Source organism: Triticum aestivum, chromosome 3D (assembly GCF_018294505.1).
Source record: "Triticum aestivum cultivar Chinese Spring chromosome 3D, IWGSC CS RefSeq v2.1, whole genome shotgun sequence".
Taxonomy (NCBI): Eukaryota; Viridiplantae; Streptophyta; class Magnoliopsida; order Poales; family Poaceae; genus Triticum; species Triticum aestivum.
The window spans coordinates 448,409,510-448,479,687 of NC_057802.1; the positions used below are offsets into that span (position 1 = coordinate 448,409,510).

General features: G+C 44.5%; 5 protein-coding genes across 6 annotated transcripts; 1 reads left to right on the forward strand and 4 right to left on the reverse strand.

Annotated features, from left to right (window-relative positions):
- Positions 1–5,985: 5,985 nt before the first annotated feature.
- Positions 5,986–17,681, reverse strand: LOC123076360 (protein FAR1-RELATED SEQUENCE 5). Its single transcript, XM_044498654.1, has 3 exons — positions 17,403–17,681; positions 14,736–15,620; positions 5,986–6,773 (listed from the first exon to the last, which is right to left on the reverse strand). Exons 2-3 carry the CDS (start codon positions 14,905–14,907, stop codon positions 5,986–5,988), a joined length of 960 nt encoding a protein of 319 aa, XP_044354589.1. The 5' UTR covers positions 14,908–15,620; positions 17,403–17,681.
- A 4,627-nt stretch (positions 17,682–22,308) lies between these two features.
- LOC123074912 (uncharacterized) lies at positions 22,309–26,821 on the reverse strand. Its single transcript, XM_044497638.1, has 4 exons — positions 26,455–26,821; positions 25,943–26,112; positions 24,033–25,091; positions 22,309–22,595 (listed from the first exon to the last, which is right to left on the reverse strand). The coding sequence occupies exons 1-3, from the start codon at positions 26,574–26,576 to the stop codon at positions 25,018–25,020; spliced, it is 366 nt and encodes a 121-aa protein (XP_044353573.1). The 5' UTR covers positions 26,577–26,821; the 3' UTR covers positions 22,309–22,595; positions 24,033–25,017.
- Positions 26,822–27,407: 586 nt separating this feature from the next.
- LOC123079563 (WUSCHEL-related homeobox 8) lies at positions 27,408–31,161 on the forward strand. Its single transcript, XM_044502351.1, has 3 exons — positions 27,408–28,210; positions 30,136–30,666; positions 30,843–31,161. Exons 1-3 carry the CDS (start codon positions 28,009–28,011, stop codon positions 30,896–30,898), a joined length of 789 nt encoding a protein of 262 aa, XP_044358286.1. The 5' UTR covers positions 27,408–28,008; the 3' UTR covers positions 30,899–31,161.
- Positions 31,162–31,272: 111 nt separating this feature from the next.
- On the reverse strand, positions 31,273–41,109 carry LOC123076361 (probable LRR receptor-like serine/threonine-protein kinase At1g06840). The gene is made up of 19 exons (XM_044498655.1): positions 41,010–41,109; positions 40,434–40,581; positions 39,758–39,829; positions 39,221–39,292; positions 38,471–38,614; positions 38,307–38,378; positions 38,130–38,201; positions 37,694–37,768; positions 36,833–36,901; positions 36,328–36,396; positions 36,190–36,261; positions 35,635–35,703; positions 34,926–35,416; positions 34,059–34,211; positions 33,399–33,685; positions 33,158–33,209; positions 32,365–32,615; positions 32,075–32,209; positions 31,273–31,806 (listed from the first exon to the last, which is right to left on the reverse strand). Exons 1-19 carry the CDS (start codon positions 41,107–41,109, stop codon positions 31,441–31,443), a joined length of 2,769 nt encoding a protein of 922 aa, XP_044354590.1. The 3' UTR covers positions 31,273–31,440.
- Positions 41,110–46,148: 5,039 nt separating this feature from the next.
- Positions 46,149–58,120, reverse strand: LOC123079564 (probable LRR receptor-like serine/threonine-protein kinase At1g06840). 2 transcript variants are annotated; one of them, XM_044502352.1, is made up of 21 exons: positions 57,757–58,120; positions 56,793–56,897; positions 56,208–56,355; positions 55,566–55,637; positions 55,183–55,254; positions 53,975–54,118; positions 53,811–53,882; positions 53,627–53,698; positions 53,227–53,301; positions 51,578–51,646; positions 51,276–51,344; positions 51,138–51,209; positions 50,898–50,984; positions 50,749–50,817; positions 49,398–49,894; positions 48,607–48,759; positions 48,011–48,297; positions 47,696–47,747; positions 47,233–47,483; positions 46,946–47,080; positions 46,149–46,784 (listed from the first exon to the last, which is right to left on the reverse strand). In XM_044502352.1, exons 2-21 carry the CDS (start codon positions 56,893–56,895, stop codon positions 46,434–46,436), a joined length of 2,850 nt encoding a protein of 949 aa, XP_044358287.1. In that variant the 5' UTR covers positions 56,896–56,897; positions 57,757–58,120; the 3' UTR covers positions 46,149–46,433. The 2 variants fall into 2 exon arrangements, with proteins under 2 accessions (XP_044358287.1, XP_044358288.1); XM_044502353.1 differs by lacking the exons at positions 56,793–56,897; positions 57,757–58,120 and having other exon boundaries at positions 55,595–55,637.
- Between the last annotated feature and the right edge of the window lie 12,058 nt (positions 58,121–70,178).

Consider the following 70,178-nt stretch of genomic DNA (forward strand, 5'->3'; position numbering starts at 1 on the left):
TGGAGCCAATAGTGGTAACAGCAACAGTAGAGGAGTTGCAAGAAATGCGTGCAAAGAAAAAACAGCAAGGGAAGGGAGCCATACTAAGGAAGTCAACTATGAAGAAGATCGGGCAAGTTCCCGTGCAACAGGAGGCAATTGCCCCAAAGTAGCAGCCAACATGTTAACCAATCATAGAAGGAGGAGTTGTGTCAGCAAGGGCAGTGTTGCAGCAGTCTATCGGGGTCGATTCAAGATGCCAGGCAACCATTGTTCAAAATCATGCAACCCAAGACAAAAATGAGGCAAGTCATGTAGTCCCAAGGCAAGTCACAGCAAACAGAGTCAAACAGTTGAGGAGCAAGCCCCTGAGCAAGTTCCTGAGCAAGAAAAGGCAACTACCAACAAAAAACAGGCAAGTTGTGAACCAAGCAAGGCAACAAATAGTTGTGTCAGCAGGTGCAGTGTTGCAGCAGTCTTTCGCGGTTGATTCAAGATGTCGGTCAACACTTGATAAAAAATAGACAAATCAGATAAAAAATGAGGCAAGTCATGCCCTTCAGAAGGCAAGTCACATCAAACAGAGCCAAGCAACTGAGGAGCTAGCAGGTCATGGAACCATGAAGAGGCAATCAGCTTCAATGGATATTGGGCAAGTTCAGGAGGCAAATGTTGTAGGACCGCAAAGGAAGATGATAGGTCTAAAAATGTTAAGTGTCTTTTGGATAAAAAACAAGAATCAAGGAAGTTCAAGTGGATCTGGAGAAACTCAAACAGTTCCTAAGGCATCTGTCTCAGTACAACCGCCAGTAAAAGCGAAACAAGCTGGCCAACCATCTGGAAGCACAACAAACCAGGAGGTTTTGAGGCAACCACTAGGTGATTTGAATGGGTGACAACAATCATGTTTTCGTGGGACTCAGCCTGTGAAGGTATCATCACAGTATGTGGGAGAGGTAAAGATTGAAGATGAAATTAATCACCCGTCGCTCGCACAATTTAATAGCAATGTGGTTCAAAATGACGTTAGCATAAGAAGGAGGAGGGAAGCAAGTACAGAGAAAAAACTGCTAATAGCTAAGGGTAAATTGCCTGTATATGCTACAGAAGTTGCTCAAGTCACTAGCACTCATGCTGAGCATTTCAAGCTATTTGATGAAATGAAGGAGAATCGTATGCCTCTTCAATTCTACGGGAACTCTAGCACTGCATTGGAAGTTAATGTGTTAGATATAAATGAGCTCTTTGCAAGGTGCACTGATCTAGCAAAGCAGAATGTTCAAAGCAGGCATTGTGATAGGGAGCTACCAGTGCAGGATGCATCAAAGTTTGAAGGCTCACGAAGAGAAAACTTTTATAAAGAATACTGTCCAGCCCCTTCATTTGATCTTGGCATAGATAATCCTAGAAGTATAGTAGGAGAAGGGGAGAATTGCAATGATTTTTTTGTTTCTGAACACCGCAATGTACAAGAAACTTCAGGAGCATGGCAGAATATCATAGAAATTGATGATGATGACTTTGAATGGGATATTGGAGCCATTGATGAAGTTTGCGCACAAGCTGAACAAAAGGCAAGGGAGCTAGTTGCAGGCTGTGCAGAAGCAGGAGTTGATCATTGTATGTACAACACACCAGAAAAAATGCACAAGCAAGAATAAGAGGGATCAAACAGCAAGCACTACAGTAGCAGCAGCTCAGGAGAGCCAGTCTGACATAAACACGAGAGAAGGATCATCAAGCCTGGACCATGCAAGCGATCTCCATGCATGGACCTTGACGAGAAGAAAGTATTTCACTGCAAAGCTGAAGGCAATAGGCTATATTCGTCGGTTATTTTACATGGCAGATTAAAATAAGAAGAATCACCAGACGAAGATACAAGGTACGACGAAACTTGTTTATGTTTCAACCAGTTTTATATTTCCTAGTGTGTAGTTTTTTAGGCAAGTCACCCAAGTGTACAATGGCAATTTTAAGTTGTAGTACAGGCAACTAAATCAAAAAATAGAACATATGCTAGCAGTAGAAGGAGGTAGGGGTTGGGGAGGGGGGTGTGTTTTGGATTAGGTGGGGAGGTCTTGATCACAAAGAAGATAATGCATTGGCAATCTCATTTTTTAATTCTTTTTTTCTGTTCTTGTTTTATTTTTGTAGCCCCATTGTTATCAACTACCACAGTTACCATGTTACCATCAGGGAGCTCGCAAATTCATGAGAAAAGAAGGTTTCCTACTGTCTCACGTTGTTCAAATTGGCATTTTGTCGATTATAATGAACCTGCCACCACACTCGAAGAAGGTGCTTATGCCCCTTAAGTTCTTGGTAAGAAAAGGAAAAATGTATCATCACTTGCCAATGTAGACTTTCTTTTCATTGCACACATGCCATTCGTTACTTGGATCATTCATTTTTTTCTACACTTCTGTTGTAATCTTTTTTCAGATAAGGATGCAACAGATGGACTGCTTTGATAGTAAAGAGATTGCATCAAAATTCAATAAATCCAACCGCTTGGACTGTAAAGACATGGTCAGTTTCTCTCACTACATCTCCGTTGGTGTGCGCACATTAATTGCATTTCTTACACAATTATTTTTCTAGTAGTTGCCTTATAGGAATGCCATAGTTTGTTTGACAGGTTGCAACTTTTTTCAGAAACAATTGTGTCCATCAAAAATCATCAGCATAATCTTCTTCGTGCACAATGATAGAAGTTACAGATATGCATATGGAAGCTGATTTTTTTAGTGAAGATGTTTTCATAATTGTTTTATTACCCCCCAAAGTTGCTTGCATAACATCATTAAGTTGCATGCATGATAGCAGTTGCACACATACCCGGATCATCTGAGCGATGTGTTTGTTTTGAACTGCATGGTTGGACCGAACTGCCTCCCAAGTTGCTTGCATAACATACGTAAGTTGCCTGCATAACAACCTTAAGTTGCTTGCATAACACATCCCCTCATCATAATTGCTTTTTTAGCCCCCCCCCCCAAGTTGCTTGCATAACATCCTTAAGTTGCCTCCATGCATGATAGCAGTTGCACACACACAAACCAGAACCGTAACTCTAGTAACCAGAACCAACACATTTTTCTTCAACTATCTAACACATTTTTGTCTGATCATCATTTATGCAGATCATGTTTCCTATTTTCGAGAACATTGACCCTTCAAAGCCAGTCAGAGGGAACCATTATTGGGTTTTCAATGTGAATATAAGAGACCGAAGGTTCAAGGTACTTGATTCATGGAGAACACTTGAATCCCCATCGCTTGATAGGTGTGCAAGGGCCATAGTTGCAAGCTTCCGCAGTCTATGGGAACTGCACTACCCCAAGTCACATGTTGTCTTGGACAACTTCGGTCTTGTGAACATTGATGTTCCAAGACAAAATAATGAGTAAGTACCCATAAGCCCCTAGATATTTTTTCCCACATGTATGAACATGCCAATAAGTCAATAAAAATGTTTAACTTATGGCTCGTGTTTCTATGAAACAATTTTTTTGTATAGTGTTGACTGCGGGGTTTATGCTCTCACAATTGCCAGTGGATGGGAGGCAAGGAACGTTCCAAGTATTACACCTGATGATATCCCAAACATCAGGAAGCAGCTGACTATTCAATGGGTTGACAGCATTCACAACAAGGCGCCATGGAAAGACGTCCTCAAATTAACATAGGTTAGTTTTACCTCAATGTTTGTTGCTATTTAAATCTTTATTTAATTTGCATGAACTGCTCAATTTCTCTGTGGTTTGTTAATAGCCTTAATAAGTAATTAAAGTTACCTTGTTTTAACTTGCAACAAAACTAGAGAGTGGTTGCTTTTTTCAAACTGATTTCTGCAAAAAAATGAAAATTGAAAAATTGGAATTTATCCTTTATTATTATGTTAAGGCACTTCGGGTATCTTAGGGTAGTTTATTGAGACATAACATGGCTTAGTTGCATAAGCGACACAACATGAGTTAGTTGCGTAGTTTTATCATGCAACTTGCAATAATAGCTTTCAGGAGTTGCCTGCCCACAGATCAAATGATACAAAAATAACTCGCAGAGGAGTTGCTTGTAGTTAAAGGAGACAAGCCCCTAATTGCCAAAATAAAAAGCAGAGGTTGAACTTAAAAAACAACCTTACATCATAACCATAAAATCTTATATAGATAACAGGTAGGCTAAGGTAACTCATAGACATAAAAGAGTAGCGACATCCTATTCATAAACAAAAAATTCATTCCCACACACGCCTTCTACCAGCATTCTTTCTTTGCACAATCTTATACCCAAATATTTTCAAAATTGCCCAATGTCCATCAAACCAATCTCGTTTTGCATAGTGCAGAATTGTGTTCTGTAGAACTACAATAACTGCACTTGTTCTTCCTCTTGGGTGCAGCTCTAGAGCTGATTGAATCCTCCGTTGCTTCGCTCTTCCTTTTGTTGTCGATTTCGGAGGGTCTCTAGGAATGGTAGGATCTGCCGTGGGAGTAGCATAAACAAGATCAGGATCAAGTACAGGAGCACCTTCTGGAATGGCAGGTCCTTTGCCCTGTGACGCAACCCCTAGCTGTACGCGTTCATCACTAGTAGTTTGTGGAGAAGAAACTAACAGCGGGTCTGCATTTTTTGGGGGAAGTGTTGAGCGTATGACATATTGTCCAGAACCACTAGGCGAGTTCAATCTTTGCGGGCCATCCATGCTATTGTCCCACCACTAGAAGCACTTGTGTTTGGCGGCAGATACACAATTGCTGGGGGAGCAAGTGGCCTGGGTTGTTGTGCATACCCTCTTGGACCCCTGGGACGTTGTTCAGTCCGTGCGGGATGTGTGGCAGGACACATGGTTTCTGGAGCAAGGTATCTGTTTTGCGGAGTAGGTTCTCTAGGTTGCAGCATGGGGCCCCGGGGTTGAGGAACACCCACCCTTGTTTCTTGTGCACGCATCCTGGGTGCAGGCATTCTGGGTGAAGGTGGAGGGCGCCAACTTGCTGGCACAGGGCCGTAGTGTACTGGAGTGGGGCCCTTATGAAGTGGCGCAGTTGCTGAAGATGCTCGCTCATGCAGAGCAGTGTTCATAGGGCTAGGAACTTTCGTCGCGCCACTTTTTTGATGCGGTGCAGAAGTAGGCTGTTGAGTTCTCGGACCAGGTGGTGCTTGCACGGGCCCATTAGGTGGTGGCACAGGTCGATTAGCCTTGCGACTACTTGCCGTAGCAGGGTTACCACTTCCTGACGGTACTGAAGAACTAGGCAGCGGTGGAGGCCCACCAGGGTTGCTACTAGATGATGCCGCTGTGTTTTTTTTCCTTGACAACTTCAGATTTTTAATTTCTTGCCGTGTTGCACGCATATGTTTCTTTACAATGTCTGTAGCAGCATCAGATGCGCTAGCTCCGCGGGCAAGATTTGCAAAATCCATTTGCATGCTTGCAAGCCGAAGCTCTTTCTTTGACTGTTCTGGCAACTCATCGGGCTCATGATCAGGAGCAGGTGGTGCATCAGGTATTGCCAGGGGAGTCCATCTGCGAATGATGTAGTTCTCAGGGATTTTATTGACACCCAGTTGCGTGAAAACTTTCAAAATATGGCAACAAAGCATGCCATCCCTGTCCATTCTGCAACATTCACATCTATAGTCTTCAGCACTTGGCTCGCATGTCACGTAGTAGCTTCTAGATCCATACTTCACAACCCACTACTGGTTGGGGTAAACTTCATACAAGTTAGAACCATGAGGCCGTACATTGTACCTCGCAATCAACGCAAACTCTGTTCGAAACTTAACATACAAGTCCCTGGTGTAGGCCTCATAAGCTAGCTTCTCAAAGGGGTAAGACAACCACAGTTCAGTCTGCAAATGCTCTGTTCTATAGTCTTTGGCACCTTCTCGGACTAGTATGTGTGTTTGAATTTTCTGGTATTGTTTCACGAAGTTCAAGATGGATTTATGTGGGTTCACATATCGCTTAAGGACAGCGTTGAACCCCTCACTGCGCTAGGTTGATTGCAAGAAAGGGAAGAACTGGTGCTTGAAGTAACAAGGAACCCATGTTGCCCGGTAGTTATATAGATTCTCATAGTGGGTGTCAACCATACCCTCATACTTCAACAACAGAGCATTCCATCTTGTCTCAAACTCCTCTGGTGTCAAGCTGAAGTCAACACATTCATTGAAATCACGCGACAAACCAGGGTTTCGTGCCAACATTGATCCAAGCTTCTCTTGTGCCTTCTTCATTATATGCCAACGGCAACAACGATGCACACTCGTAGGAAACATCTTTTTGATGGATTGTGCCATCGCAATGTCTTGGTCAGTTATGATGTTGGTTGGTGTTATACCGTTCATTGCCTCAAGGAACGTCTCAAACAACCAATCAAAGCTCGATGCCATTTCTTGCCTAACAAAGCCGCAGCCCAACATAAACGACTGCCCGTGTCTATTAATTCCAATAAACGGGGCAAAAGGCATGTTGTACATGTTAGTCATATATGTAGTGTCGGACGAGATGCAATCGTGATAAGCCTCGACATAAGCTTTCCTAGCTGCACCGTCAACCCAGAAAATGTTCTCCACCCTGTCCTCCTCATCGTACTTTATCTTATAAAAGAAGTCTGGATCATCTTTTTGTTGATCTTTGAAGTAGGCAACTGTCTCAATCATATCTCCTTCTTTGGTGGCATCTTTGTTTAACATTGTCTTTAGGTTTGTAATGTGCTTAGTACCATAGGGGACGATCAGCTCTGTGCCATAGAAGTCTGACATAATATGCATCATACGCCCTGCAGATAAAGGCAAAAAAATCATTTTCATAAAGACACAATTTTTTATGCATGACACTGAGAAGTAGTTTATACACAGCAACTCAAACGCACAAAACCATGTGAAAATGCGCGGGCAAGCTCAGCACATGGTTAGAGCAAGTACTAACTTACGGGCAAGCAACTAGTACAACTAGACTAATATATGCGCACCCACAAACCATTTTGATTGTTCAGGCAAAGTCCTACTTGTATTTTTCACACAACCCAATATATGAAAAGTGTCCAGCAAGTGCATGCAAGTTGAGGACATGTTTTGAGCAACTGCTAACACCTGGGAAAGCAAGTATGTCGGTGTACTAAAGTAGGGGCACTCCTTTGTACCCCTTTACTTGTGCACCGGCAGTCGAAGCCGCGCGCCGCGGCCACACTAAGCAGGGCAGAGGAGGGGAGCCGGAGAAAAGACGGAGGCCAAGGCAACGCCAAGACCAGGAACACAAAGGACAGAAAGGGCGAAGCAGGCTCCCCCGACAAGACCCTTGCCGGGGCAGCCTCAGCAGCCCCGGCAAGAGCCTTGCCGGGGCGGCACGCCGAACGCCAGCAGAGCGAGCCACCCTTGAGCCCACGGGTCCCAACCCAGCCAACTACATTGGGACCAGGGCTCGGGAGGCGCCTCCGTGGTGGCATGCAGATCCTCGTCAAGATCATAAACTCACAAGACCAGATGAGAACCAGAAGATGGCGACCCTCGGCGGGATCCTAGCCGAGGAGATCCACAAGACCCCCGGCAAGCGCCTTGCCGGGGACGACTGCAACGCCACGGCAAGACCCTTGCCAGGCCCCCGGCAAGGCCCTTGCTGAGGGCGCCAGCTGGGCCACTTCCGGACCCGCATCAGCCAAGGCTCCACCGCCATTCGCATGCAGCTGCCAGCCCAACCAGCTGGGGAGGCACCTGCGTGGCAACACGCGGCTTCCAGACCAACTCAGCAAGCACCTGCGTGGTGGCATGCAGATCTTCATGAAGACCCTGCCATCGCGCCACTTCAGCAGCCTGCCTGCCTACATGGCACTGCATGCATCGCTGGCCTGGGCGTGTGTCGAAGCAAGGAGGAGCGGCGACGGACGGGACGGGCCTCGTTCCCGTCCCCGATAAAGCTAATGGACACCTAAGTAGCGCATTTAATGCGCTTTGTCCCGTAATGCCAGGCGATAAGCTCGCGCACTGTACGCCTATCCACCTCCTGTGTGCCACTGTGGCAACCCCTTTTCACTATAAAAGGAGGCTGGAGGCGACCAGGAGAGGGATTCGTCTTTTTGGAACTACGCAGCCACCATAGCTAGTTCGAAATCTCAAGAACACTCAATACATCCACCAAAGCAGGACTAGGGTTTTACGCATCCTCGCGGCCCGAACCTGGGTAAACGATCCTTGTGCTGGCTCTTGGACCTGCTCTCCTCACAACCCCGCGCCCGCCGACCGTAGAAGGGATTCCAGTGATCCCATAGGTGTCGTTCTCACCGACATCTTTGGCGCGCCAGGTAGGGGGCGCAGTTGTGAGAATCTAGTCTAGCAGTTAGCCTAGCAGTTCTTCATGGCCGCGGCTTCCGAAGAAGAAGACGGCCAAGAGAGCGACGCCGCCTACAAGCGCGAAGGACGCCGGTGCGGCGACAGGAAAGCTAAGTCATGACGAACTTTAGATATTTCCTTTTTATATAAGGTTTTTCCCCTCGGAGATCTCGTTCTTTGTATGGAAAACCTGCACGCAAAGGGGCCCTCCCGCAATTGGCAACGCCCTTCTTCTGTTTCGAGTCCACTCAATAGCTCAAGCGGCCGCGTCGAGAGTGGCAGGGTAGCCTTCCGCAATTGGCAACGCTCTCGATTCTGACTCGAGTCAAGCTCGACAGTTCGAGCGGCCGCGTTAAGGGCGGTAAGGTGGTTCGCCCGGCAGCAAGCACACCCGGCATGCCATTGGGGATCCGTACTCAAGGCGCCGCCCTGGGTTTACGCGTCGGCGAGCCTACTCGGTTAACGTAGGGTGGACATACAAAGGAAAATCGAACAGGAAAATAATATGCATTGTGTCAAAAGCACTGCATAGTTATATTACATAAATTGTTGCCGCGGTTCTAACTAAAGATAGAAATTTTCTTGGTCGTGAACCTGCAGCGGCAATGAGAAACCGGGTACCTAGTCCCGATGCTGGCCCTCACCCTCTGGATTCCGTCGATGCGTCTGATGATGGGCTTGATACGCTCCTTGAGCGCCGCGATGTCCGCATCCTCCGGCAAGCTCTCCAGCACAGCTTTGAAGTCGAGGTCAGGATTCCAGTGCGCCACCTTGGCAAGGACCTTGGTCATGGCACCCCGGCAAAGCCTCCGGGACTCATCGGCCAGGGAGGCCGCCTGGTTGGAGTGAAGCTACTCCAGGGCTCCAAGAACACCCTCGAAGAAGAAGGCCAGCCTGGCGTTGGGGGTTGTGCTACGATCCTGGACGTACCTCACATTTGGCATACCCATGGTGGCCAGCTGTGTGGTGATCCTGCCGGCGACGACCTCGAGGCGGCTGATCCAGCGGTTCTCGCCCTCCACAAAGTCTTTGTGGTTGGCGGTCTCGTCCTTCCGCAGCTGCTTCTCGGCCTCTAGATTCTTGGCCAGGGTCTCTTCCCGGGCCTTGGCCTCCGAGAGCATCTTCTCAAGACCCTCCAGCTTCAGCGTCAGATCCTTTATGGAGTCGTTGGCCTTGGAGAGCTGCTCAGCCTTGCCAAGGATTGCGCCCTGCGCCTCCACCAGGGCACCGTTGAGCGTGTTCTTCTCCTCGGCCAGCTTCTGGGCCTGGTCCTTCAGCCCGTCCCGCTCCACCTACAGCTCCTTCACCCTGTCAGCGTGAACCAGAGCCTGGGCATCGAGCGCCTCTCTGTGCCTCTGCTCCAGCTCTTGGGTCCGCTGCACGACGAGCTTTTCCACCTCCTCATCCTTGCCGCGGAGCGTTGCGGCAAGCTTCTCCTCACGCGCGGCAAGGTCCTCCTCCTGGGAGTCTAGCACGGCCTGGTGCTAGGTTTGAGCGGCCTCGGCCACGGCGGCCAAGTTCTTCGCCGTCTCCTGGGCCTTCTTGATGTCGGCCTACTTCATGGTGAGCTCCACATCATGCTTGGCCAGCTCGCCCTGGGCGGCCTTCAGCTCCTCACAAGCCTGGCGGAACCAAGTCTGCGTCTCGGCGACACGCACCTTGAGGTCCGCCTCCGCCTTGTCCACAGTTGCCATCCTGGACTTGGCCTTGTCCAGGCGGGCGCGGTGGAGCGCCTGGAGCTTCCGGAAGTTGGCGCCCATGGCCTGGAGAAGCCGCTCCTCCTGAGAACCATCGCCGCCGGTGCTCAGCTCGTCAACAACCTCGAGCCCGGCGGCGGCAAGCACCTCCTCGTCAAACACCTCTCCTTCGATGGGCGCCCTGGAGCTCGACGCCCCTGGAAGGTGGACGAAAAGGTCGTCGCCCACCCTTAGATACCTGCCGGAGCCAGAGGCAGCAGAGGAGGAAGGTTGGTCGTCAACCACCTCCTCCTCGGCAGCGGCCTTGCCGGCCTCCCCGGCAGGCCCCTTGCCGGCCTCATCGGCAGTAGCCTTGTCGGGCTCCCCGGCAGGTCCCTTGGTGGCGTCCTCCGCGGCGCCCTTGGCGGTCTCCTCGGCAGCAATCTTCTCGGCCTCCGCCGCGGCGTCCTTGGCGACATCCTCGATGACGGTGTCGATGTCCTCTAGGTCCACCGAGGGGAAATCTAGATATCGAGAAGGGGATGAGGTGAGGCCAAGATCAAGATTCAAAAAGAACAAGAAGAAAAAGCAAACATGAGCGGAAGGCGAGTGGCTTACCCGTGCCGGGCTGGGAAGCAGAGGTCCCCTCCCCACCATCATTTGGCGCCGAGGCAAAGCCACCAGCGCCCGAGTTCGCCTCCTTTTCCTCCGTGTGCATGGGCTCGGTGCTTGGCGCCCTTGCCGGGGACGCCCCTCGGGGCGGCGTGGTCGATGCGGGCGGCGTGTTGGGGGTAGCCCTGTGTGGATCCTCCTGCTGCTGTTCTCCTCCTGCAACCACGGCAAGGTTAGCGCCAACTGATCGTACCCCCAACACACGTTGGCGGAGGGCAAGTGATGGACTCACGCTGGGGGCTGGGCCGGCGGTTGCTGTCCGGACTGCTCAACACCACCAGTGGTGTGCCGGAGGCGCCTGCCGGGGGCTGGCCGCTTGTCGAGGTCCTGGCCCTCTTCGCCCTCTGGGCCAGCGTCTCCACGTCCCTGCAAAATGAAAATAATTCGAGATAAGCGGCATTGTTTGGGGAAACGGAGATGATAAAAGGGGGAAGCAAAACTTACTCCTCCTCCTCCTCCTCTGCTGCCTTCCTCTTCCTCCGTGGGCTGAGGGACCCGAAGTCGAAGGTGACCTCTGCGCCGTCATCTGCCGGAGGAGGGGAAGCTGATGGAGTCCGAGGGTGTTTGGACGAAGAAGAGGCGGTCGCTCTCTTCTTCGCCACCGCGGCCTTCACCGACTTCTTCGCCGCCGCGGCCCTTGTCTGGCGCCCGGACCCCTCCTGGGCTTGCCGTAGTTGTACGACCCTGCCGGGCCAGACCGGCTCGCCAGAGGTGGCCCGCCGCAGGACTCGCCCTCCCCCCTGTGGCCGGAGGGTCGATAGCCTCGGCCTCCTCCGACGACGACTCGTCGACCACATCTTCGATGAGAAGAGCCCCGGTGCCGGCGCTGCTGGCCTCCCCAGCGGCCTCCGCCCACTGGGCGAGCTCCTTCTCCTCTGCTTCCGCTGCGGCCTTGTCCTCAACGCTGCCGGCGCTACCGGCCTCCTTGGCGAGCTCCGCCTCCATCGCCCTGGCGGCGATGTAGTCCAGCTCCGCCTGGGTGGTGTCCTGGATGAGCCGCGGCTCAGCGGTGACGTACCCCTCATGCAAGGTGTCGAAGAACTCCCACACTTGAATTTCCTCCGGCTCGACCCAGCTCGGGCCAAGACCATGCGCGTTGAAGTCCGGCATCATGGCGATGATGTCGGTCCGGCGAGAGTTGTTGCTCAGCGGGACCACTCCCGCCGGCAACTTAAACAAGGGCCCCTTGGCGACCTTGCCAGCCTTCGTGGCGGCCCTCGCGGCCTTGCCGGACCGCTCGACCTCGCCATCGCGGTTCATGTCGAGCTAAAAGAGCCGTTGGTAGAGATGGGCGTGCCTCATCACCGTGAGGTTGTGGTCGAGGCCGGGGTGGAGCCTCATGATGTCGGCGGCGTTCGTGAAAAGCCAGGTTGGCCTCCCCTTGTTGTGCAGCGGAGCGATTCGGCGGCGGATGAAATCTGCCCCGATCATCTCAAGGGTGAGCCTGGCCTCGGTGAGGCGAAGAATCCTGGTGGTGGCGACCGTGAGCTTCGCGTCGTCGGCATCAACATCGCTCCAGTCGCTCTGCCGAACCGGCGGCGCCTGGCGAACCCGGCAGAAATCTTGTGGATCATCCTCCTCAATCCAGCACCACTGGCCCCATCATTCTTCCCACCTCTCCTTCTGAGCGCCCTCCGGGTATGCCCCCTTGGACCGTGGGATCCAGGCAACGCAACCGGAAATGGCGCCCCCCGGTTGGATCCGAGGGAAGAAGTAGTGGCAGAAGAGCGCCGTGTTGGGATACACCCCGGCGAAACCCTCGCAGAGGTGCGCAAAGAGAGCCATGCATGCCACGGCATTTGGAGTAAAATCCAGAAGGTGGAAGCTGTAGGTGTGCATGACGTCGTTGAAGAAATCAGAGAAGGGGGGCAAAGGCCGCAAGAGAAGTAATCGACGAAGAATGGATACCGATTTGGGGCGGCCTCGGCGCAATTGGCGGGGATGACGCGCGTGGCCGGATGCCCCATCGTCTCGCCTCCCGTCTTGCACCCCACAGGGGCTTGAAGTAGTCCCGCAGTTCGACCGCGTCGACCATCGAGGGGAAGTAGGCGAGCTACGTCCGTCGCGCCGCCTGCTCACTCTCCGGCGACTCTGTCGCCCCGGCATCTTTGGCCACTCCCTTGCCCTTGGTGGATTTGGGAGCCATGGCGGCTGCGAGAAGCAAGGGCGAAGGACAGCGAAGGCGCAGCGGCGGCGAGCAAAGGCGAAAAGCTCGAGAAAGAGGACGAAGGGGGAGGCGGCGACTCTGAGATTGGAGAAGACGTAGGAAGGGGGTAAAGTGAGCAGCGCGCCCGCGATTATCCCTTTTTACGGGGAAGGCGCAGGCCGCCTCCTTTCCCATTAACCACGACGTGACGCATGCGTGCATAGACCGCCCCACGCATGACCCCCACAGCACGCACGACCCCCTACATCGCGCGTTCAACGCGGGTCGTGGGGAAGCGCAGCGGACGAAGAGTTACTACGGTAAAAATCCGCCCCACCTGCCCGCGCACCGTTTTGGGCCAGGCCCAACAACGTGTCACGCTTATGTGTGGCCCAGGCCCGGGGCCTCCTGTCAGTGTACTAAAGTAGGGGCACTTCTTTGTACCCCTTTACTTGTGCACGGGCAGTCGGAGTCGCGTGCCGCAGCCACACTAAGTAGGGCAGAGGAGGGGAGCCGGAGAAAAGCCGAAGGCCAAGGCAACGCCAAGACCAGGAACACAAAGGACAGAAAGGGCGAAGCAAGCTCCCTCGGCAAGAGCCTTGCCGGGGTGGCATGCCCAACGCCAGTAGAGCGAGCCACCCTTGAGCCCACGGGTCCCAACCCAGCCAACTACATTGGGACCAGGGCTCGGGAGGCGCCTCCGTGGTGGCATGCAGATCTTCGTCAAGATCATAAACTCATAAGACCAGATGAGAACCAGAAGACGGCGACCCTCGGCGGGATCCTAGCCGAGGAGATCCACAAGACCCCCGGCAAGCGCCTTGCCGGGGACGACTGCAATGCCACGGCAAGACCCTTGCCGGGGCCCCGGCAAGGCCCTTGCCAAGGGCGCCAGCTGGGCCACTTCCGGACCTGCATCAGCCAAGGCTCCACCGCCATTCGCATGCAGCTGCCAGCCCAACCAGCTGGGCAGGCACCTGCGTGGCAACACGCGGCTTCCAGACCAACTCAGCAAGCACCTGCGTGGTGGCATGCAGATCTTTATGAAGACCCTGCCACCGCGCCACCTCAGCAGTCTGCCTACCTACATGGCACTGCATGCATCGCTGGCCTGGGCGCGTGTCGAAGCAAGGTGGAGTGGCGACGGACGGGACGGGCCTCGTTCCCGTCCCCGATAAAGCTAATGGACACCTAAGTAGCGCATTTAATGCACTTTGTCCCGTAATGCCGGGCGATAAGCTCGCGCACTGTACACCTTTCCACCTCCTGTGTGCCACTGTGGCAGCCCCTTTTCACTATAAAAGGAGGCCCGAGGCGACCAGGAGAGGGATTCCAGCCACCTTAGCTAGTTCGAAAGCTCAAGAACACTCAATACATCCACCAAAGCAGGACTAGGGTTTTACGCATCCTCGCGGCCCGAACCTGGGTAAACGATCCTTGTGCTGGCTCCTGGACCTGCTCTCCTCACAACCCCGCGCCCGCCGACCGTAGAAGGGATTCCAGTGATCCCATAGGTGTCGTTCTCACCGACAAACTAGCACAACAATACTAATTACTGCACACTAACGAATCAATGAGCGTCAAGGGGAATGAGTGCTTACAAGCACAGGCAAGATATGCCCTTCACTTTGAGCAAGTACTAACAGGAGACCACCAACTTTGCTCAGCAAAACTAATCTAGTTTAGAACCATGTTTTCGAGCAACTGCCAAACTTATGGTCAAGCAAATTGCTCAACAAAACTAATCAACCCCCAGGAGTAACAAAGGAAACCTCAAGAACAACAAAGGAAAGGAATTGAATCACTTAACACGTTTTAGGGCATGAGCCAAATACCACACTTAAAAAGATCAGCAGGTAAGCATTAAATTGGTGTTGAGCAACCTAGACAAAAAACACAGGCAAGCTAGTGATCATTTTCACCTGTAGTTAAATTGCAGTTGTGAAGATGTGTTAGGAATTCCCTTTCTTCTGGAGGTATCCCTTGGTGCGATCGCAAGTACTTCTTCAAAGATGGCTTGTCTACCAACTTATGGTTATGCTCACCAACATAGTACACCACCTCCCAACGCCCATCTACTAGTTTCACCACCATCTTGGCCTTGCAACCGGTTTGAATTATTTTCTTTCGTTTCTTGCTTTTCTTTTTTAACTTACTTTCATCATCAAGAAAGACAATATCATCATCTTCGTCAACATGTTATGCCTGATCAACAATTTTGTCTAGGACAGGGGGCTTTTCTGCACCTCCATCATCCTCTGTAGGTTTCCGAAACTTCTTGCAAACAAATTTCTGCTTTACCAACATACTAGTGTTGCCAGTTCTCCTTGTTGTATTCATTTTGATGGAAAATCCAAGCTGCAGAGCATACGCATTGTAGTGTTCCTTTGCACCTTCCAAAGTGTCAAACCTCATCCCCACGTAAGGTTCCTTGGGCTGTGACCATGCCTCATCATCGTTCTCACCAACCAAGCCCGCCAAACTGTTTCCAACAGTCCCACCTGTTCCACCTGCGGTGTTAGTGTCAAAATGTGTGTGTTCATCCGTCTCTGTTGCTGCCGCTGGATGTGTAGTTGCTTCGACCGTTGCACCCATATCTGTAGGCATAGTTTGCACCACATTTGTCGAAGCATTGTGTGTGGCAACAGGGTTGGGAGATTCAGCCACAAACTCAGCATTGTCAGCTCCACCAAGTGGGTTGCTCTGTTGTGTGCAATATAAAGGATCAAGTATATTCATGTCATGAACAAAGGCAAACTCTGGCATATCTTCCTCTGGTACTTCATTGAGGTCAATCATATTCAAACCTGCAATTTTACACCATGAAAACACATCAAATTTGGGAAGAGGCAAGCAGTTAATACATTTTTGTAAAATGGGGACAACCAATGTATATAATAAAAACATTATTTGGAGCCATCTACTTTTTTTATATGAAAGTTTTGTGCTACAACAATTTTATCTAATCTTTTTTTAATCATTGGCAGACAAACAAATCACCAGGTTGAAGCAAACAGTGGAAGCACAAGCCATGGGGCAGCTTCTTATTCAAAGAGTGTATTCATCATGGAAATATCAGCAATTATCATGGAGAATGCAACGGGATGCACTTTAGTTGAAAGTAATCTTGGAATAGGAGCAGCAGCACTACTTTATTTGTGTGACATGGTCTGTCATGTTCACTAGTATCACTTTTAGTACTGTATCTTGTGACAAGATTTACCTCCTACTAGGACCTGTTTAAATATTGTGTGTGTTTTGCTCTTTTTTTACTTCATAATGCTGGAGCATCGCACAGATTTGTTTTTTCTTGCCTATCTTTTTTTATCCCAGGATGCACATTCCATTTTCTAATGGAGAATAATGGTTGCAGCTCCAACCATCCTTCCGATGAACAACCGGCAATGAAGCATTTTTGCTCCACACAGGACCTTCTATAGGTAAGTTGCCTTATGTATGTAGCATCATCATTTTTCCATGATGAAATAACTTGTAAGGTCCTAATGTTTTTATAAGGATTGCTTGTCTGTTATGATGCATTTGCCCCATAATAGTATGGAAGTTACCATGATTTGTGTGCAAGTAGATGAAGTAACTCTTCATCCTGTTCATGTAGCACCACCATTTTTTTGATATGAACTGTTTTGCATTTTGCCAAAAACTTTTCATGTAAGTTGCTATGCTTTTGTTCAAGCACATGAAGTTTTCTTTTAAAAACATAGCAACTAGCAAATCTGAAGGTTTTCAACAGCCAATTTTTGTTTTTTTGCTCATACACATTTTTTTATGTTCATACAAGCAGGTACACCACAGACATCATATCTCCAAGAGCATTCAATAAGCAAGTTACATGGATTCTACCACATTTTAGCCAAGGAGCTGAGAAAACTGATCTACAATTAAAACATCAAAGCATCATACATTTATAAGCAAATTAGGAGTTTTTGCATCTTAGGTTACTCGCAAGTTTTTGTTCATACCAGTATGTTTTCTCTTGAAATCAACACTCATCTGCTTAAAACAATCTATATATTTTTTGCTTATGCCTAGCTTTTTATGATCTGCACTTTGTCTGTTCCATAGACATGCTCACAAAATTGCACACTTTATTAATTCAACAGCTCCAAGTTTTTACACACGACTTGCCTGCCTATTGTATTGCAGTTGCCTAAACAATGCATATAAGTTGCCATTTATTTAACACAAACCTGTGTAGGATCAGTATAATGACAGGCTAAAAGCATGTAGTGATTAGGAGCATCTCAAATGTAGTGGTTAAATTGCCTTATGTATGTCAGCACCATCATTTTCTCATGATGAATAACTTGGACTTCTAAGGTTCTAAGACTTGCTTGCCTGTCACTTGTGCATTTGGCCAAAATAGCATGAAAGTTGCTTTGTTTACATGCAAGTAGATGAAGCATGTAGTGATTAAGAGAACCTGAAGAACAGCAGATTAGATGGCTTTTTTACAGAGGTGTTTATATGTTCTTGTACACAGGGGACTTATATGTCGTGGGAGACGATTTGGGCTTCAGAATACTAATGAGAAACAGCAAAATCAAGTGAAAGAAGGTGAGAGATCTGACCTCTAAAATTACACCCCCTGCCCCTTTCTCTTGTTTTTTCCCTTCTTAGATCAGAGAAGATTTAAGAGGAGAAGCAACTAATCAAGACGCCATTGTAGGTCATCTGAAGGTTTTCTTGACGCCATTACAAGGGATCTGAAGGTCTCATGGATCTTGTTGGAGCGTGGGCAAGTAATTTGTGCCTTACTTGAGGAAGAAGATGGATGGGTGGGTAGGTAATGGAGGTGGAAGCAGCCGCCGAGTGCAAGGGATGGGGGAGGAAAAGCACGTGAGGAGGGGACCAATAGATATCGCGTGGAGAGGAGGTTGGTTGGGTCGGGACGAAGGAACAAGGGGGCTGGGGGCGAGGGAATCGGCGGCTGTGGGCCTTACCTTTTCTGTATTAGGGGGACAGGAACTTACCTTATTTGGTTGGCCTGCCAGGAAACGCTAGGGACGCGTCCAAAATTCATTTACCTAAATGTAAATAAATTGCCATCCCGCAAAAATTTTTGCCCACGGTCCATTCCCATTACGGCATGGCACACGCATCGGCACGCCCTCGCGCGAGTTCGCCGTGTGCTTTCGACGTCCGTCGAGTTGCTGTTCCCCGTGAACCAGCCAGCGGAGCGGAGCGGGAGCGCGCTCTGCTCACCCACCGTCAAGCACCGGAAAAAACACAAAGCCGTAACACGCCACATGGTTCAAGGCATGCCAAGCGTCGAGGAAGACGCACTGCATCGACCGATACGGTAGACCCCTGCGGCGTGGCTCCGGATGGCCTCGGCGTCTTCCTCCGACCACGGAACCCGGACCTCCGTCGCTGCCAGCCAGGGGGCACGAACCTGCCTGCCGACGGGTCCGTCTCCTGCCACGTATGTTCCGGACCATGCGGGGAGCGCGCTTCTCTTTTCCTTTCCCTCTGCCTGTGCGGGCGGCCGAACTTTGGAAAAGCCTTTGTTTTGTTTAGGAAAATGCGCGCACAAAGGACAAAGTTCAGGTACGCTCGGAGAGGAAGAGTCGATGAGAGAGAGAGAGGGCTCTCTGGAGTTAGTGAAGCGGTTAGGTGTCGCGCTCCGGGCGCGCGGCGCAGACGGTGACAAAATCTGGTGTTAATGCGTTCAGATGACAGAGGTTAGAGAATTGAGGGTGCCATGTGTTTGTCCATGTGCATGCATGCACGCCAAGACCAGACCGGCCGGCTCCCGGCGCGCGGTCTAGTTGTCCACAACATAAACAAATCTTCTTCTTTTCTGAGATTATTAGTGCTAGGCTAGAGAAGCTGTGTCATTTTTCTTCATCTCGAACCTTGCCTCAAGCTTGCACACAAAGTTTTTTTTTTTTTTGCGGGGTGGTTTTTTAGCTTGCACACAAAGTTACAAGATGACCGCGCGCGGGCTGCATACACTGTCGCCCAGGGAGTGCGACGCGGCCGAATTTCGGGCCAAGGGGGGGAGCGAGCTGGAGCCGAGTGCGGTGCATGCGCGTAGGTAGGAGCTGGAGTAGTGGCACGATTTTGGTCCAAAAGCAGCATCACATCGTGTATCACATCACGTCGGCCGGCCTCCCGTCCATCCATCCATCACGGGTCTTTCTCCCCGTCTTTCCGTCAGCTCGTGCTCGGCCGGCCGGGGTCAAAACAGCCGGCACGCATCGGCATCGCATGCTTTCCCTCGCCTTTTCCGCGCCCCCCCGGTAGTGGTAGTGGAGCTTGGTTTCGTAGCCATCGATTACCTATATATATATCCATCGGCACGGCAGCGCGCGCTTTTTAACACAAGAAGAATCTCTCTCTCACTCAAGCGCTGTGGGTGATATGTGGTGCTCGGGCTCGGCACATTGCGATCGAGGAGGGGTGGTCAATGCGCCACTCCGTCTGACCGTCTCCATGACTCCCTGCATGATGCGTGGCGTGTTGATGCTGCTGCTGGTGCGTGGGTGGGTACAGCTTCTTTTGCACTGATGATGGATGGGATGGTGGCGCACCGCCGCGGTGCACGTATAACAATAGGCGCGGGGGTTGGGTTGAAACACTGGTCGTGTCCGCTGTACCGGCCGTATGCCGTTATATATGTACGTATCCTCTGGTTAAATCGGGTACAAGCTGTCCGCAATAGCTAAAATCTAACCACCGAGCACCGATATTCTCACGACGAAGCCAACTCCAACGCACGACATATTTAGTCCGGGCATGTATGTTTGGGTTGAAACAGACAGAAATAGCAGCCCAGTGCGACGACCTAGACGGACGTGTGTCCCTTTTTTTTATCGTGACCAAATTTGGGCAGGGTTGCATCTGTGCGGACAAGAAGTGGACGCGCACGAATCGCTCTTGCCTGCCCGTCAATCACATATACACAATTTCCCTCCTCCCCTCCACGCCCAGACACCCCCTGTTGTCGCCGCCATCGCCGTTGCCGCCCATTTTTGGACACTCCGTTGGTGCCCAGGTCTGCCGCCCGCATCCACACACTCCCCCCACTCGTCGGCCGCTATGGAGTTCTTGCCGGCGTTTGTGGCATCTTCTCGCCGCCGATGGTGCTAGAGTAACCACGACCACCGGTGCCGCTCATTGCCTACAATACCGTTCCGCCTCACGCTCCTACGCCGCTCTCGTCTCCGCTTCGACATGCCTGCTGCCTGTACCGGGCCACTGGTGCTCTTCACCGGACGCATCTCGCCGACGACCGCAAGGTGTTCGACGCTTTGCCCGCAATGTACAATGGATAGTGGGGATGAATATTTTTTTCACATCTTCATTTGTTCACGATTCGTCGTCAGACAATGAGAAGCTTGTGGTTGCGACATTGGTCGTCAATGACCACATTGTTAGGTAGTGGCCGAGGTTCAGGGGACCAATCTCGGGCCATGCTCCAACGTTGAATCACAACAGAGAGAGCGGCCATTGCCTACTCTTCACCAATTACTTCTAGTGCACGTCCCCGCTCTTCAAACCCCGTCTTTCTCGTCGCCGATTTCAGTTGGCGAGACATGTGTTCAATCGTATTCGGAAGGGAGTGGTAGGATATGATAATAATTTTGAGTGCAAGGAGGATGCCCTTGGAAAGATTGGCTTTCCCTCTAAAAAATGCACACCTTCTATCCCTATGCTTGCATACAGAATTCCTGGTGATCTTGTGGATGAGTACGTCCACATGTCTCACATCAACGTATAGGTTCTGCAAGGCCGTGATGGTAATGTTTGGCCCTGAGTACCTGCGAGAGCGAAATGCCGCAGATACAGCCTGGTTGTTGGTGATCAATGCAGATATAGGCTTTCCAAGAATGCTTGATAGTATAGATTATATGCACCGGAAGTGGAAGAACTTTCCATTTGCTTGCCAGGGGTAGTATACGGGGCATGTGAAAGCTTGCACTGCCATACTTGAAGCAGTGACTTCACAAAATCTTGGGATCTGGCTCTCTTTTTTTTGGCATGATTGGCCCTCACAATGACATCAACGTGCTCCAGTGTTCTCCAGTGTTCGCAAGGCTTACAGAAGGCCACTCCCCTAAGGTCAACTTTGAGATCAATGGCCACAACTACAACAAGAGATACTACCTAACTGATGGTATCTATCCTCATCGGACAAACTCTTGTGAATGCAATATCCAATCCGATAGGAAAGAAGAGGTAGAGATTTGCTCAAACACAAGAGAGTGCTAGGAAGGATGTGAGCGTGCTTTTGGTGTGCTTAAGTCTCGTTGGGCTATCGTTCGACACCCTGGTAGAACATGGAGTACCAAAAAGTTTGTGGGAGGTGATGATTGCTTGTGTGATCATGCACGACATGATCGTGGAGGATGAGTGTGATGACAACATCTATGACTAAGGGTTCGAATTTTAGGGTAAAAATGTTGTGCCCGAGCATCAAGAACTGGCAACATTTGACTAGTTCATCCATTTTCATCATGAAATACGTGATTGGCAAACTCACATTCAACTTCAAAATGATTGTGTTTAAGTACATGTTGACTCACCTTGACAACCAGAAGATATATCGGTTCAACTTCTTTCGATGTATTTGTGACAATTTCAATTTGGTTGTAAATTTTATGACTCTTATTTGGTTGTGAACAATTTATTGTTTGTGGTACTATGTGATTTTTATTTGGTTGTAATATGCGCCGTTTCTTTTAGTTTAAAGATATATGCATGAAAGAATGAGTCGGTCGGACGGACGATTCGTCAGTTGGGCGCACGGCCAGCCAGACAACACCCCCTTGGCCGATCCAAACGAATAGAATCCGGACAAAACGGACCTCAATTTGAGGCCGTGCTTTGGAAAGTTGGCCTCAGACTGGTAACTAAAAATGGTAAAATCATTTTTTAAACAAAACGGGTGCACCGCGTACGTGGCCATGCACGCTACGGCGGTGCACGCACGCGGCTATATATTCTCCGCCGGCGTTGACGAACACAGCGACGGAATATGTTGCGTTTTAACTCGACGCGGAAATGCGCAGCCCATTCGGCCTAACGCCTAACGGGCGCTACACTATAAGAAAAATGGGTACCAGTAAATATACGAACACGTATGTATAAATAATGGAGGCGAGCGAGACAAGCAACAGTGGCCGGCGAGTGGAGTGGAGTCGTCTTGGTCGTCAGCTTTTTTCGTTCGTCCCCCACCCCACACATCCACATGCCCACGCCAGCCATCATCATTCCTCCTTCCCCTCCCTTCACGCACTCCTCTCCACGCTTCCCTTCTACTCCTCCCTCCCTCCCTCCCCTATCCATCGCATCGCAGATCAGCACCTGCACACACTCTCCGCCTCATCATCCACTAGATCGGGACCGCGCCCGGCGCGAGGGTGTCGGTTCCATCATTTTGGTCAAGCAGATAATGGTAAGTTATTAGGAATCCCGGTGTAGCATATGCATTACTACAGGATAACATAGGCATATTTAGTAGATCAGATAACTAACACTGGAACTACAACATAATTTGTTCATAATTTACAATAACTATGGAGTAATAAATCCATCCAAAGGTGTCTCATCGTGGTGATCACACATAATTTACAATAAAGATAAGGTATTGATCCAAAACGCCTCTGCAGAGGCATCACGCCTATATACGATAATATTACTCGAGAAACAAAAAGAACTTCATCTTCGTATGCGGTTGAAATATCAGTCGCATCCACCACAGTTCAAGCTCACATGAACACTATTGTTGTCCTCGTGATAAAGCAGAAGGATTTAGCCTGAGTAAGTGCAGCATGGCATAAAGTTCAGCACAAAAGCAGTCTGATCAATAGTAACAGAGCATATATTCCAGTGCTAAAGAGTTTCAAAAGCAGACATAGTGACAATGAGGTTAATATTGAGTAGGCAAACCACATACAGGGCTAACCCAAGATTGCCTAAGTAGGCTATTTTCCATACAAAGCCACAAAAGTTTGAGATAGCATCTAGTAGTTTTAATGCAACATAATATTAAGAGGTAGGCATTACTAAAGAAGGCAGGCCCTCGAATAGAAGTTCACTCAAACAACATACTCAGAAGTAGGCACGTGAGAGGCCTGTGAGATTAACAATAGAGATAGTATGATATTTTCAGGACAATCACCAATTCACAATAACAATCTGCAGAAGTAAAGGATCATGGAAAATGGAATCAGGCTTACACCGCAACATTTAATCGAGGTAGATTATACAACAGGGTGTGATGTGAAGCTCACATCTGTAAGAGCATCTCTAGCAGACCCCGCATCCCGCCGGCCTGCAAAACGCGTTTGCAATTCCAAAAAAAGGCTTTGCGGGCCGGCGCGGACGGCCGCAGATGTAGACCCCGCATAATGAACCCGTAAAAAAGAATATTCGCATATATTCTTTCCCGTGTCTTCTTCTTCCTCTCGCCTGTGTTCATAGCCAGCTCCCGTCGTCCATGGTAGTCGCCGAATCGATCCAGGAGCTAACTCCTTCGTTGCTGGATGGATCCGGGAGCTAGCTAGCTAGCTTGTTCGTGGCCGGATGGATCGAGGACCTTGCTAGCTAGCTAGCTAGCTCGTTCGTGGCCGGATGGATCAGGAGCTTGCTAGCTAGCTCGTTCGTGGCCGCGTAGCTGCTCGAGTCTCCAGCCACTGCTCCAGCGATCTACTCTGCAAGCCGACACCGCAGCAGCGGTAAACGGCGAGTTTCTGGCGAGATTCCGGCGAGTTCCGTGGCGGAAGATCACCGGATCCCGTGTGCACACGGCGGAATTTCCTTGTGCGTAGTGTTGACCGGTTTGCAGTCCCCCTTATATTTTGCCTCCAAATCTACAGAATAAAGGGTCATGGGGATGGATTTTCAGGGGCCTGCAAAATTTTTACGGGTTTGACCGCTTTTGCGGGGTCTATTTGGGACGTTTTTTGACACCACGAAACTGAAAACGCGGATTTTTAAGGGTTTGACCGCTTTTGCGGGGTCTGCTAGAGATGCTCTAAGAAAGTTACAACCAACAGATACAGGGCAGTGTATGATCGGAATAAGAAGCATAAACAACACATGCATTTTGGAGAGGGTATTGAAGATAAATCAAATCTATCTGGTTCCTAACCATTTATGTGGGGTTACATGATGTATTCAACAGCCATGACAATAGTGCGGGTAATTTAAGGATACATAATTATACAGGGAATTTAAGGATAAAGATTTACTTGTCTGCTGAGTGGGTTCAGAGCGACGAACGTGAATGATGTTAAGGAGGTCAACAGCCACACTGCCAGATCACTGCAGTCAGATCACTGCAGTTCCGTCACTCGACACCATAACCGACGGTGGTGTCCTCTACTGGTTTGATTCAAACTATCAATGGTATGCCTCCTCCTTCCCTGCATAAACATCTGGGAATAAATTCATCTACAGGGTCAAAAATAGATGATGGATTAACGCGTATTCAGAACTTGGAACCAAGGAAATTTTTCTACAACTGTGGAGTAAGCAGGACAATGGCTGCAAGTAAAATAGAAATATATAAAAAATTGGAAGTGGCATTAACCTTGTGGGACAAAACTCACGCTTGAGTAACAAGAGCATACGAAGGTGAGCTAAAAAAATAACAATCATTCAACAGTAGCCAGGAGGACCAAGGACTAACTAATGGACGAAGAGAATTATGTAGCCGAACTTTACTACAAATAGGTAGCTAGATAAGCTGTTATAAAAAACGACCATAATTAGTAGCTGAAGGATTGTTTCTTGATTCCCTTAGTCCTGGCAGACATGTGCACCAATTGCCAGCTAAATTGGGAGCATGATAATATTTTTTGGCGATGAATAAATTACGTGATGCCTTTCACTACTAATAAAGTAGTTCTGGTGAGGAATGATTAAAATAAATGAAGTGCAGATGATAGCTTGAGTGTAGAACACTTTAGAATAGACAATTTCATTCCAGTGGCAATATGATATGATCAGCTGCATAATTTTGAGGTTTATATGCTTTGACTTACCATGGTTTCCATGCCTTCTGTCACAGCTTCCAAAAGCTTGTAAAGTAGTCACGATCATCTCAATCATCATGGAGAACCTTGATGGTAGAGTAGAAATTACAATGAGACTACCATAGCTACCTCCCAGATATTTTGATTAGGCCAAGCTTTCCATTAGACGACGAGCAGCTTGAACCATCTGTCAACCAAGTTAATTTAATGATGCTTCCATTGTTCTAAATGGAGTGCGCCTATTGACTGCATTCAGGACTGCGTTCACTCTTCCTTCAAAAAAAAATATGCGAGGAGATTCAGGTAACCTTGCATATCGGATACAAAATATATAGCATTTATATCATTGAATCATATATCAGTCACAAAAAAGATCTATTCATTGATATAATTATTGGATCTATCTAATTAAAAAAGGCAGCAAGCAACATAAAAATTCATTAGAAATAGATGGTATTGCATATAGAAATCCACTCAAAAGGAAAAAGAATTGAACATACAAGATTAGGTACAGGCAAGGAAAGAGTTTCATTACTAAGAGATCATGCATAACCAATCTGTGTCATCACAGATGTAGCCTGCTCCAAATCCTGTAATTCCAAGTAGAAACTGTAACCTGCTCCAAAGGCTACTGCTTTGTGCTCTGTTTTATTTACTGTGTGCTATGAAAAACAAACAAAACAAAGACTCATAGGCCCGGAACACACAATATTTTTTCGATAAAGTTAACACTTAATAGACACCAGTTAATTACCAAATTTATCATCATTTCTGGTGAACAATATAAACAGCGGACTCATATATGGTTTTGGTATGTAAGTAATTATCTCCATAAGAGCTTCACACGCATGCAGATAGCAGCGTAGTAATTCTCTATCTCCATAAGAGCTAGCTTCAGTTACAGTATCAATGATTAGTTTGATACACATGATATTTAGGATCAGACCAGAAAGCGAATGGAAGAACATCATGTATTTTTAGAGAAAATCAATTGCTCAACCACATCAATTAGAGAAAGCGAATGGAACAACATCATGTATTTTTTAGAGAAAATCAATTGCTCATGTATAGGTGCACATCAGCAGGGAAAACTGGAAGGACAAAAAAAGGAAGGAAGAATTAACTTTTCCACGGCGGCAACCGAGCAAACGGTGGACGACAGACGGCGGATGCGAGGCGTGCGGTCAGAACTGGAACCAACTGCAACACGATCATGAAATCATCCCGGCCAGGAGGAACGGCCGTGAGAAGGAGGATGGATGGAAGGGACCACGTTCCTGGCCTTCTTGGTCGGCTGCATATAAATGGACAAAATTTATTTGAGCAAACAAAGCAAAATCTTGATATACGTCATGCAAGTTAGTAAGTTACACACTCCAGTCTACAGATCACTAATATACATGCCATTCACAATTTCATTCTTCGAGTTTGCTTGCCTGCTAATTGCATTGGGACAGATTTTTAGAAGAAGCTAATCTCAATTAATCTAACCTCACCATGTAGAGAACCAATTTGGACGTGGTTCCTTCAGCTTGGTCAGAACATGGCCACACTATACATCCATTGGCTCCAGTGTTTGCTACGCTCACAAATCTGGACATTGCACCAGAGAGCAGAGGGGAGTGGCGAGCTGTACCTGAGCGGGGACGGCTCGCCGAGGAACTCGGGCTCCTTGTCGCCGGTGGCCACGTTCCTAGCCTTCTTAGTCGCCGGCGCCGCATGCCCCTCCTCCTCCTCCTGCTCCCAGGAGGCGGCCATCTCCTCGTCCTCCCCGAGCGCCAGCTCCTCGTCAGCGAGAGGGGTGGAGAAGGAGACGATCCGACGGCGACAGGGCAGGGAGGCGGTCTAGGGTTTGGAAGGAGAGAGAGAGGTGAGGCGGGAGGAAGAGGAGAGGGGCGTCACGAGGTCGTGGATGGGTACCCGAGCGAGCGACGGCGGCGGCGGGGCAGGGAGGCGGGCACGGGAGGGAGAGAGAGCAGCGGCGGCGGCGGCGGGGCAGGGAGGCGGGCACGGGAGGGGGAGAGAGAGGCGGGGCGGGACGAAGAGAGGAGAGCGGGCTGGAGGGGAGGGGAACGACCCGATGTTCGGGCTCCACGGTCTCACCCCTGCCTGCGCTATCAGATCTTTTCTCAACCAGGTGAAATGACTAAAATGCCCTCGGCGGGACATGGAAATTACAGGCGGTGGCACGCTGGAGGGCATACTATTCATTGTAGCAGTGTCACCTCTTCATCCGACGGCTACGGCCATCCGAGGGCGAGATCCGACGGCCGAGAAAACATCAAGTAAACGATCCGACGGCCGAAAGTCGCTAAACTCTGAGAACGTCCATGTTCTCCCTAGATATTTATATCAGGATGGTACCTCATTTGAAATAGTAGAAACCGTCTTTTCTCTCCCCACCTACAACAATACATCTTGCCTTGACCAAGCAAGAACAGGCAGAGCAAATTAAGCTGAAGAAACACCGGTAGAAGTTAAAAATCTCTCGGCCGTGCATGGCATGGCCATGGCATCCTTCAAGTCAGCACTGCGGGGAGGCGAGTGAGTGCTGAGCCAGAGCCAGCACCACTCCTTCCAACTTCCCAGACAAAAATAGCCAAGGAGAGAGAGAAAGAGAGAGAGAGCCAGAGTACTACACCCTGCTTGGTTTCTCTGTCCAGCTTTTCCCAATCCAAAGCTGCAAGCCTTGGCACGGGCTGTCGGCTTTTTCTTCTGCCGCTTCTTCTTCTTCTTTGGCTCCTCTGTCGCAGATACCTCTTCTTCCTTCTCCATTCCCTCGCACTTCTTCTTGCCCCACGCCCCGCCCCCCGAGCTCCACCTGCGCCGGCCCCAGCACCTCCGGCCCGTCCCCGAGCTCCACCCGCGCCTCCCCTGCCCTGCCCAAAGGTTCACCTCCGGCAGCACACTTCGTTCCCAAAAATCACGGTTCGAGCCCTCTACGTACGTACGTACATACCCCACACGGCCGGAGGAAAACTGGAAAGGCGCCGTATCCATCTTGCTCTTTCCTTTCGCGAGTCTCCACTGCCCCGCCGCAGCCGGGATTCGGGATCAGCCGAGCGGATTTCCTTCCGTTTCCACGGCACCAGGATCCCATCCTTTTCTTTCTTTCCAAAAATCCCGTCCTTCCTGCCTCTTTTCTCCTAGACCAGAGCCAGCCTGTGTGCCTCCTGTGAGCGGGCTGACCATGGAGTGGGACAAGGCCGCCGCGGCGGCGGCGGCGGGCGGCGAGCCGGCGGAGGAGAGGGGCGAGGCGCTGGGGTACGTCAAGGTGATGACGGACGAGCAGATGGAGGTGCTCCGGAAGCAGATCTCCATCTACGCCACCATCTGCGAGCAGCTCGTCGAGATGCACCGCGCCCTCACCGCGCACCAGGACTCCATTGCAGGTACCTACTGCACGCACATGCTTGACGCCTCCGTCTACTCTTTCTCTGCGTAAATAAAGCCAGTAAAAGTCTCTCCCTCCCCTTCTCTTTCTCCTTTTCTTTCTTTTTTCAAGGCCGCAGCCTTGTTTCTTTCTGAGTAAAATTCAGATGTTGTGGGCTTTGTCGGATCTGTAGAAGTACGATACTTTGTTATGGGCTGATGGAATGAGTAGTATGATTAGGATCTGTTTATCCATTTCACCAATTTCTTGGTGAGAATGCTGCTTTTAGTTTTTTGTCACTTCATGCATGAGCAAGCCCCAACACATTGCTACTGCTCTTCTTGTTAATGCTCATATCATTGTTCAGTCAGTTGTTTTTAACTGGTGATGGCAGTACCATTTCACTTTGCTCATGCTAGCAGATGCTTATTTGTGTTGTCGCTACGCAGCATCCTTTGAGATTATTTTGTTGCTGTTATTATAGATTGGTTGATGACTGTGACGCTAATGCAAGGGACCGACCGGTAGTAAGATGTGGTTCATGGTGTGTCATTTTCTATCATTGATTATGCAGGGTACTGTTAATGTGTCTTCTTTGCTTAGCATACTCATCACTCCTGAAGATAGCAATGGACATCCTCTTGATTAGCGTAACAAGACATTTTAGAGATTGTGTTATTAGGCCATTGAAAGCACTCCCCTACTTACCTAAATTATATAACTTGCAAGCAACACTCCATTTGGTGGCGCAGACCAACAAGAGCAAAAGCTCAACTACGAAAACCCCTACTATAAATACATAATTGAAAGAAAGAAGAATGAAAAGGGCAAAGAACACAACTGCCAACTAAGACTAGCCGTCGAGAGGGCAGGGCTCTTAGCTCCTTTGCCCCTCTTACAACTACAGCACTGCATTGTATATTTTATTTTTTAAATACAGTGCAAAATTAATTCTGTTTTCTGAGGTCTTACTAACTGGCTTTGCCAGCTTTTTCTTGCGTAAATAACTGAAGAATTTACCGCACAGCTTGTTGTGAAACCATACTCCCTGTATTTGTTATTTCCATGCTCCCTCTGAAAGTAAGCTGAATACTATAGAAAATAGTACAAGAAAGTGCCAGATCATCAATTTGATGACTTGTTATGAAGTTAACAACAGGCTGGGCTCACACCACGCATTGGAAGAATTTATTTGCTCTAGGTTATATTCATGGCTATGGCCTTGTTGTTTATGTCACCCTGTACAAAACTGTATGATCAATCACCATGGGGCGTGGGCAATATGCGTTAAAGTTTTATTAGTGACACTGTGGGGAACATTATATTAAGATTCAGAGACGACCTTAAACGCTGCAAAATAAATGAAATGGGGACACAAGATTGTCATGTGGGACCATTTATGATTTGTGCCATGTTCCCATGTGCTCCACCATTTGTGTTCCGTAATCTTCTGCCATTCTGCAGAATGTAAGGTTGACATGCAGGAATCTCATAGCATGTTACTTATTATCTTTCTACTGGGTCCAACACTAATTCTTATTCTGCCATTCCAATAATTTTATCACTCACATACGATTTGCACACTTGTCCATATCGCAGTGAAACATTAGTTGATACTTTACTCTCAAGTCAACTAACTAGATTCCTTCAAAACTTAGCATGTTTTTTTTTCAGTTGGCAACTTCTGTGAACTTCTTGACAGCCTTGCAATGTTTTTTTAACCATCCTAGGATATGTTTTTATTATAATTCATCAAGTACCGCTGAAAGATTGTGCTTTTATGGTACACTCCGGAAACAGACCTATGACAATAGTTATTTTAGGTAGAATCCTAAAACACAGTTTGCTCAGTTTCTGCACATTCTCAGTTTTTCTCTTGGTCTGTTCTACTGTAGCAGTTTTTTTTTTGGGTGTGTGGTCAAGTGGCATTTCAAATTTTTTCAGGTATGAGGCTTGGTAATCTGTACTGTGATCCTCTAATGGTTCACGGAGGCCACAAGATCACAGCGAGGCAGCGGTGGACACCGACCCAGATGCAGCTGCAGATCCTTGAGAGCATTTTTGACCAAGGAAATGGAACACCAAGCAAGCAAAAGATAAAGGATATCACAGCAGAGCTCTCGCAGCACGGCCAGATTTCAGAGACCAATGTCTACAACTGGTTCCAGAACAGACGTGCACGCTCGAAGCGGAAGCAGGCAGCTTCTTCTCTACCAAGTAACACCGAATCGGAGGCCGAGGGAGATGAGGATTCACCGACCGACAAGAAGCCTAGATCAGACGGGTCGCAGCAGCAGGGCATGGCTGCGAGGGCTCACAATCCCGAGAGGATCTCGGAGATGCACCGTCACTTTGACGCGGCAGAGCGTGAGCAGGTCCGCGGTCCAATGTATGGGTCCAGCAATGACAATGGCCTGAGACCGTCGGGCGGTCTGGGCCAGATGTCCTTCTACGAGAACGTCATGTCGAATCCAAGTATGTTCAGCAAACACCATTTCTTCAGTAGACAGTGTAATACACCATTTCTCCAGTAGGCAGTATAAAACACCATTTCTCCAGTAGACAGTATATAAAACACCATGTCTTCAGTAGACAGTATAGCTCTATGGAAGCCTACTGAATCTGATATGATGTTGGTTGGTTTTTTGCAGGAATTGACCAGTTCTTCCAGTACCGGACGGGCGAAAGCTTCGACATGTCTGGGTGACACGGCATGTTGTTTGGCTGACAGGAATTGGGGTCTGAGAAGCTTTCCTTAGTGTAAAAAGCAGCATGCGTTGGTTATCAGGGTCTTGTCGACATCCTCCTGAGAGTAGTTTAGCTCGAGTGGAATTGGTTTGATTTTCTCGTGGAAATAGTTTGAGAAGCTGATATATACAGTATTTGCCCTTAGCCTATAAATTAACTTCAAGTGTTGGTATGCAGACTCTGGGTTCGCAGTTTTACAAGGTAAGCTGTTTTGGGTGTTCATTTTTGTCAGCCTCAATGTTACAGTGTAAATGTAACTATCAGAGCAAGCGGTTATGTTCGCCAGGCCTCCGAAAAATCAACAGAGTTTCCAGCCAATATAATCATTTGCACTCCCAACAGTATCTACCAAACACACCTCCTATAATAGTCAAACCTGTGATCTTCAAACACACACATGATCAACAACAACACACCCATTCATGTACAGAAGAAGAAATCGCCTGGCAGGAACTGTCCTCCACACCCATTTACAATGCGAAGAACATCGGCGCGGCGGCGCTAACGGGGAGTCACCGCCATCCTGGAAGGGACGCCGCTGTCCATAAGGCTGCTGCCGGAGGCGTGGGACGAGTCGAAATGCTCTCCGGTGGTCGTTATGAAGGAGTTGGATGTAGATTGAGTCAGTGTGGCCAAGGAGCCCGTCTCCATGGAGGTCACAGACAGGAGGTCTTCTCCTTCAGGCAGAGCTCTGCGGATGTCGTCGAGCTCCCTGGCGATGTCGGCCATGTAAGGCCTCGCGTCGGTGTCGCCCTGGCAGCACTTCAGGGCCAGCGAGAGGAATCTCGTGGCGAGTTCCGGAGGGCACCAGGACATCCGGCTGTCGATGATCCTGGAAATGTCTCCGGATTGGTAGGCTGCCTTTACCTACATCAAGGATCAGGTTAGATATGTCACTGACAAAATTCTACTTCGTACTTAAAGAAATATAAGAGCGTTTAGATCACTAAAGTAGTGTTCTAGAGATCCTGTATTTCTTGATGGATGGAGTGCTGAATTACTACTAACACTCTTACTGAACGGTCAGAAAAGCGTCAAAAGCTAAAAATTGGTACTATGTGTACCCTGCTTGTCATCTGCAAACAGTTAATTGAACTGTACATTTGGATACGGATCAGGGTGGGAACCTCTTTACCTCTCTAACGATGTTTTTACCGAACTGGATTGGCTTCATTCCGGTCAATAGTTCAAGAAGCACAACACCAAGGCTATAAACATCACTTTTTTCTGTCAACTTATTTGTTAGGAAGTATTCTGGATCAAGATAGCCCTGCCAAGAGAAAACACGATGGATATGATGAGTAGCACAATACAGGTTGAATAAGTAGTAGGCTCAGCTGTTTCCCATTGTGTTGCATGGAACATCAGTAATTAGATCATAGTGGGTGCAGATCTTGCTACATTGCTAGGTGTAATAAGACTTACCGGAGTGCCCTTAACAACAGTGGAGATATGTTCTGGCAATGTTCCTTCAACATCCGGGATCGGAGCAAGCTTTGAAAGACCAAAGTCAGCCACCTTCGCTGCGAACTTGGAGTCCAATAAAATGTTGGTCGTCTTAACGTCACGGTGAAATATAGGAGGATCTGCCTCGGTGTGTAGATAGAGGATTCCCTTTGCAGCGCCCAACGCAACATTCAACCTCTGAGAAAAGTTCAGAGGTCTTTTACAAGTTTCTGCAAAAAGTGTTCAATCAGATTAGGTACTTGACATCCAACACAAGTTCAAGAATGATGCACTTCGAGGAATAAAAGACGGCAGGAAATGAGATGTCATGTAGTCTAAATTCTTACAGGAACCGAAACAGAGGAATACTCCAAAATTGTCATTTGGATACCACACAGTAAAACACATAGGAATTCTAGACACAAGATGGAGAAAACATGAGGTAAGACCTCGTCTTTGTTTTCCTAATAAATCCTATGCATTGCCCCATTCCATAGGAATTTTGGTGAGCTATTCCTTTGTTCCAAACGGCACCGTAGAATTTTTTTCCTATAGGCATTTAACCCTCCAATTTTCCTTTATTCCAAACGGGGTCATTGTGTCGATAAAAAAGAGAGCACATAATACACCAACAAACATCACTTATAAACACGCTAAAAATACATTTTAGGAGATTGTCTGGGATCATGGCCAACCATGATGTAATAAACATGGTTATACGAGATGAAAAGAAACTAGGAAAACTTGAACATGCAATTTTCCTCTTACTCACCAGAAAGATGATCACGTAGAGTGCCATTTGGCATGAATTCATACACCAGCATCTGCAAAACATAATTATCTATGAGCAACAATTACTGCAGTCTGCAGATACTCTTCCATATATTATAAGTTCAGCAAACCTGAGGTAACTGAAAAACCCTAATCATAAGCATATTTAGTACAACATTACCAATATATTTTTCCAAATACTATATTTTATTCTATGTAATGATTCGAAAATTGAGACACACCTGTTCAACTTCTTCATCACAATAGCCAATAAGAGATACCAAATTACGATGATGCAATCTTGACAGCAATTCTATTTCTGTGACAAATTCATTTGAACCTTGCAGAGAATCTTCATGTGCTCGTTTGATTGCAACGGTTGCTCCATCAGCTAGATTTCCTTTATAGACTTTTCCATAACCTCCCACACCGATTTCAGCTGAATCATCAAAATTATTTGTTGCTGTAGCCATTTCTTCCAACGTGAAGGATCTTACACCATCAACCTTGACAGAAAGCCTCGACAGTACTGCAAAATTACCTACTTCTTAAGTTGTTGTAGATTGAATTTAATGTCTACTGTAATTTTAAAGTTTACTTGCCATAGAGTTGAAACATATCAAATGTTGTCTCTTTAGAACTCAGATCTAGCGTATTTGGATGAGGCTGAATATAATAAATTCACAGTTTAAATCTAGTTTCCAGTATTACAGAGATTGTGATTGAGTAGCTTCCGACTAAAATGATGATGCTTTGATATGTTGCTAGTTACTCCCTCCATTCCAAAATACTTGTCGTGGTTTTAGTTCAAGGCAGCAAGGCATTTCTAATTTGCCAGACAGCAAGGATTTTATGTGTAGCACATGAAAAACTATGCTTGTTAAACAAATATAGTGACTTACTTGAAGGCCTCGAAACTATTTGACGTTTTGAGCGTCTTCTCATCATAAAAAATGTTGCAACCACAGAAACTGCAATAGCACTAATAATTGTTCCTACCAAAATCCCAGCTAGTGTGCCCTTTTTTAAACCTGATGACCCTGCATCTGGGAATTCTGCAACAAACAAAAATTAAAAATAGCGGCAAAACAGTAAACAAGTGGATCATAAAGCCGGATGGAGTATTAAAGTTTCAGTATGAAACATGCAGTAGTGAATTTTAAGAAAAATATATGTTCTGATTCCTCATTAAGTTAGTATGCCCTTTGGAAGATCTTGACAATTTTTCATTTCTGTTGTTGGTTCCTCCCATCTCTTAGGAGAGTTTGGGTTGCTATGAACCCTGGAAACATATATTAGGGTATGGATCCTAAATTCCCCAATCCCCCTTAACTTCCTGAGCCCTTGTGAAGGACCCCCTCTTTTTAGAAATTCTAGGGATATGAACAAGGGTAGGCCAACTTACAATTTTCATGTTACGAAATTACCTTAAAAATCACAATAAAAAATCATGGCATACATGCTGGAAGAAGGCAAAGAAACAACCAAGATATATTATGTTGTGTGCAATAATTTATCAATTTTTAACATAATAGCACTAAAAAACCGTATGAACTATATAGCGCATATTCCGTATGCTAGGAGAATCAAATTAAGAATTCATGGGTTTCTGATTCTACTAGCATATAAAACAGCCACAGAAGCTCTGCTGATATTTTGTCACATGTCTTGGCAAAATAAATATACACAAGGATCATACATTTCAACTATTTGTTTAATATGATGGAATTATTAATGGCATCCTTTGGTGCAAAGTAAATTCTACATACCATCTTCATAGGAACCAAGCGTGAAATTGAGAAGCTCGTAAGGACCGAAAATGTCTAACAGAGTAATCTCCCATCCAGCAAGTAACTGCCTGAGCCGCACAACTTCCGACATAGTGAATAAATTAGTGTTATTTGGGAATAACTTCAAATGCATATTCAGCCTTGGACCAGCCTCCCATGTGTACCGCTCAATGTATAGCTGGTAAATACTCAGGTTCAGTACAGAGGTTGAGTCCATCTCAAAGGCTTTTTTGTAGGACCGGAAGTCTGAGATCCCTGGACTCTTCAGCCGAAATCCAACTCCAAGAGGCGCAGCACAAATGCATGGTATAGGGGATAATGGATTGTATTCATAATTTTTATCCGTCGGGCAAGAAGCACAGTCTATACTAACTTGTGGTCCCTGTCCAGATGGTGCTTCGCTTACAGATTTCGGTTGACAAAGTCCCGCCGCTCGAGCTGGATTGTCACATACGGGGTTTCCAGAAAGCCTGCAGAATAAATGATGGCAACTATTATTTGTCATATCAGAAAGAGAAATTATTTGATTTATAAAGCTCCTGTGATCAATATTGTATTTTTCCATATTATTGGATATTTTGTATGCACTAGTAGTAGCAATGAAATTCCCACATTCCCAGCAAACTATACAGCTGTTTGTGCAGGAAGTGCAAACTGACAAGGAGATTTTCCATGGCAAAGAACATACAGTACAATGACAGCTTTTGGCGGCTCAAATGCTGCTGGAATTGTGTCAAGGGAGTTGCTTTCAAAGTTCCTGCATTATAAACAAACATTACACATGCATATAACAAACATATTGCTGATGGAACAGCACCGTCGAGACTGTTCCTTCAAACAACCTGTAAAATGGCATCTTCATATATCTCTAACAAAATAAGTAGCAAACTAGTGTTGGCCGACATACTTGTACTTGTAAAGAAAGTATGTTCAGATAATGTGCAAAAGTTTTGCTCATCTTTTCATTAAGCAGAAAAACAAGCTAATTTACAAGAAAATGTCAAAAGGTTTTGATCACAAGGTGAGGAAAAACCTCCACAAACCTAGAGAACATAGACACACTAGTAACAGTTTTCCGAACCTATTTTTTCAGTCGCTAATTGCTTTGCAGAAAGAACATGGTAGTAATATATAGTTCAATAGGGAAAGCATTCATCTTCAATGGCATGACAGGTTAGCTAGCACTACATAAAAGTACAGTTATTATGGATTGGAGCAGTGCTTGAAGTTCAACTTTACTTACAAGAACTGAAGATTAGGCAGCCCGGAGAAGTTTGCCGGAATAGTTCCATTCAGAAAGTTATGCGATAAATCACTATCAGAAACTAGAAGTTAGTCTGGTTATTGTAAAAAGTATAAAAGGTTCTAAAGAGCAACATACATCGTGGTAATATTTGAAGCGAGTCTATCAACTGGTATAGATCCTGTCAGTTGGTTCCAGCTAAGATCCCTGAAAGTGCATGCCAAAATTAGCAAAGAGATGCAGAATAATCTCATGAATATCTTTTTTTCTCGAACACACACCTAAGTGCGCGTCTTTGTATATGAGAAGAAGGTGCCAAGATGACGCGAAAGTACAACAACAATAAAAGAAAAATAAAGCCAAAGAAAGAAAGAGAAAAGAAGGCGAACTATATAGCTTCCCTAGAGGACTATGACTATCATAAACTGAATGGACGATGATCTTCTTAGTGAAAGATAATTCTTAGAAAACTATTCTGGACAAAGCTATGAACTGCTAAACAAAGGATAATCTCTGATAGTAGGATGCCAAAAATACCCTCCGTCCGGAATTACTTGACGCTGAAATGGATATCATACCTATTTCCAGACAGAGGTAGTAAGAATGAAAAGAAAGTGCAGCATTTATTTTGATCTGGACTTACAAGTAGCCAAGTTCAGGTATGCCAGTCAGATCGGGAATAACTCCTTGCAAACTGCAATTCCTAAGACTCCTGGTGACATGAAAAAGGATTACGAACTTGAACATATATCTTGATTTCAATTTAAGTATGATAAAAAATACTGAAGATTTACTATTTGTATGAACTAAATCTCAACAAACCCCCAAAAAAATCCTTTCGTCCAAAACCCTCTCGAGAGAAACAAAATAGCCTATGTAACTTGATATTCAGAATTATAGAGGTTTCTAGATATGTGGACTCAGTGCGTCCTGATCTGGCTGCTATATGAGAGGGTCTTTCAGGGGAAGAACCACGATATGCAGGCAGTGGCTTCACACAGGCGGAGTGCATTCCACCACCTGTTGCCTGTCTTTTATTCCCTTTGCAGGCCTTGGCATCTGTTTGCCATAGCATTGCACAACTCTTGTAACTAAAACAACTTCTTAACTAAATGATGCTAAAAAAAATTAGCATGTCTACAAGTCAGAAAAAACTGACAAAAAAACCCACAACAGACAACTACCATGCTTCAGATTTTTAAATCTAAATTATCCGCATCAAGAAATGAAAACTACAAATCCTGCTACGAATAGTAGATACGCGGCAGAATATTTAGTTCAGCACTATCCAGTATCCTCAGCATGGTTTCTCTCTTTGTTTGACCATGTGTAAATAACCTTTGGAGTTGAATTTTGTGAGAGGTAGATACAAGTTGTGTCGATGTTGACTTGTCAACTTCTCTTTCGGAGTTTTTCAAGACTTTCAGAGGTGCTAATTTCTCTCTTTGTTTGACCATGTGTAAAACAGAGGGAAGGATGATAAGGAGGAAGGTGTTGTACTCACAGCTTTAAAAGTGTCGGTATGTTGTTGTATGTAGCAGGGATGGAGCTTCCACTGAAGTTATTATTATCAGCCTGACTAGAAGTAGAAAGATACAAATATAAGAAATGCACGTTGTTATCTGACAGCATTATAAAATTAATCTTAAATGAGAGAAACAATCTGAGTGGAAAATATTTGTTATTGTTTAGTAACACAAGAAAGGAAAAACCAAATTAGATTTAAGTGACATTTAATACACCAGTAAAGGTATATATCATAGAGTATACTCCTGAAAATGTAGCATTACTAAATCTTCTCAGACGAGCAAAACTAAAATAATCATCACGTTACCAGCATCAGATATGTATATTCTTTGAAAGAAACCAGAACACATTCTGAAATATAGTAATTTCCTATTTCAAATAAGAGTCTCATTGGGTATATAAATTATGCTTACATGATTTTTAAACTACGCGTCTCCGCTAATTTTGGAGGAAGAGGTCCAGACAAATTATTGGCATCCACAAGCCTGCACAGATAATATTATGAGACAATTTTACACACAACCGATACTGCATAATGCATAACCGGGGAAAAAAACTCAGAACTCAAAATAAAAGCAGGGTCCACTTACAGATGAAGGAGCTCAGGCAATCTGGACAACTCAGATGGAATTTCCCCACTTAATGAATTATTGTTCATGTGACTAAAGGTAAAAGGAGAGTCAATATTAAAAAGATGCTTAAATAAGAGGCAATGTACGAATGCAAGTGAGAAGGTTATGATCCTGAAACTTACAGATGCTTTATGCTTGTTAAATTAGCAAACGACTTAGGTATGGGTCCAGATATTTGATTTTGGTCGATTTGCAATCTGTTTAAGTTCTTGAGATAGCCAATCTCATCTGGTAGGGAACCAGATAGTTGATTACCATTCAAAGCTCTGCAGAAAATGAAGACTATTATGAATGTTTACTTGTATCTAGAGATATTGTACTCATCTTCCATGTAGAGTTGAAGGAAAATACTAGATAGTGACACATTTATGTCTGGACAAAAGGGAATGTAGAAGGGTACGAGGAAAAATCCACATCAAATATTGCCATAAGATGAAAAACATGTTCAAAGATGTGCTAAACTAATTAAGATGAGGTAAAAATCAGATATATACAAAACATGTTCAAAGATGTGCTAAACATATTTCAAAGATGTACATATATATTTTTGAGAAAATATGCATTTGAAAGTTTTGTACATCCAAAGCCATGTTGTTTACGCCCATTTACTTCAGATTTTTTATAAACAACAGAAAATAGAATTGAACCATTGTGCTGTCTAACATTAAAAAGATGAGGCAAAAGACAAATGCCAACCCCAAATGCTGAATCAGATACATCGGCTTTAATTTGTTTTGGAGAACAAAACGGAGAAAAGGATGATATAAATATTCTGCCATTTTCAACAGTGGCCTAGCAAGACAAACAGTACCAGGGGTTCATGTCCACACTCGCAAATGAGTATGAAAGTTAGCTTAGATAAGAGAACTTACATAAGATTGAGTGTTGTGATATTGCCTATCTCTTTCGGGATGTTACCAGTCAAATTGTTCCACATAAAATTCCTTCCAAAATAGAGAAATATAGCATTTAGCTCACATACGTTTGGTACCTAATGGCACAATGGAGAACAACGATAGAAACAGTTCAAATGGAACAATCTGGTTATGTCATTTCCATAAATATATTTTGTCAGACAATCTGGGCCTTGCTGAAAATCCACTTTACATCTAAAACATGAAGTGGTTCCCTTTAACAAGAAAACATGAAGTGCAATATTGAAACAAAAACACTTTTTAAAGGTAATATTGAAGAACCACTTGAAAGCACTGAATTTACTCCCTCTGTTCACAAATATAAGGTGTTTTGAATATTTCAATATGAACTATATACGGGCTGAAATGAGTGAACAAACACACTAAAATGTGTCTATATACATTCGATTCAGAAAAAAGTTAGAACATCTCGCATTTATGAACGAAGGGAGTGGTTAGCAACTTTAACTGATAATAGAATTATACTACACTTACAAGTTTCTCAGCTGAGACAGGAGACCAATCTCCGGTGCCAAAGTTCCAGAAAGATTCATCTTAAACAACTCCCTACGTGGGGCAAAAAGTATGCATTATTAAGCGAAACAGGACATGGTAATTGGTATCCGATCAACATATTATGCATTATACAGAAATGGTAGTTAAATGAATAACAAGCAGATTTGAAGACACAAAATAGAGTAAGCAACAAAACCATCAGCCAATGGCCATTATTTTGACAAGGGAATGCAAACATGGTCTGAAACGGTAAGCAAGAGGAGTACACTACAGTACAGATAATGCTAAAAACAATGTTAAATAGGGGTGTGGGGGGATTTAATGACTTTATAAGGTTTCAGTAATAACGTTTGACTGTTATAGCCTTTGGTCAAACAAAATATGGGAGAAACTTATATGAAATCTATGGATATGTCCTTAAAAGAAAATTGGAGATGTGGAAGATCTCTAGCTATTTCAGTTATAATTTAACTTGGTAGCTCCTTTTAGGCTTTTATGGCTGTTGCCATTATCTGTGAGCAGAAGTTTGTTGCGACTTGCAATATTAATTGCTTCAGCAAAGGGTTCACTGTTACACAGGAAAAAAAATCGAACCATTAACATGAATGAGAAAAAGGAAAATTTGATTTAAATAAGGATGGTGTGTTAATCATACAACTCTGTTACATGAAGATATGTATCACTGGGTATCTTGTGGCAGATGACTCCTGTCCAGTTTGATGTGCATGGATCTCCTCTATTCCATTTCTTAAGTTTGTTTATAGGATCAATTAACCTGGCTTTGATAGCATTGAGAGCATTTGCTGCATGTAAGAGAGACAATTTCAATCTTCAGAGGGATAATATTAATATATTATCTCTGTAAAAACCACCATCTAGTTATGCTTATATCCACTAGGTTACTAACTAATAGGATATCGTGCGTGTTAATGCGAGACTACTTTCTCCCTCCGATGATTACGCAAAGAATGCGAGACTACTTTGATTAGTCCATGAGTATTAACTGATTACTTGTGGAATATACATCACATCTTGAGAAAATTGAGAAAACCGATTACTTGTGGAACTCTTGAAGATGTCCAGACATACAAACAAATAAATCTAAAAAAATCTGCACAAGCAGAGCATGCAATAAGAAAACGGGATCTAATACAATAAGGTAGCGTGCAATAAGCCGATCATGAACAATCAGGAGCCAAAGGGTAGCTTCCAACTAACAACTAGAGGTTACCTTCAATAGGGTGAGTGCTTTGTCCCCTTACGACCGTCACCTGGAAAATGCACAGAACAAGCAGGATTGATGCATACGGGGACCCTCCAGATCTGGCCATGTCTGTACAAGAGAACTGGCAGCAACTTGGTACCGGTGTCAATTGCTAAGAATCTGAGATCACAAACAGGCATAAAAACAAATGCTTAGGACCATTCAATAGGTTGATGCCTCCAAAGTGGAGGTGCTTATTCCCGCCATCAAGGTTTTTATCCGAGAAAACGCAAAGCTTACGTCTCGATGCATTGATGGAAAGGAAGATGTATAACTGTATAGAGGAAATTGCACAAATACACAACTTTTGGGGCTGAGTAACACAAAACCACAAGCAGGACTAATCGGTAACAAAGAAAAACAAATGAACTAGTTTTATATTACAAGAACTGTCCAAGTTTTGAATGGTTGGGCTAAATTGGCTGAAAATTCCCCAGATTGATCATTTAAGATGTTTCGAATTACTGTAAAAAATTAGTTTTTTTTAAGCTTTGAATTTTGAAGAAAAGTTGACCCATTCTTACAAAAGCTGTCCAAATTTTAGAATGGATGGGCTAAATTGGCTGAAAATTTCCCAGATTGATTATTTAAGGTTGAACCCACATGTCATAATTCTCCTTAACTGACTAATCAGAACAAATTTGTGTTTCTTGTTACCGAGTCCTGGAGTTGTGGTTTTCTGTTAAAATCCTCTGGAGTTGTGGTTTTGTGTTACCCCAGCCCGAAAAGTTTTATATTTGTGCAATTTCCTCAACTGCATAAAACTAAGACTAGGCCGAAACACCTGAATACTCAAGAGGAGACTAAGACCAATAGTTGTTAGACAAACACTACAACAGATGGAGTTGTAATGTTTGTCTAATAACTCTGAGGAGAAGGCAAGGTCGGGTCACTCCCGCTTTGGAGAAGACAGACTGTTAGCAACCCAGGCCCAGCTCCTGGTCCATCGGCATATGTTCGGACATTTCCGGTGCGCATCGGACACTCCACTACAAGCGGAGAGCCCACTAGCTACATCCCAAAAGACCGGCCTGAAGGGAGTGTGACACACTGACACTCTCCTTTATAAGGAGGTCCTAGCCTCCTCCCATATCCAAGGTGGCACTAAAGTCACTGGCATTGCCCAAAGTCAGGTTCCTGACACAGACGCAGGCAGATGTCACTTGCGTTCAGAACACTGCACCACCACACATCGTTGCACCCCTTGTCTACCACAACATACACATATATCCCTCGAAAACCATCGACTGGCCCCATGCAACCAAGTCGCCAGGTTATGGGATCCTCCACGCTCCACTGCCCATGCCATCCACGGTAGCTGCAATAGCAGGTTGTGGGTGCACCTAAGATCTACCGGATAGAGAAAAAGTGTATGCCGCCGACTCACACACCAACCTAGGGTCAGACCTCCAAGAATAACTTCTCCATGAAGAAACCGGACTACCACGCTAGCTGTGGTCAACACAACCACCATCAAACCGGACTACCATCTACTTCCTCTGCTTCAAAATAATTGAAGTTTCGTAAGTCAAATATTTTGAAGTTTGACCAAGTCTATAAAAGAATCCGCAATGATCTATGATATTAATGAAAATGCATTTTACAATGAATCTAGTTAAGTAAATTTGGTTTTGTAGATGTTGATACATTTTTATACACACTTGGTCAAATTTAATGAAGTTTGACTTAAGACAATCCTAGAACTTCAATTATTTTGAAACGGAGGGAATGCATAGGAATGCCACATAAGCAGTGATTTATGGGTCTGACTTATTAGATTGGCATTTAAAAAAAGATAAAACTGGCAGCAGTTTGGTTAAATGGAGTTAAATAGAGGAATTTCTTTAAATGGGGTAAGACCTGACACAGATGTGAAACTTAGGGGTAAAAAAAGAATTAAATCATCAGAGGAAGTAAGCCAACTCACAGTATACTTACTACTCCCACCGTCTTATAATAATAAAGTGTGTTTTTATTTTGCAAAAGTCAAGCCACACAAATGTTGACCAAGTTTATGAAGAAATAATCTATATTGACAATATCAAATATATGAAAATACTATTCATGATCAGTCTAATGGCATTGATTTGGTACTCTGATGTCGACAAACTTTTCTATACAATTGATAAATGTTTATAATATTTGATTTTAAAAAATCTAATAAGAATTATATTTAGGACATAAACTCCACAATGATGATAATAAATACATTAGCAATGGCGGTGTCCAAAATTAGCAACCGAGAGACTTGAGCAGGTGTCCTAAGGTCGTGCACAAGGTAAATTGGAGTTTTTTTTGGCGAGAAGGTAAATGACTCCAAAAAGGTAAAGTAAAATTTTGCACGGCAGATACATGTTTCTGCAAAGTATTGGTTACAATGTTAGTTTTCAGTTTATACAGATAGAGATACTTTTGGAAAACGGAAGGTAGAAAAGGAAAAGTATGGGAAACCAAAAAGAACGATAATGCTATCTAGGGGTGCAGAGCGGCGCTCGAACCCGGCCCACTTGATATACAAAATGAAACATTTTAATTATAGTTTTGATTTTAGTACGCCGGTACAATTTGTGCTAGCTTAGCACATTGGCGGGACGCCGCCCTGCACCCCTAATGCTATCTGAGGTACGTTCTCTGGGGACGAAATCCCAGCTAATATCCCCAGAGTCGTCTGATCGGGATCAGACGGTGGCAATTTTACACCAGAAACTCCCATGATTTAAATAAACTGTCATTGCAGTCTTGAAAATATTCACCTCTCGAAAACTTGTTTTAGCTCTAGATCTTCTTCTTTCCGAAAGTCTTTGACCCGGACTTTATTTCTCATCTCATTGTAAACGACATGGCGATTATCTGAGGAATAAAGTCTTATATTACTTTAAAAAAACTGCCAGCCGAGCCGCTCACAAATGCCATCCTGGCTGGCGAACCGCTGCAGGCTATTGGCGCCCAAGAAACCAAGAAAACTATGATGAACAAAAGAAGGATGAACTATATATAACCTAGAGTGAAAGAAACTTTAATCAGAAGAAGAAGAAAGGTGAAGTGAACTAGCCACCGGGAAATCAACGAGTTTCTTTACCCAACAGAAACATTAGCGAAGAGAGGATCGAAAAGGACAAGAGAAGAACCAACCGACGAAACTGACCTCAAGCCCTGCTCGCAAACACCGATTGAATTGATTCGATTCAAGTTCAACAGAGCTCGGTCGATCGATACAGCAGGGAGGAGCCGCAGCAGGCGGATACCAGGCCCAAGACGACTCGAGAGCAGGCGAGCAAATGCGGACGCGGACGCGGACGCTTCCTCCCCGACGGCGGCTACAGGTAAAGGGAGGCGTCCACCTTTTTGTACCCGTCCCTTCGCGATTGCACGACCGAGTGGAGCTGCGACGTACGAACAGGTGTGGGGGAAACAGGAACAAGGCCTTGACACTAGAACTAATCACTGGAGTAGTTTATTCCGCGCGGCTTATTATTCTGTTGCGTCGGGGGCGGCGAGGTGAGGAGGAGGAGGATGAAGGCGTTGGGCGTGTTTTTTTTTTCTTTTTTCTTTTTTCGAAATCTTATCTGGCTGACGTTCCCTTCCCGCAGGTTAATTTTCAAAACCGCCAACCCTGTATACAAACGCACACACGTAACATTCACCTTATGAACACAAAGTTCAGCTACTAATTTCGTGTACGCGCTCTTGGGGTCGCCTCACACGGGCGCTGTGGATTCACACCATCTATCGATGACACAAAATTCAGATAATATTGGATGGAGTCATATCATACTTGCTTCAATTCGTTGAATGAAGCACGCGCCTTAGAAAAATGTAGGGCGATACCCAGTGAATGCAAGGAGCCAATGACGATGCAGCCACATGTGCTCCCTACTAACTGGTCTCCCGGCAAAACAACTGGCTTTACCAAAGTCAGCGAGACAGGCTGCGTAAGTTGAGTGTGGCCAGCCAAGGAACAACTGTTGGCGTCACCGCCTGTTTTTCGCCACTTGCATTTTAGTAACGGCGCCTCTGATCAGTCCAAGACAATGACACTCCGATACATAGTACGATCCTGTACTACTCTTCCGGGTTTTTTTTTCTCTTTTTGAGCCGCAAATCGTAGAACAATAGTTCAACGGTATTTTCTCATTACATAAACAAAAAGTATGTTACAAATGAGGGAGGAGCAAAAGGAAGAAAGAACAAAAAAAAAAAAGATCCTCCTTGTGAGCTTGGAGAATTCACAATTCAGTAATTAACCTTGGGCTTGGTGGAGGGAGAGGAGAAGATCTCTGGCGAGGTCATCGCGGCTTATATTACCACCGCTCACCACGACATGCGCGTATGTTGTGTGTCTCCAGGAAACCAATTTGTCGGATATTTCTCGTGTTTTCGTTATGGAAGCCTTAGACACAGATTTTGATGGTTATTCGTAGGAGAGCACTGGGGTTGACTTGCATGTACGGCCCGCAGGAGGATGCGGACAAGATTGCTTTCCTCGATGAGATGTGAGGGGTGCAAATTGTCTATCCGGGCCTCCGATGACTTTAATACAAACTAGCTAGCATGGCGAGGACAAAAACAGTGACAACCTTCGGGAAGATTTTCCCGCTTCCCAAATGATTGCGAGCACAAACTAGCTAGCATGGCGAGGACAAAAACAGTGACAACCTTCGGGGAGATTTTCCCGCTTCCCAAATGATTGCGAGCACAAACTAGCTAGCACGGCGAGGACAAAAACAGTGACAACCTTCGGGGAGATTTTTCCGCTTCCCAAATGATTGCGAGCTCAAAGAGTTGTATCTTCACGGTCGTCCCTACACGTGGTCTAACGAGCATGGCGCTCCCATGCCGGTCAAGCTCGACTGGGTGTTATATGCATGGTGGACTGGGAGGAGCCACACCCCAACTGTTGGATTCTTGTCTACTCTACCGTTATGTCCGACCACTGCCCCTTTCTTACTGCACGCCACACCCTCCTTCCCTCGCGGGCGGCGTTTAAAGTTCAAGAGGTTTTAGGTCAAGCGGGTGGGATTCGGGAGAAGGTTGCCGAGGATTGGGCGGTTGCGGCTGATGAGGTTGTACACCTTACTTGAGTCGAAACTCGAAAGCAGAGAGAAATGAAAGGAGTTTCCAGCCAATATATGAGCATAGCTGAAAAGAATTAGTACTAGTTAGCATTCATCATTCGCACTCGTCAACAGTGTCTACCAAACACACCTCCTACAATAAGTTAACCCCCCGATCTTCAAACACACATCATCATCAACAACAACAACGCCCATTTCATGTACAGACGAAGAAACCGACGGGCAGGCCGGACCAGCGTTAATTCTACAAAGCTATTACTTACACGCCTACTGCCCACACCCATTTACAAAAGCAAAGAACGTCGGCGAGGCGACGCTAGCGAGGATTCATCGCCATCCTGGAAGGGACGCCGCTGCTGGAGGCGTGGGATATATCGAAATGCTCCCCGGTGGTCGTTATCAAGGAGTTCGACGTAGACTGTGTCAGCGTGCCTGAGGAGCTTATCTCCATGGAGGTTACAGACATGAGATCTTCTCCCTCGGGCAAAGCGCTCCGGATGGCATCGAGTTCCCTGGCGATCTCGGCCATGTAAGGCCTCGCGTCGGTGTCGTCTTGGCAGCATTTCAGGCCCAGCGAGAGGAACCTCGTGGCGAATTCCGGAGGGCACCAGGACATTCGGCTGTCGATGATTCCAGAAATGTCTCCGGATCGGTAAGCCGTGTTCACCTACATTGAGGATCAGGTTAAATAGGTCACTAGTAAAACTACTGAACGGTCAAAAAAGATTCTCAAAAGCTAAAGTGTAAGGCTGTGTACCCTGTTTGTCACCTGCAAACAGTTAAATTGAACTGTACATTAGATACGGATCAGGGTGGGAACCTCCGTACCTCTCTAACGATGTTTTTACCGAACTGGATTGGCTTCATCCCGGTCAATAGTTCAAGCAGCACAACACCAAGGCTATACACATCGCTTTTTTCTGTCAGTTTGTGAGTTAAGAAGTATTCTGGATCAAGATATCCCTGGCAAAAGGAAACAGGATAGATACGATGAGCCAAACTTGCACACTACAAGTTGAGTAAGTATGTTCAGCTGTTTCCTATTGTGTGGCATGGAACAGCAGTAAGTAGATTATTGTGGGTGCAGATCTTGGTACATTGATAATGAGACTTACTGGGGTGCCCTTAACAACAGTGGATATATGAGCTGGCAATTTTCCTTCAATGTCCGGGACCGGAGCAAGCCTCGAAAGACCAAAGTCAGCCACCTTTGCTACGAACTTGGAGTCCAATAGAATGTTGGTGGCCTTAACATCACGGTGAAATATAGGAGGATCTGCCTCGGTGTGTAGATAGAGGATTCCCTTTGCAGCACCCAGTGCAATATGCAACCTCTGAGCAAAGTTAAGAGGTCTTTTACAAGTTGCTGCAGAAAGTGTTAAATTAGATTAGGACTTTAATTTATCAAGGATCAAACGAAAGAACATGATATACCAACATGCATTACTGATAAACGCAGTAACTATAAATTCCGGGAGACAGGCTGGGATAATGACCGACTTCAACTACACAAAGATGGTTTATATGGGGCGAAAAGAAGCTAAGAAAACTTGAATGTGCAACTTCCCGCTTACTCACCAGAAAGATGATCACGTAGAGTGCCATTTGGCATGAATTCATACACCAGCATCTGCAAAACACAATCATTTATGAGCAACAATTACTGCAATCTGCAGATACTCTTCCATATATTATAAGCTCGCCAAATCTGAGGTAACTGGAGAAACCAAATCATAAGCACGTTTAGCACAACATAACGAATATATTGTTCTTTTTTTCTTTTTCTTTTTTTGACAGGAATGAATATATTGTTCTAACATAATGTGCGGGATTGTGAGAGAATTTCAACACTATATTTTATCCTATGTAAATGATTCGTAAATTGAGACACACCTGCTCATCTTCTTCATCACAATAGCCAATCAGAGATACCAAATTACGATGATGCAATCTTGACAGCAATTCTATTTCTGTGACAAATTCCTTTGAACCTTGCAGAGAATCTTCGTGTGCTCGTTTGATTGCAACGGCTGTTCCATCAGCTAGTTTTCCTTTATAGACTTTTCCGTAACCTCCCTGACCAATTTCAGCTGAATCATCGAAATCATTTGTTGCTGTAGCCATTTCTTCAAATGTGAAGGATCTCACACCATCAATCTTGACGGAATACCTCGACAGTACTGCAAAATTATCAACTTCTTCAGATGTTGTGGATTGAATTTTAATGTCCACTGCAATTTCAAAGTTTACTTGCCATGGAATGCATTTTGATGAGGTCAAGTCAGAAATGATGTGATAAATTCACAGCTTAAATACAATTTCCAGTATTACAAAAAGACTGTAAAAGAGTAACTTCATACTAAAATAAAGATGCTCCTAAGCACCAGTGACCAGATAAAGCAGTGAGGAATTTCTAATCTGTCAGACAATAAGGTTTTAATACACAGCACGTGAAAAGCTATGTTTGCTAAACAAATATACCGACTTACATGACCGCCTCGAAACTGTTCGACGTTTTGAGCGTCTTCTCACTATAAAAAGTGTAGAAACCACTGAAACTGCGATAGCAGCAATTATTGTTCCTGCCAAAATCCCAGCTAGTGCGCCCTTGTTTAAACCTGATGACACCACAGTTGGAAAATCTGCACAAAAAAAAGAGGCAAAACAATAAACAAGTGGATCATAGAACTGGATGGAGTATTTCAGTGCAAGTATGAAGCATCGAGTGGTGAATTTTAAAATAAGAAAAATATAATCTAATTCCTCATTAAGTTAGTATGCCTTTTGAGAAGATCTCAGAATTTTTCATTTCCGTGGAAACATATTAGGGCATGGATCCTAAATTCCTCAATCTCCCTTACCTTCCGAAGCGCCTCGTGAAGGACCGTTCTTTGAGAAATTCTAGAGATATTAACAAGGGTACGCCCATTTTCAAACTTTCATGTTATGAAAAATACCTTAATAAAAACACCATAAAATTCATGGCATATAGGCCAGATGAAGGCAAAAATAATAATATTATTATGTTGCATGCAATACTTATCAATATTTAACATAATAGCGCTAAACACTTGTAATAACATAATAACGCATATTATTCCATATGCTAGGAGAATCAGTTAATAATTCATGGATTTCTAATTCTACTAGCATATAAACAGCAACAGAAGTTCTGCTAATATCCCATCACCTGTCTTAGCAAAATAAATACAGACAAAGAACACACTAGTATGTTAGAATTACGAATGGCATCCCTTGGTGCAAAGTGAAGTTTACATACCATCTCCATAGGAACCAAGCGTGAAATTGAGAAGCTCGTACGGACCAAAAATGTCTGATAGAGTAATTTGCCATCCAGCAAGTAATTGCCTGAGCCGCATAACTTCCGATATCGTGAATAAATTAGTGTTATTTGGGAATAACTTCAAATGCATATTCAGCCTTGGACCAGCCTCCCATGTGTACTGCTCAATGTATAGCTGGTAAACACTCAGGTCCAATACAGAGGTCGAGTCGATCTCAAAGGCTTCTTTGTAGGAGCGGAAGTCTGCGATCCCTGGACTCTTCAGCCGAAATCCAACTCCCAGAGGCACAGCACAGAAACAAGGTATAGGGGATGATGGATTGTATTCATAATTTCTATCCGTCGGGCAAGGAGCGCAGTTCAAATTAACTTGTGGCCCATGTCCAGATGGTGCGTCGTTTACAGATGTGGGCTGACAAAGTCCGGCTGCTCGAGCTGGATTAGAAGTGTCACATACGCGGTTTCCAGAAAGCCTGCAGCACAATGATGGTACCGATTAGTTGTCACATCAGAAAGAGAGATGGTTTGTCACATCACAAATTTGTAACTGAATTATTATTGATTACTGCTTTATTTTTCAATGTTTTGTGTGCAGTTTGAATTTTGGACCCAAAATTGAACTTCGAACTAAAACATAAGGTTTCTCTCAAGCCATATGTTAGGTTTAGATGAAATGTTAACACATTGGTCACTGAATATTCCTGATTTACTGGAATTGTTTCATTATTTTTATGTAGTTTCAGTTTTGGAACTCACAAATTTCTCTCGAACCTTAAGTCAATTTATGCTGAAATTTGACCAGATTCGTCACTGAATTATTTCTGATTTACTGGAATGTTTACAATTTTCCTGCACAACTCGATTTTTCCAAAAGAATTCTAGCTACGAGAGAAAAGAGATGACGTAGATAGTGGAGAGGGGGGATCTGACGTGGCATTGTTGACTAACATGAAACCAGAGTGAAACAGGTAAAACTCTCAATTGAGAAGGAAGGGGTATTGTGAACGGTTTTCTGAGTTCAGGGGAGCAAACTGAACCAAATCAAAGTTCCGGCTTGTAATGTTTACCCATTGGCAAGGTCACGGGTTAGAATGGAGTTCTCTCAATCAATATTATATTTGTCCGTATTATTTGATATTTATTAACCTTAATATTTCTTTTATGAGGAATCTTTTTTTAGGAATCCGTTTCTTTTATAAGTTTGCACTAGCTAGTAGCAATCAAATTTCCATACTCCCAACAAATTATACAGCTGAACCTGGGCTATGTGTATGCATGTGCAGGAAGTGCAAACTGTCAACGAAATTTTCCGTGGCAAAGAACATACAGTAGAGTGACAGCTTTTGGAGGCTCAAATGCATCTGGAATAGTGTCAAGGGAGTTGTTTTGGAAGTCCCTGCATTATTGGAGAAAATACATTACACATGCATACCACAAACAGATTAGTAGAAAGTACATACACAAAGAGTATCATACAGAAGAAGGCTTCTGTTTCCCGTAAAAGTGATACCACTCCAGATCGTCGATGGAACAGCGCCGCTGAGATTGTTCGCTTCAAACGACCTGTAAAATGACTTCTTCATATATCTCTAACAAAATAAATAGCAAAGTAGTGCTGGCAGACATACTTGTAATTGTAAAGTAGGACCAGTCTTTTTAGAGGTTGTGCAAAAGCTTTACTCATCTTTTCACTAAGCAGAAAAGCAAGTTACTTACAAGAACTGAAGATTAGGCAGCCCGGAGAAGTTTGCCGGAATAGTTCCATTAAGAAAGTTATGCGACAAATCACTGTCAGAAAATATAAGTTAATTTGGTTATTTTAAAAGGTATAAAAAGTTACTAAGAGCATCATACATCTTGGTGACATTTGAAGCGAGTTTATTAGTTGGTATAGATCCTGTCAGTTGGTTCCAGCTAAGATCCCTGCAGGTGGATGCCAGAATTAGCAAAGAGATGTGAATAATCTCCTAGATATCATAAGCTGAATGACTAATCTTCTTATTAAAAGATAATTACTTAGAAAACATATTCTGGACAAAGCAATTGTTCCAAAATTGGTGCTATGAACTAACAATAAAAAGGATAATCTCTGATAGTAGGGTCAGAAACAGTAAGAATGAAAAATGAAGTGCAGCATTTATTTGATCTGGACTTACAAATAGCCAAGGTCAGGTATGCCACTTAGATCAGGAATAACTCCTTGCAAACTGCAATTCCTAAGACTCCTGGGGAGATGAAAAAGGGTTATGAACTTCAATATATGTCTCCATTTTTGAATTTAAGTAAGATAGAGAATGCACGTTATTGAGATTCAGTTCATACAAAATGAAAATATTAGGTATTTGAGAAAAAGTCCCCTATCCAATAGGGCCTAATTGGATAGGCACTTCTCCACAAATACTTGAGATATACTCCCTCGGTTCATAAATATAAGATGTTTTGAATATTTCAATATGGACTACATACGGAATTAAATGAGTGGACAAACACACTAAAATGCATCTATATACATCCGAAACAGAAAAAAGTTAGAACATCCTATAACAGTGAATGGAGGGAGTACTTTTTATTGAACTCAACAAACCCAAAAGAAATTACGTCCATCCAAACGCTTGCCCCTCGAGAGAAACAAAATAACCTATGTAACTACAATCATAGAGATCTCTAGAGATGTGGACCGAGTGCATCCTGATCTGGCTGCTATATGAGGGTCTTCCAGGGGAAGAACTGCAATATGAGGCAGTGGCTTCAGACATCATGGTGGGGACCGAGCATTGGCGGAGTGCATTACACCAGCGGTTTCATGAACCGCCATGAGAGTAGCCTTTACTATGCTTGCCATGAGAGCAATGCTTTATTCCCTTTTATCAGACCCTGGCATATCTTTGCACAGCTCTTGTAATTTTTTTTTCGAGGAGGATAACCCCCGGCCTCTGCATCATGTAATCCACACAGCCAAACAACTTGTAACTAGAAAACTTCTCTTCTTAATTAAATGATGCCCAAAATATTAGCATGTCTAAGAGTCAAGAAAAAATTGAAAAGTTTTCCACAACAGATACAGAAGACATCTACCATGCCTCAGTTTTTCATATCTGAATTATCCACATCGAGAAACGAAAACTACAAATCCTGCTAAGAATAGTACATACTCCCTCCGTTTCTTTTTAGTCCGCATATAAGATTTGGTCAAAGTCAAACTTTGTAAAGTTTGACTAACTTTATAGAAAAAAATATTAACATCTACAATACTAAATTATATGTTATGAAAATTAATTTCATCATGCATCTAATATTATTGATTTCATAGTGTGGATGTTGATATCTTTTCCTACAAAGCTAGTCAAATTTTACAAAGTTTGACTTTGACCAAATCTTATATGCAAACTAAAAAGAAACGGAGGGAGTACCCAGAAGAACTTTTAGTTTAGTACTATCCAGCATCCATAGCATGATTTCCCTTTTTGTTTCTCCGTGATTATATAAGATCTTGAGTACAAGCTTAGATGCAGGTTGTGTTAGTGTTACCGACTTCTCCATTGGAGTTTTTCAATACTTCCGGAGGTGCTAATTTGGATTCTAGTACACTAGTACACCTGAAGCCTCAGTGCACAGTATGGTTCTGGCTTCCTCATATCTCAAGTCTCGACACATACATTTCAAACAAAGTTTGTCTTCACTCAACTTATGATTACCTATGTAAGCATATTTCTTAATATGATTATGTATGATATGCAGTCCCCTGCATCTTACTCAAATACTAAAATAAAGGATAGGACGGTACAAAGAAAGGTGTTGTACTCACAGCTTTAAAAGTGTCCGTATGTTGTTGTATACAGCAGGGATGGAACTTCCACTGAAGTTATTATTATCAGCCTGACTAGAAGTAGAAAGATGCAGATAAGAAATGCATGTTATTAGCTTGATAGCAGTATCAAGTTAATCTTAATGGAGAGAAGCATTCTGAGTGAGAAAAATATTTGTTATTGTTTAGTAGGCAGAATAAATTAGATTTAAATGACATTTAATACACCAGTAAAGTTATGTCATAATATAATCCTGAAATTTGCAGCATTATTTAATCACCTCAGATGAGCAAAACTAAAGTAACCATCAGGCAACCAACATACATATATTCTCTGAGAGAAACCAGAACACATTCTCTATGTCAAAGAAATCTCATTGGGTATCTAAGATGGGCTTACAGTATTTTCAAACTACGTGTCTCCGCTAATTCTGGAGGAAGAGGCCCAGATAAATTATTGGTATCCACAAGCCTGCACAGTTAATAGTATGAGACAATTTAAAACACAAACTCATGCTGAATAATGCATAAGAGGGAGAAAAAAAAAAGCTCAGAACTCAAAGTAAAAGCAGAGGCCCACTTACAGATGAAGGAGCACAGGCAATCTGAACAACTCAGGTGGAATTCGCCCACTCAATGAATTATTGTTCATGTGACTAGAGATAAAAGAAGAGTCAAGATTATAACAATGCTTAAATAAGAGGCAGCGTAGGAATGAAAGTGAGAAGATTATGATCCTGAAACTTACAAATGCTTCATGCTTGTTAAATTACCAAATGATTTAGGTATGGGTCCAGATATTTGGTTTTGGTCAATCTGTAATCTGTTTAATTTCTGGAGATAGCCAATCTCATCTGGTAGGGAACCAGATAGTTGATTACCATTCAAAGTTCTGCATAAAAATGAGGTAGCAACAGTGAAGATTAAGGGTTATGAATGTTTACTTGTGTCCCGAAAAATTCTACTCATCTTCCATGCTAGAATTGAAGAAAAATACTAGACAGTAGCACATATTTATGTTTGGATAAAAGTGAATATAGAAGAGTAAGGACATTAACCCACACAACAAATATTGCCACAAGACGAGGAAAGATTCAAAGATGCGCTACACTGTGTTCTTACTCGCATGCGGGACCAACACTCATGTAAATTGCACAATTAAACAAATGCAGGATGAGACACCAGCTAAAAATAGTTCTCTGGGTTCGAGCCCTCCACTCAACCAACTCTCCATGGGGTATACTGTAGCATACAGGAGCGAACAATTTTACTTAATTGTAACGCAACGAAAGACCTCATACGTCCTGCTACCTTCTTTCTTACCCAACCACTCCTCGTGCCGTATCTCTTCCCCTATCCCCCCCCCCCCTCCCCCCCATGTTTCAAAATTGGAAATTCATCTCTCTTCAAATATTGCAATGGCTCTCACATGGCCATTTCAGTTGCTCCGGGGCATCGCTGTCTGCAACTTCCCCCACATCCTTTTGCTTTATTTTCCCTCACTGGAACCATGCAGTGATCTGATGACAAAAATGCTTCCCCAACGATCATCCATGCCACTCACTATCTTCTGGTTTTGTAGCAACGCATGGGCTCAGTGCTAGTGTACACGTATATTTGAGAGAAAATATGAATATGACAATTTTGTAGTCCAAAGCCACGTTGTTTTAGCCCATCTACTGGGTTTTTTTAATAAAAATAGAAGATTGGACCACTGTGCCTGTGTAAACAATAAAAAAGATGAGACCAAAACACAAATGCTAACCCCAAATGCTGAATCAGATATGTGGGCCTATATTTTTGTTTTGATGGAGAAAAGGACGGTAAATGTTGTGCCATTTTCAACATGCAGGGTTCAGTGCTTAAACTTCTGTAGCCTTGCAAGATAAACAGTACCGTGGTCATATCCATACTAAAAAAAGAGTACAAAAGTTAGTTTAGATAAGAGGAACTTACATAAGAGTGAGTGTTGTGATATTGCCTATCTCTTTCGGGATGTTACCAGTCAAATTGTTCCACATAAAATCCCTTCCAAAACAGAAAAATATAGAAGTTAGCTCAATATATGTTGGGTACCTAATGGCACAGCCTGAAAAGCATAGATGCAGAATAAAGAAAGAAACAGTTCAAATGGGACAAGATCTATCAATTCTTTTGACTTGTTATGTCACTCTAGTAAGCTTATTTTGCCAGAGAATCTGAGTCTTGCTCAAAAGCCACTTTACATTAAAAAAAACATGAAGTGGTCCCTTCCAACAAGAAAACATGTTTTGTTTTTCAGGTAATATTAAAGAACCACTTGAATGCACTAAATTCAGTTAGCAGCTTTTTATACTTACAACTTGTTCAGCTGAGACAGAAGACCAACCTCTGGTGCCAAAGTTCCAGAAAGATTCATGTTAAACAACTCCCTACGTGGGCAAAAGGTATGCATTATTAAGCAGAAGGGAATATGACACATGATCATTATATTATGCATTACACAGAAATGATAGATAAATGAATAACAAGCAGATTTTAAGACCCAGAATAGGTTAAAGCAATAAAAGCATCAGCCAATGACCACAATTTTGACCAGGAATTGCAAAGTTAGTCTGAAACAGTAAACAAGAGGAGTACAGTACTGATAATGCTAGAAACAATGTTAAATATTGGGGGAACCTGGTGATTTGTAAGGTTTGGTATAAAGTTTGAGTGTAATATTCTTTGGAGTAAGAAAATATCCTTGCAAGCAAATTGGAGATGTGGAAGATCTCTAGCTAACAGTGATTGCTATTTCAGTTATAATTTAACTTGGGAGCTCTTTTTATGCATGTTGCTATTATTTGTGAGCAGCAGTTTGTTGCGACTTGCAAGATTAATTGCTTCAGCAGAGGGCTCACTGTACAAGTACTCGGAATACATTTTTTGTAGCTAACCATTAACATGGTGGAGAAAAAAACGGAAGTGGGATATAAATAAGGATGGTGTGTCAATCATACAGCTCTGTTACATGAAGATATGCATCATTGGGTATCTTGTGGCAGATGACTCCTGTCCAATTTGATGTGCAGGGATCTCCTCTATTCCATTTCTTCAGCTTGTACATAGGATCAATTAACCTGCCTCTGACAGCATTGAGGGCACTTACTGCATGTAAGAGAGACAATTATTTAACCTTCAGCAGTGTAATATTAATATGTGATCGCAACAAAAACCATCATGTAGTTAAACTTATGTCCACTAGGCTACTACGTAACTACTGGAATAACATGTGCATCACTGAGAGCTATATGTATGGCTAGGTGCAGTCTGTGAACTAGTTTGATTAGTTCATCAGCATAACTGAATACTAGTGGAGTATACATCGCATAAGTGGAATCTTCACAGGATGAGAAGAATGAGCTCTTCGAAGATACTTTCAATATGTCCACACATACAAACAAACAAATCTAACAAAATCTGCACAAGCAGGGCATGTAAAAGGGAACGGGTGATGCTTCGATAAGCTGACAGTGACCAATCAGGAGCCAATTCAAAGTCTTTTCTGGGATGAGCAATTTCCATGTAACAACGAGAGAGGTTACCTTCAGTAGGGTGAGTGATTTGTCCCCTTACGACGTCCACGTGGAGAATGCACAAAACAAGCAGCAGGATCGCCGCACACCGGAACCGTCCGAAGGTGGCCATGCCTGTACAAGAGAATTAAGAGCAGCTTGGTATCAGTGGCAAAAGATTGATGCCTCCGAAGAAACAAGTTGTGAAAGCATTTCGACTGAATCGGATTCTAAGAAGAAATACTAACAACGTGCCTGACCCAACTCTGCTATGGCCCGGAGGGAGGGTTGATCAAAATGAAGCAACTCTCTTTCATTGACCGGAGAAAAATAAGGCAACTCGCATATTACTAAATGTTAAACACCGCGGGTGATGATAATTTATGAATTGATAGGGACAGCAAGACCATCCTAATCAGCAATCCAGACTTGGGCCGACGTGCTAATAAGGTCGATGACGCGTATGCGCACAAGGTAAACAGAGTGGGTGGTAAATAATGGACTAAAAGCAGGTGGATTTTGTCACGGCAACAGCATGCACGTTTCCGCAAGGTATTGGCTGGTATCACCGGCATCTCCCAAAGTTACTTTGTCAGTTTTCAGTTTACACACACACACAGACACGGGTAGATTACCTTTGGGAAACGGAAGGTGGAAATGGAAAAGTACGAGAATCCAAAAAGGAACAAAAAACCAAGAACACTAGGAGTATGATGAATGAGCAGAAGAAGGGGAAACAAAACTGTAACCTTAACCGTAGAGTCTTAGGCTGAAACTTTGCCCAGAAGGGGAAAAAAATCTGAGGAAAATCAATGGGTTCCTTTCCCCGGCTGAAAAATCGCGAAGAGGGGGCTGCCAAGGGGAAGAGAGGAACCAACCAACCGAAGAAACCGGCCTCAAACCCCGCTCCCAAACGGCAATTGAACTGAGTTGATTCGCTTCAGCGCAGCTCGGCGATGCAGCAGAGAGGAGAGGAGGAGCAGCAGACGGATACCTGGCCGAGGACGGCGACCGGAGAGGTCGGGAGCAGGCGAGCAAATGTGGAGGCGGACGCGGACGCGGACGCTCCCTCCCCGACGGACGGCGACTGCTACCCGCTTGGGAAAGGGGGGGCCTCCGCCTTTTGTAAGCCACTGTTGCTGCCGCCCAGCGGCGCTTTCCACCCGCCCCTTCCCGATTGCGGCGTCCGCCAGCGGCTGGCAAGCGAGCGAGTGGGTTGGTGGAGGCGTGGAGCTCGGACGAACAGGTGGGAGGGGGGCGAGAGGAGGAGCCAAGGGCCTTGACCGGTGCCACTGCTCGTACTACTAGTAAGCAGCGGCGCCCGTAGTTTATTCGCGCGGCTTTATTCTATTGACTATGGTAGCGTCGGGGTGGCGCGGAGGAGGGAGGAAGGAGGGAGAAGGCGTCCGCCGCGGTTCAACGGGTGGGCGACCGCTGCCGCTCGTGCCGATATGGTGGTTTGGAGTTGGACTTTCAAACCTCCCAGATGGCCGGGACCGCGTGCCCCCACCCAAACCTGTCATTTCCTCGAGGGAGAAAGTGGATGGGTGGATTGTTGCGGTTGCGGTAGCTTCTCCTGTTCGCACCCGTGCCATCATCCGACCGCGACGAGTTGGGGCTGACGATGGTTGGTGGTGATTTTTCCTCTGGTTACCATGCTGACCCCGGTCTGACTAGTACGCTGCGCTCCACACGGTTGCACTCCTTTTTTTTACATTTTTTTTTGGGATGGACGGTCTGATATATGTACGATGTGGCTGCTGAGGTGAGGCCGATGGTGCAACAAAAGTTGCACTGCGGATTGCGGAGAAGTTGCGGCTTCACGGTACAAAAAGTAAATTAAAGATGGGGTCTATGTCAATCCATGTTTTAGACCGCTCGAAAATGAGCTGCGGGAAAGCGGTCATTTGATTGCAATCTCTTATCGTTTTGCTATTTCTCATGTTAAAAGAAGCTATTGTATTCTCGATAAAGTAAATTAAAGATGGAGTCTATGTCAATCCTCATGCCTTGTCGATGATGGTGCTCCCCCTCTGCCCAACGGAGGCCCCGACGGCTCCCTTAGCCTATGCTCCGGCTTTGTCGACATAGTCGCGACACCTTACTCAGCATTTATGGTGTACCGGCCATCGATAGCTCTTCGCCACCGGCACCGGGAGTCTCCCTCCAATTTGTTGTTGCGCCTCCATCTCAGGGTAAAATCTCTACCACTCCATGTTCAGTTTATGTTGTTCCAACTTCCAATTTTGGTTATATGTAACAATTTTCAACACTCACACATACGATATAGGCTAGTGGAACAAATATTGTTAGGTATACAATAGAATACTTAGAGCCAAAATATACGACATTAATACACGTATAAGATTGCATGTATGCACATTTTAAGTATTTATTCCAAGGTAATTTATAAACTATATCTCTCGTCATTTGTAACAAATACACTTATAAGATATCTGTTGTCGCTCCCTCTCCCTTGCCAACAGCACGGCCAGCCTCCCCCTGAATCGGTGCCTAGAGCACGCAGCCCTTTGATCGTTGGTGAACGGCGCGTGGCCTGTGGATGGAGAGGCATCTTCGGCTCGAGCCGGCAACCTCAGCCTCCCCTCCGACGGCCTCAGGTACGGCTCCTCCGAGCTCCTCCCCCACCCTTTTTTCTCCGACACGGTTGCCCCCGATAAGGGCCATGGGCATGACGCCGGACAGAAGAGGGTCACCGGCGGGGTGGTGGCTGCTGGGGTTGGCCAATGTGGCGTGGACAGTTGGGCGGCGCCTCTCCTGGCGCTGGTGGAGGAAGGGGGCAAGGTGAGGAAGAAGCCACGTTTCTTTATTAGCATATATGAGAAAGAGATAGCTGACATGCGGGCCCCACATGTAAGTAAACGATCGAACAAGCGGTTCGCTTAGGCGTGGGATCGACTTGTCATAAACCGGTTTAAAATGTTCTCAACGGGCGGTTTGGGTTTTTCCAAAACAACCGATCACACTTTTGGTAGGTATGAGTGACAAACAAATTTCTGGTAGTTTTCTGGAACCCTAACTCGAAAAGTCGTAGTTTTATGCTATTCACTCCACTCACCTCACCTACCATCGATCGCTTGCTCCCTTATTGCACACCCTAAATCATTCTCTCGGCCCCGAGTTTTTCTCGCCAAGCCAACATAGATTCTGACTTCAAGGTCATCCCTCTGATTAGTATGCCATTTGGCAAATTCATTTATCAAATGTTTTTACCATAATATGTTGGTGGATATGATTTCACCAACATGCAAGATTCGGATTCTCGAAATCCGAGCTCAATTCCCCATCATTCTTCCTGAGCGTGTCCCAGGGTTTGAATCAATTTCGCCCCACCCCCTAAAGGAGTTGTTTAATTTTCCTCCATCTACAATAAACCTCACATTCATATAAAAAAACAAAATTTTACTCACCTCTATCTCTAAAAAACCTAGCCCCGTTTTGGATCCCAGCACTTGCCGACGAAGGGCTCCATTATTAGATGTTTCTTCGAGTTTTGTTAGGGTTTGTGTCCTGCTCAAAAAGACGAGACGGCGGCGGCTCCCTAAAGATGAAGTAAAGTTCTTCCCACCTAGCCCCCGTTCCGATGATGCGTTTAGCGTCGTCGGTGGGCTTGTGGAGGTGTGTTTCCGGTGGATCTGTCTTTGGTGGATTTGGTCGGATCTGTTCATCGTTCGTCTATGTCCGTGTGTCTTCAGGTTGGATCGTTCCGATATACGCTAGTCTTCATCGGCTGCAGTTGTTGTTCTGGTGCGCTGGTCCTATGGGGCATTAGCACGATGACTTCCTGACTGTCTCCTACAACAAGTTTTGTCCGGCTCCGACGAGGGAGGGGTGATGACGACGGTGCACCTTCGGCTCGCTTCAGTACTTGTAGTCGTCGTTAGGTGGTCTACGGATCTGGATGTAATTTTTGTTATTTCTGATATTTATTGTACTGCCATGATTGAACATGAATAGATCGGAAGTTTTTCTAGAAAAACTTTTAGAGTGAATTGCAAGAAACCACCACATTTGGGGCTTCTCTTGCAGAAAACAACCTGGTCGCTAATCTTTTGCAAAAGCCACCGCGGATTCAGTAAAAGTTTTGTAGAGTGCACTGAACCTGTCATTTGGCGCGGTTGAGGGCGTTTCCGACAGGTGGGGCCCAATTTGGGTGACGTGGCCTAACAGACGGGCGGACGGCGCCGTTTGGTCCAGATCGACACGGTCTGGTCGCGCCGGACAGACCGACCGCCCGCACCCGACCAGACCAGACCTCTCTCTCCAGCTCCAAATCCATGGCGACGACGAAACCTGGCAGCATGGACGGCGACGGCGGAGTTGCTGCCGGTGGGGATGCTCCGTGCGGCGGTGCTGGAGATCCACCGGAGTTCTGCGGGAGCTCCAATCCCTCGAGCGCGCTGCCTCTTCCCCAACCGTCGTCGCCTCCGAAGTCGTTGGAATACGCGGCGGCTACTGTGTTCGCCCAGGCGGTGAAGGCCAATCCGACGGGCATCCAACATTTTGCCTCCTCCTTCGGCGGTGTGGAGTAAGTCATCCACCTCCTTCTTTGTCATTTCCTCGATTGGCATTCTAGGGTTAGGGTTCTATGGTTAGTGTTCTTGGGTAAGTGTAGTACGGTTAAGGTTCTAGGGTTAGGGTTCTAGCATTAGGGTTAGTGTTATATGATATCCTCTCTGTCACATGATTGTTGGTCTCACAGAAATTAATTTTAACATGAGTAATTTGACAGAAATCCTCTCGGTTTGTTGTTTGATCAAATACTGGTCTTCACCAACTTTAGTATTTGAATCAGAAATTTCTGTTGCCACCAATTTTAACACTATTAACTGAATTTTTTCAACTTATTAATAGGGCTATGAACTGACCCATTTAACACCAATCTGACCTCTTAATAATAATTTTAACATTGTTAAATGAATTATTTCATCTTATTCTTATACCTGTTAACTGGCCTACTTAATAGCAAAATTAAATGAATTTTATCTGAATTTGTAGCTTGGATGATGAAGAATGGGAAGTGAGGTTCCATTTCCTAGACAGAGATAACTTGGAAAGAACAATCTGTTTATCAGACATAACCTTCTGGAATCTCATTGCCCTAATAGAGGTAGAAGGCTATAGTTCAAGGGATTTTATGTATTATGTTAGAGATCCAGGAGTTGGGGTGTCAGGAATGGAAGAACTAAATGATGATGACAAGGTGGAAGAAATGTTGGATCACATAGCTAGTAAAGGAAAGAATGTTGTTAACATTACAGTTATGAGAAGTGATGCACCTAGACCAGTTGATTTGAACATTGGTCATGCTTATGAAGAGCAGGTTCCTTTGTCAGAAATAGGTGTACCAGTTGTCTATGAGGTAGACAATTCAGGAGTTCTTTTCCCCAGTCCAGTGAAACCCCAACCACAGCCAGTCCAAGTAATGAACACACAGGAGAGCTCTTGTTTGTTGAAGCAAAAGGGCCCAAGTGAACCTGAGTTTGCTTTGGACAATGGTAATGAGAGGCATGAGTATTTCATGGAGACAGACCAAGAGCAAGAGCACATTGAGCAGATGATGGAGCAGAAAAGAAATGAAGAAATTCAGAGGTACAGGAGTAATAAGATACAAAGAGAGAAGTACAAGGCAGCAAAAAGAAAACTCCCATAGCTGCTTGCTGAGGAGTTCACTGATAGTGAAAGTGAGGATGAAGATCTAGAAGATGAGGACATTTTGGCTAGGTTGGAGGCAATGAAGAGGCATAGGGATGATCCACTATATCACTTTGAAGGAGACACTGATGTAGAAGAGCTATATGGACCAGATGAGGAGGAGGAGGAGAATGAAGGAAGAGATGAAGAGGAAGGACAGGAGGAGCCACTAGATGAGGGCTTGAGAGGAGGAAGCAGTGCAGGAGGTAGCAGCAGCACAGGAGGAAAGAGGAGGGGGAAGGGGCCAACAACAAGATCCCATGCAAGTTTGGATCAAATCATAGAGCAAGACTGGGCACCTTCATCTGATGAGGAGAGCAACCCAGGTGACTTAAGTCAGGAAGAGAATGATTGGGCTCAGCTTCCACCATTTAAGCTACCAAATGGTAGGAAGAGCAGGGCCAAAAAGAATAAAGTTAGGGTTTGGTATGATGAGAAGAGGGAAAACCCACAAGAACAATTTGTGAAGAAACTTTGTTTCCTAGATGTGCAGCAGTTCAGAAGGGCACTGCTTACATTTCACATCTCACAAAACAGGAACTACTCATTTCATAGGAATAACTCAGATAGAGTTATTGTAGTTTGCAGTACAGATGACTGTCCTTTTTTCATTGCTGCTTCCAAAATTGCACATGAGAAGACATTTTGCATAAAGAAAATGAACTTGTGCCACAATTGTCCTGCTGTTGGAGAGAGCACCAAAGTGACTGCTAGGCGGTTGGCACATGAGTGTGAGCAACAGTTAAGGTCTGACATAAACACACCAGTCCAGGCAATAATGGACAATTTGAAGAAAAAACATGGACTTGAAGTGTCCATTCACATGGCCTACAGGGCAAGGAAAGCAACTAAGGAAGTTGTCCAAGGAGATCAGAGGGCACAATACACTAGGATAAGGGATTACCTCCAAGCTGTGCTGGATACCAATCCTGGAAGTAGATGCATTGTTACAATTAAGCATTTAAAGACTCATCCTAGCAAAACCCCTAGATTTCATGGCTTGTTCATGTGCCTCAATGCTTGCAAAGAGGGCTTCCTAAATGGTTGCAGACCCTTCATCGGTACTTGCATAATTATTTTCCCAACATCTTTCTGCTACCTCTTGAGCACTGCATTGGTTTTCTCTTGAAGAGGAAAGGGTGATGCAGCAAAGTAGCGTAAGTATTTCCCTCAGTTTTTGCGAACCAAGGTATCAATCCAGTAGGAGGCTACGCGCGAGTCCCTCGCACCTACACAAAACAAATAAATCCTCGCAACCAATGCGATAAGGGGTTGTCAATCCCTTCACGGTCACTTACGAGAGTGAGATCTGATAGATATGATAGGATAATATTTTTGGTATTTTTGTGATAAAGATGCAAAGTAAAAAGCAAAGGAAATAAATAAGTGTTGGAAGATTAATATGATGAAGATAGACCCGGGGGCCATAGATTTCACTAGTGGCTTCTCTCAAGAGCATAAGTATTTTACGGTGGGTGAACGAATTACTTTTGAGCAATTGACAGAATTGAGCATAGTTATGAGAATATCTAGGTACGATCATGTATATAGGCATCACGTCCAAAACAAGTAGACCGACTCCTGCCTGCATCTACTACTATTACTCCACTCATCGACCGCTATCCAGCATGCATCTAGAGTATTAAGTTCATGAAAACAGAGTAACGCCTTCAGCAACATGACATGATGTAGAGGGATAAATTCATGCAATATGATAAAAAAGAACCATCTTGTTATCCTCGATGGCAACAATACAATACGTGCCTTGCTACCCCTACTGTCACTGGGAAAGGACACCGCAAGATTGAACCCAAAGCTAAGCACTTCTCCCATTGCAAGAAAGATCAATCTAGTAGGCCAAACCAAACTGATAATTCGAAGAGACTTGCAAAGATAACCAATCATACATAAAAGAATCCAGAGAAGATTCAAATATTGTTCATAGATAATCTTGATCATAAACCCACAATTCATCGGTCTCAACAAACACACCGCAAAAAGAAGATTACATCGAATAGATCTCCACGAGAGAGGGGGAGAACATTGTATTGAGATCCAAAAAGAGAGAAGAAGCCATCTAGCTACTAACTATGGACCCGAAGGTCTGAAGTAAACTACTCACACTTCATCGGAGAGGCTATGGTGTTGATGTAGAAGCCCTCCGTGATGGATGCCCTCTCCGGCGGAGCTCCGGAACATGCCCCAAGATGGGATCTCGTGGGTACAGAAGGTTGCGACGGTGGAATTAGGTTTTTGGCTCCGTATCTGATCGTTTGGTGGTACGTAGGTATATATTGGAGGAAGGAGTACGTTGGTGGAGCAATAGGGGGCCATGAGGGTGGAGGGCGCGCCCTGGGGGGGTAGGCGCTCGTGGCCTCCTCCTTTGTTTTTTGACATAGGGTCCAAGTCTCCCGGATCATAATCTTCCTAAAAATCACGTTCCCGAAGGTTTCATTCCGTTTGGACTCCGTTTGATATTCCTTTTCTGCGAAACTCTGAAATAGGCAAAAACAGCAATTCTGGGCTGGGCCTCCGGTTAATAGGTTAGTCCCAAAAATAATATAAAAGTGAATAATAAAGCCCAATAATGTCCAAAACAGTAGATAATATAGCATGGAGCAATCAAAAATTATAGATACGTTGGAGACGTATCAAGCATCCCCAAGCTTAATTCCTGCTTGTCCTCGAGTAGGTAAATGATAAAAACAAAATTTTTGATGCGGAGTGCTACTTGGCATAATTTCAATGTAATTCTTCTTAATTGTGGCATGAATATTCAGATCCAAAAGATTCAAGACAAAAGTTTAATATTGACATAAAAATAATAATACTTCAAGCATACTAACAAAGCAATCATGTCTTCTCAAAATAACATGGCCAAAGAAAGTTATCCCTACAAAATCATATAGTCTAGCTATGCTCTATATTCACCACACAAAGTATTTAAATCATGCACAACCCCGATGACAAGCCAAGCAAGTGTTTCATACTTTTGACATTTTCAAAACCTTTTCAATCTTCACGCAATACATGAGCGTGAGCCATGGACATAGCACTATATGTGGAATAGAATGGTGGTTGTGGAGAAGACAAAAAGGGAGAAGATAGTCTCACATCAACTAGGCGTATCAACGGGCTATGGAGAAGCCCATCAATAGATATCAATGTGAGTGAGTAGGGATTGCCATGCAACGGATGCACCATAGCTATAAGTATATGAAAGCTCAACAAAGGAAACTAAGTGGGTGTGCATCCAACTCGCTTGCTCACGAAGACCTAGGGCATTTTGAGGAAGCCCATCATTGGAATATGCAAGCCAAGTTCTATAATGAAAAATTCTCACTAGTATATGAAAGTGACAAAATGAGAGACTCTCTATCATGAAGATCATGGTGCTACTTTGAAGCACAAGTGTGGTAAAAGGATAGTAACATTGTCCCTTCTCTCTTTTTCTCTCATTTTTTTTATTTGGGCCTTTTTTTATGGCCTCTTTTTTTCGTCCGGAGTCTCATCCCGACTTGTGGGGGAATCATAGTCTCCATCATCCTTTTCCTCACTTGGGACAATGCTCTAAAAAATGATGATCATCACACTTTTATTTTCTTACAACTCAACAATTACAACTCAATACTTACAACAAAATATGACTCTATATGAATGCCTCCGGCGGTGTACCAGGATATGCAATGAATCAAGAGTGACATGTATGAAAGAATTATGAACGGTGGCTTTGCCACAAATACGATGTCAACTACATGATCATGCAAAGCAATATGACAATGATGGAGCGTGTCATAATAAACGGAACGGTGGAAAGTTGCATGGCAATATATCTCGAAATGGCTATAGAAATGCCATGATAGGTAGGTATGGTGGCTGTTTTGAGGAAGGTTTATGGTGGGTGTATGATACCGGCGAAAAGTGCACGGTATTAGAGAGGCTAGCAATGGTGGAAGGAAGACGAGTGCGTATAATCCATGGACTCAACATTAGTCATAAAGAACTCATATACTTATTGCAAAAATCTACAAGTTATCAAAGCAAAGTATTACGCGCATGCTCCTAGGGGGATAGATTGGTAGGAAAATACCATCACTCGTCCCCGACCGCCACTCATAAGGAAGACAATCAATAAATAAATCATGCTCCGACTTCATCACATAACGGTTCACCATACGTGCATGCTACGGGAATCACAAACTTTAACACAAGTATTTCTCAAATTCACAACTACTCAACTAGCATGACTCTAATATCACCATCTTCATGTCTCAAAACAATTATCAAGCATCAAACTTCTCATAGTATTCAACACACTCATAAGAATTCTTACAAATCTTGCATGCTTAGCATATTAGGATTATTTAAGCAAATTACCATGCTATTTAAGACTCTCAAAATAATCTAAGTGAAGCATGAGAGATCAATAGTTTCTATAAAACAAATCCACCACCGTGCTCTAAAAGATATAAGTGAAGCACTAGAGCAAAACTATATAGCTCAAAAGATATAAGCGAAGCACATAGAGTATTCTAACAATTTCCAAATCATGTATGGCTCTCTCAAAAGGTGTGTACAGCAAGGATGATTGTGGTAAACTAAAAAGCAAAGACTCAAATCATACAAGACGCTCCAAGCAAAACACATATCATGTGGTGAATAAAAATATAGCTCCAAGTAAAGTTACCGATGGAAGTAGACGAAAGAGGGGATGCCTTCCGGAGCATCCCCAAGCTTTGGCTTTATGGTGTCCTTAGATTATCTTGGGGGTGCCATGGGCATCCCCAAGTTTAGGCTCTTGCCACTCCTTGTTCCATAATCCATCAAAATCTTTCACCCAAAACTTGAAAACTTCACAACACAAAACTTAACAGAAAATCTCGTGAGCTCCGTTAGCGAAAGAAAACAAAAGACCACTTCAAGGTACTGTAATGAACTCATTCTTTATTTATATTGATGTTAAACCTACTGTATTCCAACTTCTCTATGGTTTATAAACTCTTTTACTAACCATAGATTCATCAAAATAAGCAAACAACACACGAAAAACAGAATCTGTCAAAAACAGAACAGTCTGTAGTAATCTGTAACTAACGCAAACTTCTGGAACTCCAAAAAATCAGCCAAAATAGGACGACCTAGAAAAGTTGTTTATTGATCAGCAGCAATTGGAATCAGTATTTTATCACGTTCTGGTGATTTTTAACAATTATTTTCGTGAACAGAAAGTTTCTGGAAATTTCTGCAAGATCAAATAACTATCATCCAAGAAGATCCGATAGGTTTAACTTGGCACAAACACTAATTAAACACGAAAACACATCTAACCAGAGGCTAGATCAAATATTTATTCCTAAACATAATTAAAAATAAAAAAAATAAAATTGGGTTGCCTCCCAACAAGCGCTATTGTTTAACGCCCCTAGCTAGGCATAAAAGCAAGGATAGATCTAGGTATTGCCATCTTTGGTAGGCAATTCTTTAATGAGGCATCTACCACCCTTGGAGTTTCTTTCTTTGTATTGATTATCAAACTTTTAGGCACAAGATCGATAAATTCATTTGCAATAAATGGTTCCTTAATGATAGCAAAAAGATTGGGATGAATACTTATAGATTTGAGATCCGCAGTTTCCTTACTAGAGGATTCACCCTTATTTTTAGGAACATACATAAGCTTGGCAATTTTAGTAGGAGGACTAGGAGTATTCTTAACGGAAGAAAAATCGGTTCCCAAGTTGGTAATGATATCCTCAAGTTTATCGATCCTAGTGGAATCCTGATTTACTTTCTCATTAACTATGGGTTCCTTTTCTTTAATATTTTTCAAGGTGACTCCTACCTTAGATCCATATTGAGTGATTCGGTTGTGGATCTTTTTATCCAAATTTTCAATTAACTCTACGGTAGCAACCTTATTTCCAATAATTTCAAGTCTTTGCACTACATGCTCCAAAGTTAACATAGTTCCATTAACCAAAAGGGGCGGTGAGCCAAACAAATCTATCATAGCATTATAAGAATCAAAAGTATGGCTACCCAAGAAATTCCCTCCGGTAATGGTATCAAGGATATATCTATACCAAGGATTAGCGCCTACATAAAAATTGCGGAGAAGAACGGAAGTAGATTGCTTCCTGGTAGATCTATTTTGAGCATTGCAAATTCTATACCAAGCGTCTTTTAGATTTTCTCCCTCCCTTTGTTTAAAATTGAGAACTTATTTTCGGGAGACAATGGAGAAGATAAAGGACTAGCCATGACGGCAAGGCAAGCAAACGGAAAAGAGGCAAACAGAAAAGAGAGGGCGAATAAAACGGCAAGGGTGAAGTGGGGAGAGGAAAACGAGAGGAAAATGGCAAATAATATAATGCGGGAGATAAGGGATTGTGATGGGTACTTGGTATGTTGACTTTTGCGTAGACCTCCCCGGCAATGGCGCCAGAAATCCTTCTTGCTACCTCTTGAGCACTGCGTTGGTTTTCCCTTGAAGAGGAAAGGGTGATGCAGCAAAGTAGCATAAGTATTTCCCTCAGTTTTTGAGAACCAAGGTATCAATCCAGTAGGAGGCTACGCGCGAGTCCCTCGCACCTACACAAAATAAATAAATCCTCGCAACCAACGCGATAAGGGGTTGTCAATCCCTTCACGATCACTTATGAGAGTGAGATCTGATAGATATGATAGGATAATATTTTTGGTATTTTTGTGATAAAGATGCAAAGTAAAATAAAAGCAAAGTAAAAAAGCAAAGGAAATAAATAAGTGTTGGAAGATTAATATGATGAAGATAGACCCGGGGGCCATAGATTTCACTAGTGGCTTCTCTCAAGAGCATAAGTATTTTACGGTGGGGGAACGAATTACTGTTGAGCAATTGACAGAATTGAGCATAGTTATGAGAATATCTAGGTATGATCATGTATATAGGCATCACGTCCAAAACAAGTAGACCGACTCCTACCTGCATCTACTACTATTACTCCACTCATCGACCGCTATCCAGCATGCATCTAGAGTATTAAGTTCATGAAAACAGAGTAACGCCTTCAGCAACATGACATGATGTAGAGGGATAAATTCATGCAATATGATAAAAACCCCATCTTGTTATCCTCGATGGCAACAATACAATACGTGCCTTGCTGCCCCTACTCTCACTGGGAAAGGACACCGCAAGATTGAACCCAAAGCTAAGCACTTCTCCCATTGCAAGAAAGATCAATCTAGTAGGCCAAACCAAACTAATAATTCGAAGAGACTTGCAAAGATAACCAATCATGCATAAAATAATTCAGAGAAGATTCAAATATTGTTCATAGATAATCTTGATCATAAACCCACAATTCATCGGTCTCAACAAACACACCGCAAAAAGAAGATTACATTGAATAGATCTCCACGAGAGAGGGGGAGAACATTGTATTGAGATCCAAAAAGAGAGAAGAAGCCATCTAGCTACTAACTATGGACCCGAAGGTCTGAAGTAAACTACTCACACTTCATTGGAGAGGCTATGGTGTTGATGTAGAAGCCCTCCGTGATGGATGCCCTCTCCGGCGGAGCTCCGGAACAGGCCCCAAGATGGGATCTCGTGGGTACAGAAGGTTGCGGCGGTGGAATTAGGTTTTTGGCTCCGTATCTGATCGTTTGGGGGTACGTAGGTATATATAGGAGGAAGGAGTACGTCGGTGCAGCAAC

Excerpts from the sequence above, each read along its gene's own strand:
- LOC123076360 (XM_044498654.1), bottom strand. The coding sequence starts at position 14,907 with ATGGTGGTGAAACTAGTAGATGGGCGTTGGGAGGTGGTGTACTATGTT. Across the intron at positions 6,774-14,735 it reads CAACTGCAATTTAACTACAG|GGCGTATGATGCATATTATG; the intron begins GTGAAAATGATC and ends CTTTATCTGCAG.
- LOC123074912 (XM_044497638.1), bottom strand. The coding sequence starts at position 26,576 with ATGGCCGCCTCCTGGGAGCAGGAGGAGGAGGAGGGGCATGCGGCGCCG. Across the intron at positions 26,113-26,454 it reads GGCGAGCCGTCCCCGCTCAG|CCGACCAAGAAGGCCAGGAA; the intron begins GTACAGCTCGCC and ends ATTTATATGCAG. Across the intron at positions 25,092-25,942 it reads TCGGTTGCCGCCGTGGAAAA|GAAGAGTGAACGCAGTCCTG; the intron begins GTTAATTCTTCC and ends TTTTTTTTGAAG.
- LOC123079563 (XM_044502351.1), top strand. The coding sequence starts at position 28,009 with ATGGAGTGGGACAAGGCCGCCGCGGCGGCGGCGGCGGGCGGCGAGCCG. Across the intron at positions 28,211-30,135 it reads GCACCAGGACTCCATTGCAG|GTATGAGGCTTGGTAATCTG; the intron begins GTACCTACTGCA and ends AAATTTTTTCAG. Across the intron at positions 30,667-30,842 it reads GAACGTCATGTCGAATCCAA|GAATTGACCAGTTCTTCCAG; the intron begins GTATGTTCAGCA and ends GGTTTTTTGCAG.
- LOC123076361 (XM_044498655.1), bottom strand. The coding sequence starts at position 41,109 with ATGGCCAGATCTGGAGGGTCCCCGTATGCATCAATCCTGCTTGTTCTG. Across the intron at positions 36,262-36,327 it reads GCTTCAAATATTACCACGAT|TGATTTATCGCATAACTTTC; the intron begins GTATGTTGCTCT and ends AGTTTCTGATAG. Across the intron at positions 35,704-36,189 it reads CTGCCTAATCTTCAGTTCTT|GAACTTTGAAAGCAACTCCC; the intron begins GTAAGTAAAGTT and ends TTTATAATGCAG.
- LOC123079564 (XM_044502352.1), bottom strand. The coding sequence starts at position 56,895 with ATGGCCACCTTCGGACGGTTCCGGTGTGCGGCGATCCTGCTGCTTGTT. Across the intron at positions 55,638-56,207 it reads TATCTTCATGTAACAGAGCT|GGAGTTGTTTAACATGAATC; the intron begins GTATGATTGACA and ends TTGCCCACGTAG. Across the intron at positions 55,255-55,565 it reads CTGTCTCAGCTGAACAAGTT|GGATTTTATGTGGAACAATT; the intron begins GTAAGTATAAAA and ends CTGTTTTGGAAG.